The 71,052-nt window shown below is 48.1% G+C and overlaps 3 protein-coding genes and 1 long non-coding RNA gene across 4 annotated transcripts; 3 read left to right on the forward strand and 1 right to left on the reverse strand.

The window, feature by feature from the left end:
- Window positions 1–8,268: 8,268 nt before the first annotated feature.
- Window positions 8,269–8,948, reverse strand: LOC136510730 (uncharacterized). Its single transcript, XM_066505086.1, has 2 exons — window positions 8,859–8,948; window positions 8,269–8,673 (listed from the first exon to the last, which is right to left on the reverse strand). Exons 1-2 carry the CDS (start codon window positions 8,946–8,948, stop codon window positions 8,269–8,271), a joined length of 495 nt encoding a protein of 164 aa, XP_066361183.1.
- A 5,855-nt stretch (window positions 8,949–14,803) lies between these two features.
- Window positions 14,804–19,107, forward strand: LOC136512063 (ruBisCO large subunit-binding protein subunit alpha, chloroplastic-like). The gene is made up of 8 exons (XM_066506066.1): window positions 14,804–14,958; window positions 15,187–15,340; window positions 15,889–16,010; window positions 16,115–16,322; window positions 16,450–16,595; window positions 16,731–17,037; window positions 17,873–18,324; window positions 18,626–19,107. The coding sequence occupies exons 1-8, from the start codon at window positions 14,905–14,907 to the stop codon at window positions 18,914–18,916; spliced, it is 1,734 nt and encodes a 577-aa protein (XP_066362163.1). The 5' UTR covers window positions 14,804–14,904; the 3' UTR covers window positions 18,917–19,107.
- A 7,181-nt stretch (window positions 19,108–26,288) lies between these two features.
- On the forward strand, window positions 26,289–41,124 carry LOC136512813 (protein NRT1/ PTR FAMILY 5.1). Its single transcript, XM_066506814.1, has 3 exons — window positions 26,289–26,511; window positions 26,620–26,837; window positions 39,383–41,124. Exons 1-3 carry the CDS (start codon window positions 26,397–26,399, stop codon window positions 40,859–40,861), a joined length of 1,812 nt encoding a protein of 603 aa, XP_066362911.1. The 5' UTR covers window positions 26,289–26,396; the 3' UTR covers window positions 40,862–41,124.
- LOC136514484 (uncharacterized) lies at window positions 33,139–35,475 on the forward strand. The gene is made up of 3 exons (XR_010773656.1): window positions 33,139–34,605; window positions 34,675–34,749; window positions 34,827–35,475. It is a non-coding gene; the product is annotated as an uncharacterized lncRNA (long non-coding RNA).
- Window positions 41,125–71,052: the final 29,928 nt, after the last annotated feature.

Below are 71,052 nucleotides of genomic sequence, written 5' to 3' on the forward strand. Positions count from 1 at the left end.
CTGGAGTCTTCTTGGTGGCGAAGGAGGTCGGCTCTAGGGGCTGATGCGTCGGCCTAGGAGCCCCCGAGCGCTAGAGGCCAAGGAAAAACTTGTCTTCTTGTGTCACGCCCCGTGCATGACCCTGTTGGGGGAGCGACCGGCAAGGCCACGCCCAAAGTGCTGCATCGAGGAGCCCCCTAAGCCTTGATGGCTCAGGGCGTGTCGTCTTATGCCTAGGCCTTGGCTGGCGTCATAGGTTTGGTAGGAGCCGAGGGCCGAGCTCCGATTTCTCATCGATCAGGAGCCTAAGGCTCAGGCAAGCCCTCGAGCCCTGAGCATAGGCGTTGGCGTACTTAGGCTCAGGCAAGTTCCTTAGTCTAAGGGTGCGCGTGAGCGTACCTAATGGGTATAGCCCCTAGGGAATCCTAGAGGGGACAGTCGGGGGTCTCTTCGGTCAGGAACCATAGATCCCGAGGCTTAACATACACATATGTTAGGATCTCGTCAGGAGCCCTTGAGCCCTTCGTGGCCTCACTTTTTCGTGGTGGCAACGAAGGGATGGATTCAATCTTCTGGTGACCGAACTAGCCATGGCGGGGATGGCTTTCGCTGATGAGAGTGTGGCACCCTCCGTGGGGCTTCTTTCCCGGTGTGACGGGGGTGCTCGGCTGTCGAGGCCGAGTGATAGTGGCCCTGACCCATGTTTTGATCCTATGTCACATAGGTCCGCGGTCCGAGCGAGGGTTCGTTGAACTCGTCTGAGAGTTGCCAACTTTAGGCTCGAGGGTACCCTTCCTTTTTGGTTGGAGCCTGCCATGGGTCAAGTGATCGAGAGCATCTGGGCTCTGCCTCGGGGCCACCTAATCACCTAGTGCGCCACGCCCATTAGGGGGCTTCGATAGTAGGCCCTGATCTTCTCGGGCTAGCCTTCTTGGGCCAACCTTATGTGGCCACAGGTCAGGGCGCGGGGAGTGCGCTAAGCTCGGGTGAGGGGCCCTAGTTGGGCCCACCACTCAGCAGCTCCTAGCCCAACTTCGGAGAGTTAGCTGGTTTTGGGGGCGTGCCACCCGAGCACCCGTCGACCGGGGGGTCGGGTTTCTCCATCTGTGGAGCCGGTGTAGCCCCCAAGGCCGTCGTGGGGCCTCAAAGTTTATGGTGCTCAGATGATCCCTTTTCTCAACTCGGGGCTGTCATTCCCTCATTTGGATGGGCTACTACGACAATGGCCTTGGTGGCCAAGATTGTTGTGCCCATGCTACTAGCAGGTGAGTCCATGAGAACCCTAGGTTTATGGTCATTCCGTGCCTCGGTCATGTCGCCTAGTGGGTAGATCCTCGGCTTCCCGACTAAGCCACTCACGAGCCCGTGTATCGGTGCTCGGGGGCTTGCTGCCTCCCTCATTGGGTCACCACGAGCGGCTCAAGGTCGGTAATTGGACATCATTCGAAGGTCAACTAGTTTTGCTTCTGAGCGCCCAGCTGAGGCCTCTGGTGACTGACCTAGAATGTCTCTCACTCCTTTAGATGCTTTGGCCAGCCTTAAAGCCTAGGGGGCTAGCCTTAGAACCCTTGGCAATGCCCCTTCTAGAGGGCCCCATGCCATCGTGCGAATGAAAGACACGATCCAATGAAGGATTGGGAAACAGGGAGATAGCTACAAATGAAAGAAGTTGATATAAGAGAAGGAAAGAGGACATAGCTGGTAACGCAACAGTCGGAGCTGTTCCATTAGTGCTTTTGCTGATCTTTCGCCTAGTCCTCCTATTCTGTTCATCCCATCCTTGCCTCGCTCGGGGGCCTTCTAGTGCAGTTCTCCTTCAAAGAGGGCAACAGGTGGTTAGCTTAGTCAATCCTTTGGCTCAGCCGAGCCACTATAGAAGCTGCTTGGCATAGAGGAGACAACATCAAAGATAAGCGAAATAAGAAGGTCAGGAGGATGGGACTTATCTTAGTTTTGTTGTTGGAGGGATAAGCTGGCAAAGGAGGTCGGTAGGCGGGTACTAGCTCGGGAGACAACGCTTCTGGGTGGATGGATCAGCGGTGGCCTTCCCACATGGGGAAATGTTAGAACTCACCTCAATCGGTTCAACCCCTTCTAGAGGGCCGAGCGCCTAGATGGAGGGGCTGGCCAAGCCATCGCTGCCACTAGGAACCTTGGCCGCCTCGTTGATGCTCGGTTGGTCGAGCACCACCGCTGCCTTGGTTGCTTGCTTCACCGTTGCCCTTCCTGTGTCGTGGCTAGGGCCGTCGGGAGCACAGGGGGCGATCAGTGCGACCACTTGGGCGACGCAGTCTTGGTCGCAGTAGTAGGCTTGTTTGAAGCTGCCCTTGCCGGTGATGACCCCCCTTAGGGCCAGGCATCTTTAGCTTCAGATAGGTGTAATTGGGGACAGCCATGAACTTGGTGAAGCATGGCCAGCCCTGGAGGGCATGGTAGATGCTAGGGAAGTCGACCACCTTAAAGGTGAGCTGCTCCTTGTGGAAGTTGTCCGGTTGGCCAAAGGTGACGCTAAGCCAGATGCACCCGAGGGGCACCACTTCCTTCCCTAGGTCGATTTCATAGAATGGTGCCTTACTAGGGCATAGGCTGCTCCACGAGATGCCCATCCTATCCAGGGTGTTGGCATAGAGTATGTTGAGGCCGCTGCCCCTGTCCATTAGCACCTTGGTGAGACACGTTGTGCCCACGATTGAGCTGACCATGAGCAATGTTGGTATTTCTTAACATCACTACTAAGTACGGGGTTTGAATCCATCCTCAGCAATGGCGCCAGAAATACCTTGTTGGTACTTCTTAGCAACATAACTAATGTGTAGCCATGCTACTAAGAAATATCCTTGATATTTCCTTAACAATTTTAGATATTTATCTGCAAGTGCACGGAGCTATCATTGTAGCAGTTCACCTGGAAGTATTCAGGGTATCGTTATTTATATTTTCCCAAAGAAAGGCATTTGATTAAGAGTTTAGTATGGATATGAACTTGAATAATAATGCTTGCAAGTACACCAATGCTTATAATAGGGGTAAGAATAGTAATTCCAAGATAGTGGACACACACTTGGCATTCCTCAAAGGATAAAATAGAAAAGAAAGGATAAAAGAATAATCCTAAGTCAAGTAGGCATTGATCTAGTGTAGTCATACAAAGATTAGTTGATAATAATACAAATTACATAATTAGTTCTAGGGCTAAGTGTGAAGTTGGTTAGGAGGCCACCGAGTACTGGTCTGCCAGCAACCTCAAGTGACAATTTAGACTCCTACACCCAAAACAAACGTGGGGGATTACAAAGGACGGACATGGCTATCAGCACCTGCCACCTACCCCTCAACCAGAGAGAAGGACAATGCATTGACCTATCTCTCCATACCCAAGCACCACGCTTGCGTATACAGAAACTACCCAAATCCCCTCGAGTCCCCAACCCTATGGATCGATAGGTAAAGAACTTGGGCACACCTAATGGCACGATGAACCGCCACCTCAACTTAGCTCTTATTCCGATTATATAAGTTATATGATTGTTTAAGCATAAAGTTAAGTGTGCTACTCTCATGACACATAAACTCTACACTAGTTCATATATCAAGATCATAACACAATAACTATACTCTAGTTCATAAGTATGACTATAATAAAGTGAAGACATGACTTTGGAAGAACCCATATTGATATTCATACCAAGACTCTCTTCTTCCAAGGAGCCAAGCCCTCTAAGGTGGCTTTGCCTTGCTCTAATACAACTAAAAGGTAAAACTAAAGAGAGTAGAGAGTGAGGTGTTGCTCAATATGGTGTGTGTTTAGAGAGGGGGGGTACCCCTCTACTTATACAGGAGCATAGGTGGTGCTACGAGCTATAATTCGCGCGAGGACCGGCTCCCACCACCTTAGCATGGCTCCATGCCACTGCCACAGCAAGGAGGGGCTGAGCAGCGCTGGCAAGGGGTCGGGCGCCCCTAGGGGTCAGCTACCCCTTGACCGTGGCCTCTCGCCACTGTCTTTGCCTGGCAGGCTGTGGGTTGGACCAGGATTGCTTCCCCATGGGGTTTTCCCCCATTTGAATTGATTTGATGGGCGTCGCCCTTGTTCCTTTGCGCAAATCAGTGTCGGAAAGCACCTTTTGGTGAATTGTTCCATGTATTTGTGTTTGTGACCTGCAAAATAATGTTCTCCAAATACATGTGGAACTTGATTAATAGTAAATGCATATGTGATTAAGATTGCTAATTTCTCCCCTTTTATGACTTATTTGGTGGTCAGATTTGATCGATAGAGACCGCCAACAAGTGGGTAGCATCCCGGGTGAGGTACACGATCGGGGTCATCCCCCTAGTCGAAGGTGATGGCCATCTGGGACCATCAAAGCCGCGTTGGAGCAGCGAGGGTGTGGACAGTGTTCACCTCCTACTCAGTGATGCGGCACTACCGGTAGGATTCATATGCCTTGGAGCCCCCGAAGATTAAGAGGCAGTGATCGGTGTTGCGGGGTCAAAACCACGGCAAGCATTATTGTTTGAGTCGGTGTCAGAGTACGGGTCTCCGGTGGCTCGGATGGACTCAGGAACATAAGAATCACACAGAGAAGACGCAATGGTTTATCTTAGTGTGGGCCAATTTGGTCCCTATATCCAGCAGCTGATGATCCTTATACTCAAGAGCACCCACAATCAGGGGGTTACAACAGAGTGTAGAGAGAGATTCTATAGGGGGTTAGCTTGGTGCTAATCCTAAGGTTGCCTCGCCACTGGTGGAGCCTTCCCCCTCGTCATAGAGGAGGAAGACGACAGGATGCGGAGGAGGAGCTCTTGGTGCCCCTCTCTGGGTTGCCTTGCTCGCTATGTGGAGCAAAGGGGGATAGAATGGAATGGAGTGTCTAGTGATCGATCTTGGATCCTCTCCCCTCGTAAGTCTGACCTTATCCCTTATATAACGAGATAGGTTGTGTACATGGTGGTTTAGGGGAACTAGTTAATGGTCTACGTGTGCCAGAGTCTAGGAGGGTCTTGCAGCGGTGCGCCGTTGATCATGGAGGTGCCTTCATGCCGAAAAATCCTTAGGCGTTGTCTGGCTACTCTATTCTAACACTCTATGTGTTAGGCTATGTCGACTTGGACCGATCTCCTCCAGGTGGACCTTATGGAGTCTTCTTGCTGGCGAAAGAGGTCGGCTCCAGGGGCTAATGTGCGGACCCAAAGCCCCTGAGCCCCTAGAAGGCCAAGAGAAAGCTTTGTCTTCTTGTGTCACGCCCCGAACATGACCCTATCGGGGGAGCAGCTAGCAGGGCCGTTCCTAGGGAGTGGCGTCAGGGAGCCCCCAAACAACAGTAGCCCGGAGCTTGTCTTCTTGTGCCTGGGCCTTAGCTAGCGTCGCTAGCTGGGCAGGAGCCAAGGGCCAGCCCTGGATGCGCTGTAAATTGGGTGCCTAGGGCTCAGGAGAGCCCCCGAGCCCCAAGCGATGGTTGTGGCCAAGTCAAGCTTGGACGGGTCTTTTTGCTAGAGGGTGCGCGCGAGCGTGCCTGATGCGCATAGCCCCTGAGTCCCCGGGCAATCCTGAAGGGGTCAGTCAAGGGTCTTCTTCGGTCGAGAACCATTAGACCTGAGGCTTAACATACCCATATGTTAGGATCTCATTAGGATCCCCTAAGCCCTTCATGGCCTCACCTAGCATGATGGCAATGAAGGGCTGAATTCGATCTTATGGTGACCAAACCCTCCTTGGCAGGGACAACCTCTGCTGACAAGAGTGCCATGCCCTGCTTGGGGCCTTCTTTTTCATTATGATGGGTGTTACCTGGTTGTTGGGGCTGAGCGGAGATGGTGTCGATCCCTTTGTGAGTCTATGTTGTATGGGTCTTCAACTAGAGCGAGGGCTCGGCGAACTCGTCTAGGAGTTGCTAACTTTAGGCCTGGGGGCGCCCTCCTTTTTGATCAGAGCCTACCGTGGGCCGGGTGATCAAGAGCGCTGGGCTCCAGCTCGGGGCCTTCTGATCATCCAAAGCACCATGCCCTTCTGAGGGCTGTGGTAGTAGGCCTCGATCCTCTTGAGATGGCCTTCTAGGGCCTACCTCCTATGACCATAGATCGAGGAGTGGGGAGCACACTGAGCCTTAGATGGGGGCCCTCGTTAGGCCCACTACTCAGCGGCTCTCGACCCAACTCCGAGGAGTTGGTTGGTTTTGGGGGGATGCGCCACCTGAGCGCTCGTCGATCGAGGGGTCGGGCTGCTCCATCTGGGGAGCAAACGCAACCCCCTGAGGCCACTGTGGGCGCCCTTGCCAGTGGAAGAGGTAGCTTCTAGGCATGTCCTATCCACTGACACCTTATGTAGGTGGTTGATGGTGTCTAGGCCGTCGTGCCTGGTCAAGGAGTTATGGTGTGCACCCCTGCGCCGTGCTATCTCATCTGGGAGATGGGATGTTAGAACCACGTGGAGCAGATCTGGTGGAGTTGGAGCCGCTGCGCTTGGTGCGGGCTAATCTGGGCCATCGATGGTAGCCTATGGGCCCGAGGGGTGCCAGATCCCCCCAAGTCCCACGAGGATGCGTGCACGGAGTGAGTGGCGCGTGTGGTGGAAATTGGAGTGGGGACTTGACTCATTGTTAGTGGTTCCTAGACTCCACCTTTACTATGGCCATCATCACGCAACTGCCCGAAGACGTGCTGCAGGGATTGAAGGGGAACCTAGTTGGTTCCCTAGGGCTGCTTCTAGCCGCTGATGTTCGATTGGAGGGACAAGAGCCACTCATGGCACATCATCTAGGCTATAAAGGGGGAGCCCCCAGGGGATACAGTGCCCTCAATCCCTTTCTTCGGCCCATTCTCTTCTTCTTCTTCAGATCTATCTTCTCAGCGACGATAGCGGTAGCGATGAAGTGCGATGCTTCCCTCTAGGTGAGCTTGGTCTTGTTCGTTGGGTGGCTGCTTCTTCGTGGGTGGAAGGACTCCAACGAAAGAGGGGCGACGGTGCGACGCTAGAGGCATCTGTCGCATTCCCCTCCCCTAGAGGGTATAAGAACTCTAGTGATGTCGTTGGGGTTCTTACGCCCTTTGATGGGGGAGGGGGTCATGATGCGTCGGTCGCTGACCCTCTAACCCGGCGATGGTGAAGGAGGGCTCGGCCCCGCTGATGGAGCGACGGTCGACATCGCCCGACTTTGGACCCCGGGGAGGAGTCCAAGGCTAGCCCACTAGGCTAGGCCTTGTGTGCCACAGGGCCCCAACCCAGAGGTCTAGCCTATCCTATGGCCTTTGCCACCGTATAGACTATGGCGGACTATGGTTTTTGCCACCGTATATTGTAATCGGGTTGTTCCCAATTAATTGAATGAAATTACTTTCGTTTGTAATTCCATTTGCTCTTGAGTCGTACTTAGAGACTTAGGCCCTTGTTGGAATAGGCTATTATGATGATGGCCTCGTTGGCCAAGATCGCCGCTCCCGTGCAGATAATGCGTAAGTCCATGAGAACCCTGGGTTTACGGTCGTTCCGTGCCCCGGTCATGTCCCCCTAGAAGGGAGATCCTTGGCTTCCCGACCGAGCCACTCGTATAGTTCCCAAGCCCATCTATCAGTGCTTGAGGGCTCGCTGCCTCCCTCGTTGGGTCACCACGAGCAGCTCTAAGTCAGAAATCGGACATTGTTTCTCCAAACGATCGGAACGCGTCTGGGCACCCTGCTACAGACGCATGGGCTCGTCTCCCAAACATCCCTCACACTTTTAGTTGCTTTGAGCGGCCTTTGAAGCCTAGTGGGCCAGCCTTAAAACCCTTGGTGATAACCCTTTTAGGGGCGGCCTGGACCGTCGTGCGGTGGGGTGGCATGATTCGTTGAAGGATCAGGAGATAGGTAGATAGCTACAAAGAAAACAGAATGGACACAAGAGAAGAGAAATATGACATAGCTGGTAACGCGGCGGTCGATGCTGTTCCATTAGCACCTTGCTGATCCCTTGCCCGGTTCTCCTACCCCATCTGTCCCGTCCTCACCTTGCTCGGGGGCCTTCTACAGTGGTCCTTCTTCTGAAAGGTCAACAGGTGGTTAGCTCGGTCGATCCTTAGGTGCAGTCGAGCTACTACTAGGGTGGCTCGGGTTATGGGAGACAGCTATAGAAATAAGCAAAGCAAGAGGGTCAGGAAGATGTGACTTATCTTAGTTTTTGTTGTTGGAGAGGTAGGTCGGTGAAGGAGGTCAGTAGGCGGGCCATGGCTCAGAAGATGACACCTCTGGGTGGATAGCTCGGCGATGGCCTTCCCTCATGGGGAAAGGTCGAAACTCACCTCGATCGAGTCAACTACTTCTGGGGGTTGAGCGCCTAGATGGTGGGGCCAGCCGAGCCACCGCTATGCTAGGAGTGTTGGCCGCCTCGCCGATGCTCGGTCGATCGAGCACCGCTGCTGCCTTGATTGCTTCCTCCACTGGTACCCTTTCTACGTCATGGCGTGGGCCATCGAGACCACAGGGGGCGATGAGTGCAGCCGGCTGGGTGACGTGGTCTTGCTCGTAGTAGTAGGCTTGCTCGAAGTTGCCCTCGACGGTGATTACCCCCTTCGGGCTAGGCATCTTGAGCTTCAGGTAGGTGTAATTGGGGATGGCCATGAACTTGGCAAAGCACGGTCGATCGAGGAGGTCGTGGTAGACGCCGGGGAAGTTGACCACCTCGAAGGTGAGTGGCTCCTTGCGGAAGTTGTCCGACTAGTCAAAGGTGACATTGAACCAGATGTGCTCAAGGGGCATGGCTTCCTTTCCTAGCATGATCTCGTAGAATGGCGCCTTGCTGGGGCATATGCTATTTTGAGGGAGGCCCATCTTGTCGAGGGTGCAGGTGTAGAGTATGTTGAGGCCGCTGCCCCCGTCCATCAGCACCTTGTGAGGCATACGGTGCCCACGATCAGGCTGACCATGAGCGGGTAGCGCCCCTGATGAGGGATGCGATCGAGGTGATCTTCTTGGTCAAAGGTGATGGCCATCTAGGACCATCGGAGCCACGTTGGGGCAGCGAGAGTGTGAATAGTGTTCACCTCTTGCTCGGTGATGCGGTGCTGCTGGCGGAACTCATACGCCTAGGAGCCCCTGAAGATCATAGGGCAACACTCGGCCTCTGGGAACTCATTGTCTTCTTCTTGAGCGTCGCTCATTGGGTTATCGGCCTTTGGGGTAGGCTTCTGGGCCTTTCCCTATTGGCCGAGGGTGCTATGGATGTAGCCCTTCATGGTAGCGCAGTCCTTGAGGAGATGCTTCTCTTGCCCCCCATGGAAGGGGCAGGGGGCCTCGAGCGCCTTCTCAAAGTGCTCTGGGCATACGCCACACCCATGGGGCTGAGGTCTAGCGGCACGGTCGGTCGCGGCCACCATCTCCTCCCCGTGACGCTTCTGGTTCTTGCTCCACTTATCATGACATCATTGGGATGAGGTAGGATCATCGCCGTTGTCGCCACCACTAAGGTGGTTGGCAGCCTTGGCTTTCCCACTGAAGTTGGCCTGGACCGCTTCCTCACCGGTGGCATACTGGGTGGCGACATCCAGGAGCTCCCACATTGTGCATGGGGTCTCGTGGCCAAGCATGTGGACAAGTGCCTCACTAGTCGTGCCATAGATGAAGGCATTGATCACATTGGCATTGATGATGTTGGGGAGCTCATTGTGCTTCTTGGAGAAGCACTTAATGTACTCCCGGAGGGTCTCGTCAGCCCTCTGCCTACAGTTGTGGAGGTCCCAAGAGTTCTCTGGGTGGGTGTAGGTACCCTAGAAGTGGTAGATGAAGATAGAGCAGAGATCGCCCCAACAGCAGATGCTACCGGGCTCGAGCTGCTTGAGCCAAGCTCTAGTCGAGCTTGATAGGAGTAGGGGAAGGTACTAGAAGGCAAAGTCATCGTCTGACCCCCCGGCCTTCATGGCTAGGCGATAGTCCTCTAGCCAAAAGTCTGGGCTGGTCTCACCGGCGTACTTAGAGATGTGCGTCGGCGATCGAAATTGCCTAGAGTAGGGAGCCTCCCAGATCGCTGCCCTGAACGTAGGGGACCAAAGTGATCTAGGGCAGCGCATCCACCTTGGCGCTCAGCGGTATGAGACTGCGCCTGAGTGTGGCGTCTGGCCTCGATGGTGTCATGGACGTCGTGGTCGTCGCTGATTCAATGGCGCGTAGAGGGGCACCAAGGAGAATGGCCGTGCCTTCGCTCCTATCGAGGCTTGGGGTCCTATGTCCATGGCCGGTCAAAGCTATTGTCGGAGTTGTCGCCGCTGCTTCCTCCTGTTAGTGGGGCATGAGCATCAGAGCAGTCCTTGTTGGTGGTGGTCGTCTTCTAGGATGGTCGGGAGAGTGCAGCGTGGCGCCGGGGGGCTACTCTTGGCCTGCTACTCGAGGGTGACGTGGAGGAGCCGCTTTGCCTCGTTCAGCCACTCATTGGTCTTTAGGTCTGGCATGTTGGAGATGTCTTCTAGGCGGCAGGCAGCAGCCGCCATGTTGTACGCCATGTGGGGGAAGTGGAGGCCGCTGGGAGCCCCTGTGCGAGCATCGTCGTCGTCGTCGAGAGGGTACGCGGCTTGTTGCTGTGCATAGTCCTACCTTTGGTGCTTGAGCTCTACCTCGGTGGCCTCCATGTCCACCTGCCAAGCTTGCAAGCGGTCCACCTTCTCCTAAAGGTAGGCCACGTGGCTGCAGGGACTCTGGTCCGGCGGTGTGAGCCCGGGTGCCTCCATGGCAGGATCATCACCGTCGATGTGGTAGTACATGCGCGATGGGGCGTTGTAGTCGATGTCATCAAAGTAGTACTCTGGGCAGTTCTTGAGAGGATCTCAAGGAAGGTGCGGAGCGAGAGGACGTCGGTCCCTGCTGCGCCAGAGAGGATGACACTCTGTGGCGCCTCGCGACTGATTAGGTGCTCTAGCTCCAGTTGAAAGGATGTTGTCACGTTTTGTATCCCGAAAGGCAGGTCTGAGAGGTAGTATCGAAGTGGTCAGGTGGCGGGAGTGCCTCACCAGTGGCGATCTAGTGGTGAACATTGGCCAGCATGTAGAACATCTAGCGACGGTCTGACATGGTGGGGTTTAGGTCCAGACCACGCCAGATCTGGTGGACCAGAACCTCGAGATCTGCTCCTAGAAGTCCTGGCGGAGGGGGCGACGCCGGGGGCTCATTGCCTGTCGGCGCGGCCTCATGGAGTGGACAAAGCTCACCGTAGTAGTCGGCGACGTAGGTCAGGCTCCCAAAGTTGAGGACCTGGCCCGGAGCGAAGGCGCCGGCCATGATGGAGAACTCGTCGGGGAAGCAGACACCGCCATCTAGGGTGGTGCCCCTTGCTTCGGCAACGAGGCGGATGGCTCTAGCCACCATAGAGACAAAATCACACTTGACGCTGCCCCCTACCTGGCACGCTAGCTATCGTGGGGTTGAAACCATGGCAAGCATTGTTGTTCGAGTCAGTGTCAGAGTATGGGTCTCCGGTGGCTCGGGTGGACTTAGGCACACAAGAATCACGCAGAGAAGACGCAACGGTTTATCCTGGTTCGGGCCAATTCGGTCCCTACGTCCAGCAGTTGATGATTCTTATACTCAAGAGCACCCAAAATCAGGGGGTTACAACAGAGTGTAGAGAGAGATTTGGTAGGAGGTTAGGTCGGTGCTAATTCTAAGGTTGCCTCACCACTGGTGGAGCCTTCCCCCTCGTCAGAGAGGAGGAAGACGACAGGATGTGGAGGAGGAGCTCTCGGTGTCCCTCTTCGGGTTGCCTTGCTCACTGGGCGGAGCGGAGGCAGTTAGAATGGAATGGAGTGTCTGGTGATCGATCTGGGATCCTCTCCCCTCCTAGGTTTGACCTTATCCCTTATATAACGAGATAGGTCGGGTACATGGCGGTTTTGGAGAACTAGTCTACGATCTATGTGCGCCGGAGTCTAGGAGGGTCTTCCAGCGGTGGGCCATGGACCATGGAGGTGCCTTGGTGCTAAAGAAGCCTTGGGCATTGTCCGACTGTTCTGTTTTGACACTCTCCATGTCAGGCTATGACGGCTTGGACTGGCCTCCCCCAGGTGGACCTTCTGGAGTCTTCTTGGTGGCAAAGGAGGTTGGCTCCAGGGGCTAACGTGTGGGCCCAAAGCCCCCGAGCCCCTGGAAGGCCAAGGGAAAGCTTTGTCTTCTTGTGTCACGCCCCGGGCATGACCTTATTAGGGGAGCAGTTGGCAGGGCCACGCCTAGGGAGTGGCGCCAGGGAGCCCCCGAGCATTGGTAGCCCAGATCTTGTCTTCTTATGCTCGGGCCTTGGCTGGCGTCGCTAGCCGGGCCTAGATGCACCGTAGATCGAGTGCCTGGGGCTCGGGCGAGCCCTTGAGCCCCAAGCGACGGTCGTGGCCAAGTCAGGCTTGGTCATGCCTCTTTGCTAGAGGATGCACATGAGCGTGCCGATGGGCATAGCCCCCGAGTGATCCTGAAGGGGTTGGTTGGGGTCTTCTTTGGTCGAGAACCATCGGACCTGAGGCTTAACATACCCATATGTTAGGATCTTGTCAATCGGCCTCGGGGAACTCGGCGTCATCCTCCGGGGCAGCATCCACTGGCTCGCCGGCCTTTTGGGCTGGCTTCTATGCCTTGCCCTGCTGGCCGAGCATGCCATGGATGTAGCCCTTGATGGTGCGCAGTCCTTGAGGAGGTGCTTTGTTGACCCCCATAGAATGGGCAAGGGGCTTCGAGTGCCTTCTCAAAGTGCTCGGGGCGCTCGGCACGCCCGTGGGGCTGAGGACTGGCGGCACAGTCAGCCACGGCCACCATCTCCTTCCCACGACGCTTCTGGTCCTTATTCCTCTTGTCGCGGCAACGCTAGGACGAAGCAGGGTCGTCGGTGCCATCCCCACCGCTAAGGTGGCAGGCGGCCTTGGCCGTGCCGCTGAAGTTGGCCTGGACGGCCTCCTTGCCGATGGTGTATTGGGTGGCAACATCCAGGATCTCCCACATCATGCGCAAGGTCTCGTGGTTGAGCGTGTGGATGAGCGCTTCGCAGGTCATGCCGTAGATGAAGGCATTGATCACATCAGCGTTGGTGATGTTGGGGAGCTCATTGTGCCACTTGGAGAAGCTCTGGATGTACTCCTGGAGGGTCTCGTCGGCCCTCTACCTACAGTTGCGGAGGTCCCATGAGTTCCTAGGCCGAGTGTACGTACCCTTGAGCCAATGGTCCGGGTTTGTCTTGCCATCGTACTTAGAGATGTGTGTCGGCAACCGAAATCAACTAGGGTAGGGGGCCACCCAGATCGCCACCCCAAACGCCTGGGGGCTAAAGTGATACGGGGCGCTGCCCCCTGCCTCTCGCTCTGGAGTGTGGACTGCGCCTGGCCTCGATGGTGTCATAGACATCATAGCCGGCGTCGACCCAGTGATACGTGGGGGGCTACCATGGGGAAAGCTCGCGCCTTCGCTCCTGACGGGGCTTGGCACCCCTAGTCCGCGGACGGCCGGAGCTACTACCGGAGGAGTCACCGCTGCTTCCGCCCATTGGTAGGGCGTGCACGTTAGAGCGATACCCATTGGTGATAGCCGTCGGCTGGGATGGTCTGGTGCGATGCCGGGAAGCAGAGCTCTCGACCTGCTGCTCGAGGGGCGACGTGGAGAAGTCGCCTCGCCTCGTGCAGCCTCTCGTTAGTCTTCGGGTCCGGTGTGTCGGAGATGTCCTCCAGCCGGTAAGCGGTGGACGCCATGTTGTAGCCCACTCGGGGGAAGCGCAGGGTGCTAGGAGCCCCGTGTGGGCATCGTCGTCGTTGCCGCGCAAAGTCCTGCCTTTGGCACTCAAGCTCTGCCTCGGCGGCCTTTAGGTCCACTTGCAGAGCCTGGAGGCGAGCGTCTTTCTCTCAAAGGTAGTTCACGCGGCTGTGGGGACTCTGGTCCAGTGGTGTGAGCTCATGCGCCTCCTCGACGGGAATCTTGCCATCGATGTGGTAGCACATGCACGCCGGGGCGTAGCAGTAGATGTCGTCGGAGTCGTACTCCGGATCATTCCCCAAGAGGATCTCAGGGAAGGTGCATAGCGAGGAGATGTCGGCCCCCATGACGCCAGAGAGGATGGCGCTCCATGGCGCCTCACGGCTGACGAGGTGCTCCAGCTCCAACTGGAAGGATATGTTTAATAGATGCCACATCAAGGCAAAGTTTGGTGGCCAGATACTTACAACTGTGGGTATCGATCCAAATGAATGCATCTTCACAATTGCAATTGGTATCGTTGAGGTGGAATCCCTAGAGACAAGGAAGTAGTTCCTGCAAACTCCGAAAAATGACCTTGTCATTGAAGTGGAATGGAATAGAGAGGGAAGACTTGGGATTCACCGTAAAATTTACCTAGCCACCAGTGCACACATGATCCTCACATGCTCTCTCTTCCACGCTGTACGTTGACAATGCCTGCCACGTCGTATCTAATCGCTTGGCGAAGGGGTATGAACTTACAGTGAACTAAGAACGTTTATGTACCCAAAAATATACTACACCCCCAAAGTTAATGGATCTGGTGTTTTTTACTTTTTTCTACCCTTTTGTTTTGTTATGGGATGGTAATATAGTTTTGTTTTACTTGACACTACTATGCTTTATTTTACCGCCACATGGTTTTGGTTGTTAAGGTACTCTACTAACTTTTTCTAAGAAAAGTAAAATTCTCTATGCCATTTCTCCTCTCACAAAAGAGCCCTTTTACTAATTTATTTAAATTTAAAAGAACTTCTAATTTGCCGAACAAGAACAAAATATGCTGAATGTTCTAGAAACCCCTTACCCCGTCTGTCTCCAAATCCCTCCCTCCCTCTCACTCCTGCAGTCCGGGTGTATAAAACCGCGTAACCTCATCTCTAAAACCCCGCCTCCAAATCCTCCGCCTCGTCCGTCGTTCCCCGCACCTTATCCTCTCGACTTTACAGCACCTGCTCTCAGCTTCTCCCTATCTCAATGGCATCCGCGAATGCCATCTCCACCGCCTCCCTCATCTCGCCCCTCTCGCAGGTCAGCTCCTCTCCGTCGTCCAGCTTTCTAGCTTTTCCGCTCTGCGATTTCCTGGACAACTGTTTTTTGGTTCCTCCATTGCGGTTCCTCGGCCGGCGAAGACCATCCCAATTGCGGTCTCTCGCCCAATTTGGGGCCTTTCTTGTTCGTTGAATTGTGGTTTCCTGATTAATTATGTGCTTCCTGTCTTTCCAATATGTAATATTATTTCTTGTTGGTGGCAAGCAGGGCAGGGCGACGAGGGCCAGGTATGGCCGGTCACAGCGGTTCGTGGTGCGTGCGGAAGCCAAAGACATCGCCTTTGACCAAAAATCCAGGGCAGCGTTGCAGGCCGGCGTCGAGAAGCTCGCAAACGCCGTCGGTGTCACCCTCGGGCCACGAGGTAGTCAACGCCTACCGCCTTGCTGCTACAGCCCATGCTGTCTGTTCGATGCTCAGCTGTGTTTCGTCACGGCTGCTCATAAAGAATCAATTGCATTTCCTCTCTAGTTTCTAGAATTACAACTGGCACTAACTCGTCCCAGGTCTGTCCCCGAGAAATTGGAAGCCACTGATTTGGCGCAACTTAACTAACTGATGCAACTACTATTGTAGTACAGTAGGTCTAGATAAACTTGATTGGTGCATTGATTGCTAAAAGACATTGTTTCAAGAATTCCAGGAACATATTGTGCTGTAGAATAGAGACAAAAGATGGTTCTCTTCGTTTTCATTCACAGTGCACGTACAAACACAGTTCTCCAATCAAGAGCTCCTCTCTGAAATTGAATTAGCTCTTCCATTCTTCTTATTTTACATTTTTAATAATTTCGTAAATCTGATCTGTATTTCCAGTTTTCCTAAAATCTTCCGTTTCCAAAAAAAAAAAAGTTTCCAAAGACATGTCTGAAAAGCAAAACACCATTAATCATCAATATAATGTTTTCACAGGGAGGAATGTGGTGCTTGATGAGTATGGCAGCCCCAAAGTTGTGAATGATGGAGTCACTATTGCCCGGGCTATTGAGCTGTATGATCCAATGGAAAATGCTGGTGCAGCATTGATTCGTGAGGTGCTTTCCTTTTCTTTCTTTCGTTTAATGAACATGTGGTGTCATCATGTTATTTGAGGATTCTGAATAACAAAGTCGTGTTCTCCACTTCTCTGTTGTTAAAGGTTGCTAGCAAGACCAATGATTCTGCTGGTGATGGCACTACAACTGCTTCCGTCCTTGCTCGTGAAATCATCAAGCTTGGCCTTCTAAGTGTAACGTCTGGTGCAAATCCTGTGTCACTTAAGAAGGGAATAGACAAAACAGTGCAGGGTCTAATTCAGGAGCTTGAGAATAAGGCTAGACCAGTCAAGGGTGGTGGTGATATCAAAGGTGATTCTTTTATTTTCATGTTAGACTGTTCATCATTTATTTATTTTCACTTCGCAATGTAAATTTGTAACAAAATGTGTATTCAAAACATAATTAATGTCTAATTTGGAGCTGTTCTGTTTTACAGCCGTTGCATCTATCTCTGCTGGCAATGATGAATTTATCGGATCCATGATTGCTGAAGCAATTGACAAAGTGGGGCCTGATGGTGTTCTATCAATTGAATCCTCCTCTTCTTTTGAGACTACCGTTGAAGTTGAAGAAGGAATGGAGGTTTGTAGGGAACTCAGCTTGTACAGTTCTTGCATCTATATGTATGAAGTAGAAGCTTCTGATTTATAACATCAAAATGGCAATGCATATTTACATATACTATCACATGTTCTCAAGTTTTCTTGAATATTGCAGATTGACCGCGGTTATATTTCCCCACAATTTGTGACAAACCTCGAGAAATCTATTGTGGAGTTTGAGAATGCTAAGGTTCTTATTACTGATCAGAAGATCACAAGCATAAAGGAAATTCTTCCGATTTTGGAGAAGACCACACAGCTGAGAGCCCCTTTGTTCATTATTGCTGAGGACATTACTGGTGAAGCTTTGGCGACTCTTGTTGTTAACAAGCTTCGAGGAATTCTCAATGTTGCAGCGATTAAGGCTCCAAGCTTTGGTGAGCGGCGGAAGGCTGTACTTCAGGACATTGCCATTGTCACAGGTTTGTCTTGCAACCGACCATAATATTACATATTGTCATCATTCTCTAATGCAGTTGCATTTATTTTGGCTGATAAAAGTATTGTAGTATGATTTCTGCAATATATTTATGCATTAAAAGTATACATATCGTGCTTCATTCTCTGAGTAATGCTGTAACAAATAAAAATAAAGATATTATTTTATTTTTCTATATAATTTGTACAAGGGCCTTGCCTTTTTCTCAATACATCCAATAGATCTTTAGTTTCATCAGCTTGCTATAGCTTCTTCCTAATATTGAACAAAACTGGGTGAGAATGCTAAATGACCACACCGTCAGAGGGCTATGTTAGTTGTGTGGATGCCAATTGAGATTGCATGGTTTCATGGATCACATTCTTCATCATGAATGTCAAACTTCGTACAAGCATCTGATGCGAAAACATGATAGAATTAGAAGTTAAGCTCACCATCTCTCAGTGTTAGAATTACATATAGTCAATTATTCATTGTCATGCTAGCAAATTGTTAAAATTTGTTACTTAGCTCCATTACTCCACTTGAAGCCCTGAACCCTAAATATTGAAGATTTCAATAGAAGTGACAGCCTGCAAGAGAAACAATGGTTCATTGTGTGTACTTGCATCAATCATGATGTTTCAGATTACTGAACATTATTTCAACTCCTGGCAAGTGAATGCTGGAATACCTAAATGGTATCCTCAAAGTTGGTTCAGATTATTTGTTTATGCTAGACGTTTTGGTTATCAAGGCCCTTTGTTTTAAAATTTGATAATAATTGGCCATTTATTTCTCAGTTTCATTTCGCTTATATCATGTAATTTCACTTTCAGGTGCTGAGTTCCTAGCAAAAGATCTTGGTTTGTTGGTTGAAAATGCTACAGAGGAACAACTTGGTACAGCAAGGAAAGTCACGATACATCAGACTACAACAACCCTCATAGCAGATGCAGCCACTAAAGATGAGATCCAAGCGAGGGTTGCACAGCTAAAGAAGGAGCTTGCTGAGACTGATTCAGTTTATGATACTGAGAAATTGGCTGAGAGAATTGCTAAGCTTGCTGGTGGTGTTGCTGTTATCAAGGTTGGAGCTGCAACTGAGACTGAGCTTGAGGACCGCCAGCTAAGAATTGAGGATGCAAAAAATGCCACTTTTGCAGCTATAGAGGAGGGCATTGTTCCTGGAGGTGGAACGGCATACGTGCACCTATCTACCATTGTCCCTTCGATCAAAGAAAAAATTGAGGACCCTGATGAGCGCCTTGGTGCTGATATTATTCAAAAGGTAACTTGGCTAGCATATTTATAAACTGATCAGTGCCTATGCAGTTAGATGGTATGAATTGTATTTGCCAGAGGTCCAATCTCATTAATATGTTTATGTGTGCTGGTAAAATGTGACTAGGTCCTATCATCTAGGATGTGCGTTGCTATGTTTGTGAGTAGATATATACCATCATAGTGTGTGTTGCTGGCATTGGAATTTATTTAGATAATTCAGACTAGTTCTTGTCGCAGCAGACACATATACTGGATCCTGTAGAGCTATAAATCATATTTTTACCCTATCTTATCTACTTGTGCAGGCATTGGTAGCACCTGCTTCATTGATCGCACACAATGCTGGAGTAGAGGGCGAAGTGGTTGTTGAGAAGATCAAGGACAGTGTGTGGGAGGTGGGCTACAATGCAATGACAGACAAGTACGAGAACCTGATTGAGGCCGGTGTGATCGACCCTGCTAAGGTGACTAGGTGTGCACTCCAGAATGCGGCCTCAGTAGCTGGAATGGTCCTAACCACACAGGCAATTGTTGTTGAGAAGCCAAAGCCGAAGCCTCAAGCGGCAGAGGCAGCAGAGGGAAGCCTTGCCGTGTAAATTTTAACATTCTTGAGGCGGCTGTCTAGACGGTTGAGATCAGTTGAAAGGGTAGAACTTTGGTTTGAGAATTTTGGTTCAGGTCCACTGAAAGGTGTAGAGTAGGGTTGCCATTTTGCAGATGAAGAGTAATTTTACTCTGGTCTGAACTTGTCCAAATCAGAGAAATTTGCATCACCATTTTTCAAATACGTTCATGGCGATGATTGATTGTGCAGGTAGAGTATATTTTTAGTTCGTCAACTTTTATGTTTGTCTAACTTCAATCCAACTACAAAAACAAGTAAGTTTGACATCTCAACCATCAATACTGTTCCATTCTAACCTCTCAGCTTGGTTTTGGTGTTGCGCAATCTCCGTTGACTGCATATAGGATCATTTTACTTAAGATTGTGTCTATTGAATAGTCGAATGATTAGTGGCTTCAGTAAACCGATTTTCCAGCCATCAGAGCTGTTGACGCGCAGGTGTGCGGTGTGCCATTACCCGAACACCTTGCATGTAGCCTGTTGCGGCGAGTGACCGGCGCGCTTACAGCAGACCCAAAGTTCTGAGTGACACCAGATTCACATGCATTTACTTTATTTTATTTATTGAGTTGATATAGCAGAATTGTCTAATTTATAAGAGCTCAAGGTCTCAAGTACGTTATATGTAAATCTTATGGATTTATAGCAACTGCGTAAAATCATATAATTCCAGTAATCTATGGAGGCCCATGGAGGATATCAATATCATTACCGTTACATCTCAGAATGAGACAGAGGAAGTACAACAAATAATATTACATCAGGAACTTCTGTCCTCCCAATTTTGACAGTTTCCACTTCCTGCCCTCAATAGGAGCTTCTCAGGAATTCTAGTGGATTGAAAAAGTGCAGCTTTCAAAGGAGAACTTATCTTCCAAAATGAGTTTATAATTTCTGTCAACTTCACCTCCCAACGCAATGGTGAATCTTGGGTTTTCACTTCAATTTATGCTTCGTACACACCAGAAGGAAAAATAGAATTTTTAGAGTGGTTCCAGAACATCCACATGCCACAGAAAAAGTTTACTGGCTTGTTGTAGGTGATTTTATCTTGATTAGAAAACCAGAGGACAAAAAACAAAGAGGGAGCGATATCACTGAAATGTTTCTTTTTAATGAGGCTATAAGTAACTTAGGCATGGTAGAACTACCCCTCATTTGCAGACAGTACACACCAAGAAGCAAACCTCCCCCCTCCTTGAAAGGTTAGATTGATTTTTCACTTCACCAGCTGGACACTCAAGTACCCAAACACTTTGGTGAAGTCACTAGTCATGAAAATCTCTGATCACTGGCCCTGCATTATAGAAATCAAGACCAAAATTCCAAAGGGGAAGCTGTTTAGATTTGAGAATTTCTGGTTTGAGCATGAAAACTTCGAAGGCCGTGTCCAACAAGCTTGGTCAATGTCAGTAACCCAGCAAGACCCAGCAAGAAGAATCACAACAAAATTCATAAATCTCAGAAAATTCATCAAGTTGTGGCGGTCCAACGTTTACTCCCTGAACCAGGTAATACAGAAAGTCAAATCAGTCATTTACTTGTTGGAGACCCTAGGACTGCTAAGAGACCTCAGTCTACCTGAGTGGAATTTTGGAAAAACTCTGTGTGCAAGCTGTGTCTCCTTAAAATGCAAAAAAGATATTGGAAACAAAGAGAAAAGATTACATGGATTAAGGAAGGAGATGCTGGGACAAAAATCTTCCTTGCCCATGCCACAATGAGGCACATAAGAAACACAATCTCCTTATGCAACGATCAAGGCATGGCCTTACAAGACATGGACAAAAAGCATATATGATTTGGGAATCCTTAAAGTCAAGATTAGGCTCCTCAGAATCTGAAGACATGCTTTTTAACCTAAATGAGTTGCTAGTTCAGCACTTAGACCTCTCTAGACTGGAAGTAAACTTCACTAAGGAGGAAATTGATGGTATAATTGCAGAGCTACCCTCAGATAAGTCCCCTGGACCAGATGGTTTTAACAATGAGTTCATAAAAAGATGCTAGTCCTTCTTTGCTCAAGACTTCTATTACTTGTGTGAAGCTTTTTGTTCAGACAACATTTGCACAAGTATTAACAACTCATTTATTACCTTGATATCTAAGACTGAGGGTCCTTCAAGAATAAATGACTACATGCTCATCTCTCTTTTGAACTCTTCAATGAAGATCATCACCAAGATCCTGTGGCCAAAAGGCAAAGTCTACAAGGAGTCATAACGGCATTGTACACAAAAACCAATATAGCTTCATCAAGAAAAGAACAATACAAGATTGCCTGGCTTGGGCCCTAGAATACCTACATATCTGCCATAAATCTAAGAAAGAACAGGTAATCATCAAGTTGAACTTTGAGAAGGCATTTGACAAGATTGAGCATACTGCAATCATTCAAATTATGGTTAATCTGGGTTTTGGCCAAAACTAGATAAGTTGGATGAAGTCTATTCTCAGCTCTGGCACCTCTTCAGTCCTACTAAATGGTGTTCCAGGAGAAAACATTCACTGCAAAATTGGACTTAGGCAAGGTGACCCCCATTCTCCCCTTGATTTTGTGTTGGCAGCTGATATTCTCCAATCCATCATCAACAAAGTCTAAGGAAAGAGTAATCCTAAGCCTACCCTTGGATTTGCAACACTCTACTGATTATCCAATAGTCCAATACGTTGATGACACCTTGATCATCATGGAAGCCTCTGCCAGACAACTCATCACCCTAAAAGGCCTTCTTTAGTCTTTTGGAACCTCTACTGGACTAAAAGTTAATTACTCCAAATCGATGATGGTGCCAATTAATTTATCAAAATAAAAGTTTAACCACTTGGCAAAGAACCTTTAATTTGTAGAAAGGTAGTCTTCCCTTTACAAACTTGGGGCTTTCCCTTGGCCTGATAAAGCCCAAGGTAGTTGATTTCTCCCCTCTGGTAAACAAATGTAAGAGGAGACTCATATCTACATCAACTTTTCTCAATCAGGCAGGAAGATTGCAACTCACCTACTCTCTGATCAGTGCTATGCCAACTTTTGTATTGTGTGCCTTCAAGCTTCAAAACACAGTGCTTGATCAAATTGAAAAATGTAGGAAACAATGCCTATGACGAGGAGCTGATCTAAACTATAAAAAGCTAGCAAAGGCAGCCTGGCCCATGGTTTGTAGATCCAAGAATGAAGGAGGCTTGGGTGCTTTGAATTTGAGAACATAGAATGAAACTCTGCTACTGAAGTTCATTCATAAATTCCTTAATAGAGAGGACCTCCTATGTGTTAATCTGGTCTGGGGGAGACATTATCAAAATGGGAGCTGCCAAATAATTTGAATTGAGGCGCCTTCTGGTGGGGAGACATTACCAAGCTTTTAGACAAATACAAGGGCATGGCCAAAGTCAACATCCAAGATGGAAGAACCTGCTTGGTTTGGGAAGACATGTGGAATGGAATGATTCCAAAGCCCAACTTCCCTGAACTTTACTTATATTCTAAAAAGAAAAGCATCACCTTTGTAGAAGCAAAGTCGTCACCAAATCTACATAGCCTTTTATACTTGCCCTTAATCTATGGAAGCATTCTCCCAGCTCACGCAACTCAAAAACCTCCTTGATACTACCTAGGTATCTAAAGATTCTGACTCTTGGCTCTATATGTGGGGAACATGCAACTTCTCTTCAACAAAGGCATACATACATTTGAGTGGGTATTGTGTCATCCAACCTGCCTTCAGATGGCTCTAGAAAAGGTCTTGTCAAAACAAGCACCATGTTTCCTTTTGGCTTCTCCTAAAGGATAGGTTAAGCACTAGAGGGATTCTAAAAGCGGAGAAATATGGAACTTGAAAGTTACACTTGTGTCCTCTGCAATGAGCAAGTGGAGGAGATTGTGGAGCATCTCTTCATAAGCTTCCTAACAAGAGTCAAACATAGGGGTATGTTAAGCCAAAGGGAGAAAGACTACCCACCGACAGATCCCTCCAGGATCGCTCGGGGGCTATACCCATCGGGTACGCTCGCGTGTACCCTCTAGACAAAAGTTGGGTAGAGCCCGAGAACACCCACAAACTTTGCTCGGGGCTCGGGGGGCTTACCAAGGCCTCGGGGTCCCGATCGATGGCGCCCGAGCCTAACTCTAGCTCGACTCTAGCCCGAGCTAGCGCTCGGGCCAGCGCCTGGCGCCCCGAGCATTAGCCAACCCGCTAAGCTTCCCAGGCCTCAGCAGCCTTGGGGGCTCCACGATGCCAACCCGTTCAATTGGTGCAAGGCGCTGTCGGCCGCTCCCTCGGTAGGGTCATGCAGATGGCGTGATATAATATGACAAATCGCCTTACAGGCTCTAGTGGCGCTAGATTCCCAGGTCTGCTCATCAGCCCCCCAAGCCGGGGTGCCTTCACCGCAAAGGAAGCCTAGAGAAGGCTTACCCGGTGGAGGCCGAACCACAGGAGACAACACCTGACGGTCAAGTGTTAGGGGCCCAACGACGTCAGGCGGCGCACCGCAGCTCCCCTGACTCCACGACAACGCCAAAGGTCCATCCACACCGTAGCATCGCCCTCCTGGACCTCAGCACACGAAGATCATAGACCATAGCCCCCAAATCGCCTTGTACTCGACCGTCCTTAGGATATAAGGGCAAGTTCAGCTCCCATAGACAGGGGGCTGAGCAATCCGAGTTCGGTCAAACCAACTGAGAGGAACAACATAGTGTTCCTTCCTCGGCAACCCAGCAAGAGAGAGGAGTATTTCCCTTACTCGCCGGGGAAGAAAACTCATCACTGACGAGCCGTTGGATAGCACCGAGCGATCCCTTACCAAACTCTCTTTCTCTTCCGTTGTAACCCTCCGATTTGGGTGCTCCTAAATACGAAGAACTACTCACTGCTGGACGTAGGGCCCCAACGGCCTGAACCGGGATACATCGTTGTGTCTCCTCTTGTGTTCTTGAGTACCCGACCTACCGGAGACCCACACTTCTGACATCTGACGAACAACGATACCTGTCGCGGTGACGAACCCATGACACTTCTCTTTTACAAAGGTCTTCTAGCAGTAGTCCATCCATCTAAGAACCAATCAAAATTTAGACCCCTTCCCCAATTTAGAGTACTAAGAGTTCAGATTAATCAGCCTTTCTTAATAGAGATCATCATGTTGCTTTGTTGGCCCCGGATGGGCAAAAATAACCAGATTTTCAAGTAGATTCCTGTCCCTATCCAACGATGCAAATTCATCTTTTTAAATGAGTTGCATGCTCTGCTATACCATGCCAAGAAGAAATACTTCCCAAGAATTCAGAAATGGAAAGACTCATTGTCTTGAGCCTTTGGCCAACCGTTTCCTTCCTCATTTTCTTTGTTTCCTTCTTAGTCCCTTATTGTGATAGCCACCTTCGCCCTTCTCTTTGCTTGTTTGTACATAACTTTTGTTTTCAGTATATCCTAGGATAGGGGCCAGAGCCCCTCCTGATCATTTCAAAAGAAATATTTAGATTTATAAACATTTTAATATGGTTAGATTTATAATTAAATATAATATTTCCTCCATTTCAAACTATAAGACGTTTAGACATACCGTATATCTAAGTGAAAGGACCGTGACACCTAACAGGGGGTGTGAGTTAGAAAATTTAAAACTCTTTCCATCTATGGCCTCTTTTTCTTAACCTTAGCGAAACCTATGTACTTAGGTAAAACTATCTAAATGTGCAATTATAGTTTTGCTAGTGTGTTGCTATCTCTACCGCAAAAGAGTTATGCAACCTAGGTTCTAATACTATCAACTAAGCTAGGAAAGATAAAGCACACAACCAAGGTAGCAATATAAATGTGGAAGCTAAAGTGAGGTAGAGATGTAATCTCTCGTCGACGACTCCGGCATTTTGCCAAGGTATCGAGAAGCGCTCAAGATTCCCCCAAGTCCTCGTTGGAGCCCCTTGCAAGAAAGCCCTCGCAAAGGCTAACCTCCCAGTCAGGTAACTCCGTGGATAACCTCGGGCCTTCTCCACACATAAGTGGGTCTTTGATGTTCCTTCCGGTAAGTCTCTCCCAGACCACTCCCTACCGTCTTCACTATCAAGCTTCCGGCCAAAACGCCACGGGCCTTGTTCCCTCCAATATACGGTGGCAGCCATACTAAAAACGTGGTTGGTGTGGTCTCACAAAACTACAAGCCCCGTCGAGTACAAACATGGTACACGCAAGCACCGAGTGGTAAGAGGTATGCAAACCTTATTTAACAACTAAGCCTAAGCCTAGAGCAAGCGCATATGAGCGTGGTTCTAACTAACTTAAGCTCTTCGTAAAGCACCTATGCTAATCATCAAGTCATATTTAAGCCCTATACATATGGAGAGCACCAATGTGGTGTACCAACACCCTAGCACCTTGCTTCAGCTCTGGTTGGGACAGTTATTTATAGTGCCAAGCTGAAACTAGCTGTTGGATGCTGATCGCAGGCTTCTGTGTGAGCACTGGCGCTACAGTGCTTTGCCCTGGACACGAGCGGTGCGTGCCACGTCGACTAGCCATTGCACTGTCAGAACCGACCGTTGCAGCACAGTGGGTGACCGGTGCTAGCATTGGTGCTTACACCGGTTATGACCAGTGCTTTGTGGCCTTCTCCAACTCTTCTTCAACGCCTCTGGAACGCGTTATCGGTGCTCTGACCAGTGTACCACCGGTGACGACCAGTGCCCTTTGGGGTGTTCTCGCCCGCTTTCAACCCTCTCTTGACATGGTAATCGGTGCACCATGTCTGGTGCACACCGGTGTGCCTGGTGCCCTGGTTGCTGCTTCTGTGTGCTGCAGCTTCTCTGGACACCATGTCCGGTGAGGCAACCGGTGTGCCAGCGGTGGTGACCAGTGCACGCTGCAGCCGCTGCCCTTTCTTCTTTTCCCTGCGAATCTTCGTCTTCGGGCAACTTTGCGTCTTTGAACATCTATCTTCACTTCTATGTTCATCACACCTCGTCTAGTGCCTTCTTTTCGGCGTTGATCAACTTCTTCTCGTTTCAAACCAACCCAAGTCCGTCTGTACATCCTATCGAACTACGAAACATACAATTACAAACACGTTAGTCCAACTTTATCTTGCTAATCATCAAACACCAGAATCGGTCCATTTTCTTTACACTAAGCAAGTACAACGCAAAAGATATGTTGTTGTATATGTTTATAATCCTAAATAATATAATATACAATAAATGAATACTTAAAATATAACTCTAGAAACTGTGTCGTATCAACGCCTTAGAAATTATTTTATTAACTAGACCAGAGAAAGTATCTCTCATCTACACGTAGCCAGTAGGTCCACCAGCCAAGAGCACTATATATATATACATACACGTCTCGTCGCTCCAGCTCCCGGCGGCGGGCCTACCAGTACCAGCCAAGGCCATCTCGACACCACAAGATTGGTTGGCAGCCAAGTCTGAGCACACACATCGACAGCTCAACACCATGGAAGAGGAAGCCAAGCAAGATGCGTACACAAAGGACGGCTCCGTCGACCTCCGCGGCCAGCCGGTGCTGGCCTCCCAGACCGGGCGCTGGAAGGCCTGCGCCTTCCTAGTAGGTAATAGCTAGTAGCTCTTGGGCTCTTGGCGTTCTATCCATTCCCCGTTGGCCTGACTGTCATCATGGACTCGCGCCTGCACGGCTGACCATATGCTATATGCTACAGGGTATGAGTCCTTCGAGCGGATGGCGTTCTACGGTGTGGCGTCGAACCTGGTGGTGTACCTGACGACGCAGCTCCGGGAGGAGACGGTCCCGTCGGTGCGCAACGTCAACAACTGGACGGGCGCCGTCTGGATGACCCCCATCGTCGGCGCCTACATCGCCGACACGTTCCTCGGCCGCTTCTGGACCTTCACCATCTCCTCACTCGTCTACCTCGCGGTTAGTTCCTAGTTGCTCTTTTTTCCCCACCAGGTTTGGAGTTCCCTAGTTTGATGCTGTTCGATTTTCCTAGAGCTTGTTTTCATATTTTCTGTTGCTGCTCTGCTGAGGACAACCCACCAGGCAGCTGCAGTGCCTTACACTTATTACACCGGACTAATTTTCCTTGTTTTCTTCCTTTCTTAATTACAACCCTCCTTAATCGAATGAATGACAGAGCTTTCACTTAGGTTAGTAGTTGGTGTCGCTAATTTCTTAACGGGAACCTACGTAACCGCACTTTTTTTGTAGCGAGAATCGCATGCTGCAGGCTTGCAAATTTTAATAGCTGGAATTCTAGATCAGGCCAACCATAAATTCCGTAAGTAGACAGAGGCTCCGTTCGTTTCATTAAAAAAACAAGTTAAAACACTGTTCCGGTTCCGACTGATTTATTATGAGAGAAAAACACTGAAAAAAAAACTAAAAAATATGGATTACAAGATAACCGAACAGGGCCAGAGTGACATGACGTGGGTGACCAGTATTTTGTCTGCAATCGCCTTTCGTCAGTTTGGATTGCGACGAGTAGGGTCGTAGTAGAGAAGAAAACGCACGACGACAGCGGCCGGGAGGAGCCAAAGCAAGCTAGCTAGCCGATTAGGAATCTTTCTGGCCTGCTGCTTTCAGTTTCAGCTGGGACAATTGGAGACTGATCCTTGTGTTGCGTGTGAGAATGGGGCGCCTGTGTCACTCTCTAGTCTCTCAAACTATATAGTACAGACAAACAAAGGTTCATGTGATGCTGGGTCCGTTATTCAGTTTTTCTGCTACGTCTAAAGCCCACCGCCCGCAATTGCGTCGATGAATGATTGGTTCTCCGTCCAGTGTTTACACCTTTTTTTTGTGAACACGTCTAGTGTTTACACTAACTATGACCCTCGTGTTGAAATGTCAGTGCTCCAAAAATGGATTCTTCTGGCCGGGTCCCTACCGTAGCACGGTAGACTTACATGAAGGAGCTCGAGCTGGGTAAACCAGTTTTCAGTTTCATTTGTTTCAGAATCATTTGGTAGGAAGTAGGATGTGGGGACCTGAGATACGGGGGGAGGAGAAACTCTCTTCCGAGCATAGCCTCCCGGCTTAGAGCCTCGCTGAGACTGACGATATATACCCTCAAAAAGCTCACATTCCTAAAGCTAGAGCTAACTTGTTAGTCAAACATCATCTCTATTCTACTATGCTCCAATTTCAAAATTAGTCAGAATACACACTCTCAAACATAGGAGTACTCATAGCCGTGCTGTGTTTGTTTCCCTCGGGCAAAAATTTAGCCCTGTCACATCGAATCTTGATACCAATTGGGAGTATTAAACATAGGCTAATTATAAAACTAATTACACATATTGAAGCTAATTTACGAGACGAATCTATTAAGTCTAATTAGTCCATGATTTAATAATGTGGTGCCACAGTAAACATTTGCTAATTATGGATTTGTCGGTGTTTTGGTCCGGTGGGTCCTCAACCGACTAGTGAAAGTGTACTTGTCGGTGTTTTGGACCGGCGGGCCCTCAACCGGCTAGTGAATGTGTACTGCGTGCCCCTAATCCTGGATGGTGATGCAAAGAGATACAAGTTTTATACTGGTTCAGGCAATAGGTGCCCTACGTCCAGTCTGAGAGAGCGATCTTGTATTCCTTGCACCGAGGTGCTTGTAGTAGGGGTTTACAAGCTGGGCGAGAGAGGGAGCTAGTCCCAGGTCTCTGCGTGGAGCGGCGTGGGTTGCTTGAGATGTTGATCTCAGGCAGCGGGGGAGCGTGCGTATTACAGAGTGTTGAGCGTTGCTGGAGCGTGTGTGTCTGAGTCTCCGTGAGTCTATCTGTGCGTGCCCCTGTCTCTCCCTTTTATAGTTGAAGGGGGGACAGGGGCGATACATGTGTTCGTTACGTGACGTTTTGTGAGCGGAGGCGGTATGTCCGAGCCCTATGTTTGTCACTGTGGCGGCATGGTCGACGGAGCAGTCTTGTCCTCGGTGCACTGGAGCGACGCGCCGGTCACGCCCGATCATGTGCGACGTGGGGGCTCCTGTGATGGCTTGACGCAGGGCATGGCGCAGACTGTGGACGACGTGCCGGTCGTTGTATGTCGACAACGTAGAGAGCCGAGGCCCCGTCAGTGCAGAGGCTGAACCATTGTGGAGGGCTCGACGGGCGCGAGTCCCGAGGCTACAGGGGTGCGGAGGCGGGTAGCCGAGGCTCGGAGGGAGTAGTTTGGTCCTTTATGCTGATTCCGAGGCTACAGAGACCCGGACATGACTCTCCACGCCGCACTGTCCTCGGAGCAGGTGGGGTTAGGCAGCACAGTGTCGCATGGGTGTCAGTCGTGGGCACAGTGCCGAGCACAGCGGCCGGTAACCCCTGCCCCGTCTTGTCCCGGACGGCATGGCGTCGATGTGACTCCCATCTCGTTGGCCACTCCGCCATATCGAGCCGTCGTTCGGTTGACGTCGCGGGAGTGGTCGGTCGCACCAGTTGGACGTGACGTCCCGGTCGAGGCGGTGGTGACGAGGTAGCTGCCGAGCCGGCCTCAAGCGAGTCGGAGAATCGGTACCCCGTCCGAGGCCTTACGGGCGGGTCTCGAGCGAGGCGGAGAATCGGTACCTCGTCTAAGGCCTTACGGGCGGGGCCTCGAGCGAGGCGGAGAATCAGTACCTCGTCCGAGGCCTTACGGGCGGGGCCTTGAGCGAGACAGAGAATCAGTACCTCGTCCGAGGCCTTACGGTTGGGGCCTCGGGCGAATCGGAAAACTGATCGAAGTGGGCCGGGCGGTCAAGCCGAGCCTCGGATAAGGTGGGGGTTTGCCGGTAGTTATCTCTTGGCTTCGATTTTACAAGGTCTAAGCGATTTTTTCGGTTCTTGCTTAGGGGACCCCTTTTTATGGTACCCGACAGTAGCCCCCGAGCCTTAGGGAGAGTGTGAGCGCTCTGCCTGAGGTTTTGACGAGACTTGGCTCGCGGCAGCTCCTGGCGGGATGGTGTTTCATACTTGAGGCCTCGGTGGGTGCGCGCGAGCACACCCGCCGGGTGTAGCCCTCAAGGCCCTGGAGGAGTGGATTTATTCCTCCAGGGGCTTTTCTCATGTTGAGCGAGGGGGTTTATCACGTTTGCCGAGCCCACGAGTGCGAGTTCGGGTCGCGGGGTTTTGGCTTGTTTGCAGGAAGAGCCCCCGAGCCTCTGTGCGCAGCAAGAGGGCGATCCGGAGTTTCCCTGTCTTTTTTGTGCGGCCCTCGCGCATCCTTTTTGTTCGGAAGGAGGGGTGGAGTATGCCAGGCTACCCTCGGTGGGCGCGAGCGGTAACACCTCCGGTGAGCTGTTATCAGGTAAGTCCAAGTGGAGGCCCGTGCCCCATTCGATAGGGGTCGGCTGGTGGTCCAGAGACGCACTCCAAAAGTACTAGAGGGCTTCTCTAGTGGGTCCCAGGGCCGTTCGATTGGCCCCGGGGGCTCGGTGCCTCCCTACGATGGGATCCCATTCAGAGAATTCCCTGCCGGTCTCGAACATGACTTAGGGCATCCCGAGCAATCGCTTGCTCAGGCCTCGGCCATGTACGGGCTCGCCCATAGTCATCCCTGACTCTGTTGTCCTAGGGCGGCTGTCGAGACCCTCGGGGGCCTAGCCTTTGAACCCCTGGACCGTAACGGGCTCGATGCCCTTTATCGCATTTTGCCGAGCCCCCGAGTGCGAGTTCGGGTTGCTGGGCCTCGGCGTGTATGCAGGAAGGGCCCCCGGGCCTCTGCGCGGAGCAAGAGGGCGATCAGGAGTTTCCCTATCTTTTTTGTGTGGCCCTCGCACATCCTTTTCGTTCGGAAGGAGGGGTGGAGTATGCCAGGCTACCCTCGGTGGGCGCGAGCAGTGACACCTCCGATGAGCTGTTATTGGGTAAGTCCAAGTGGAGACCCGTGCCCCATTCGATAGGGGTCGGCTGGTGGTCTAGAGACGCACTCCAAAAGTATCAGAGGGCTTCTCTAGTGGGTCCCAGGGCCGTTTGATTGGCCCCGGGGGCTTGGTGCCTCCCTACGGTGGGATCCCATTCAGAGACTTCCCTGCCGGTCTCGGACATGACTTAGGGCATCCCGAGCGATCGCTTACTTGGGCCTCAGCCATGTACGGGCTCGCCCATAGTCGTCCCTGACTCTGTTGTCCTGGGGCGGCTGTCGAGACCCTTGGGGGCCCAGCCTTCGAACCCCTAGACCGTAACCGGCTCGGTGCCCAGTTCCTTAGTCTGAAAGGAATCGGGTGGGGGATATTCCCCTCCCATCGGCTGACAATGGCAACGCGCCTTTTGAGGCGGTTTCTCAGGGAGATGGAATGACGCCTGCCGTCACTGCGGTCGGATGTGATGCGATGTCTGCGGATGGGACGTTACTGTGCGCACGATTAATAAGGAAAAGGTGGACACATGGGTGGTTTAGTCAGATCCGGATTAACTACGCCAGATCTGAGGGAAACTTCCCCGGTTTCATCGCCCGATCGTTTCGCCCCCTTCCCTCATAAATACGTGGCGAGCCTCGCCCCTCCCCTCCTTACCTTGCCTGCATACGTTAGACCTTTCTGCCCTTGAGCGGTTGCTAAGAACAAAGAGCGCCGGGGAGAAGAAGGGAGAAGGGGGAGGAAGAGAGCGAGAGAGGGAGAGAGGTAGCGAGAGCTCACCTTACCGCTGTAGCTGCGTTCTCCACCGCACCCATGGCCGGCGGCGCTGTTGTCATTCAGGTGGGTCCTTGGGGTCTGTCCGACGTGTCTGCGGCGACGCTGCAGTCGCTTGTTGACGACGGCCTCCTCCGCCCGGTTACTGACCCCAACAGACTGGAGTGGATTGCTCCGGGGGCTGAGCCGGAGCCGAGGCCATGCGATGGCTACATCGTGAGTTTCGTGGCCTTCCACGAGCGCGGTCTCGGCCTGCCAGCGGACCGGTTCATGCGGGCGCACCCGCACTACTGTGGCGTGGAGCTCACAACTTCAACCCCAACTCCATCGCGCAGGTGGCCATCTTCGTCGCTGTCTATGAGGGGTACCTGGGCATTGCCCCCCACTAGGAGCTGCGGCTCCATCTCTTTCGGGCGGGGCTCACCACCAAGCTGGCGGGCACGACGGGCACGCAGAAGGCGATGAGGGCCGACGGCTACACTCTCCAAGTGCGCCAAGACCAGCAGCTCCTCTACATCCCGGCCCAGCTCGCGTCGTCCAACCGCCGCTGGTACAACAGCTAGTTCTACCTCCGCAATGACGACGATGGACTTCCCCCCTATACCAGGCGGAGAAGTGGAGGTACGGCGTCCCGACGGTTGATCAGCCCAAGCTGCGGCCGCTTCTGGAGGCATTGGAGAGGCTGCGCAGCCGTGGCCTTACGGCGGTTGTGGTTGTGGCGGCCTTCCACCGCTGGAGGGTGCTGCCACTGATGGCTCGGCGGCAGCGCCTGTTTGAGATGACACCGAACAAGCTGATCGATGGCGTTCGGATGTCCGCCGTTGCCCTCTCCGACGAGGAGATTCTACATCGGATGAGAGAGACGGTGGAGGGGCGGCTGAGGAGCAGTGGTCTGTCCCCGTTCTTGATGCGCCCGTCATGGGGGTACCTCTCTCTGGTAAGTCATGCGCCGCTATAGCCCCCGAGGCCTCTTCGCTCCTTACATTTTCAATCTGTTCCTTTATTCACGTTCGCTGTTCCTGCAGGGGATGAGGGATGTGCGAGCCTCCCCGCCACCCGTTCTCGAGGACGCAGAGCGGCGGGTGGTGAACAGGGCGCATGCCGAGACGTAGAAGAAGCGGAAGGACACCGAGGAGGCAAGGCGCAAGAGGAAGAACCTTGAGCGCGACGAGCTGGAGAAACGTCGCCGGCAGCAGAGGCACGATGGTCTCCCAGTGGAGCCATCTCTGTCACCGTCGTTGTCGGATCCCTCGAGCGATGATGACGAGAGCGAGGCGGGGCAGGGTACCCTGGACCATCTCCCTGACATCAGGGGGACGACGCTCGGGGCGTCGGCGAGCAGCCCGGCGTTTCTAGGAGGAGGAGGAGGAGAGGACGCCTCGGGGCCGGCGATCGTCAGCCCCGGGGCCGAGGCCGACACGCCCGAGGCATGGGCGTTAGCGAAGCATGCCGTCAGCTCAGTGGCCTCGACGGTGGAGGTGGAGCAGGCGGTGGCGGGGGCGATGCAACCACCTCCGCAGAGGGTTGAGGGGGCGCCGGAGTCCGGCGAGGGCCGGTCGGCACCGACGGACACGGGGGCCGTGCCACCACTGCCACCACCACCATTGCAGAGGACGAGGGACGCAGCGCGGAAGCGGTTGTGTCCCCGTTCGAGGTAAGTGTTTTGTCAGTGGAGTTGCAGCATCTGCCGCTCGTCCCTTGGTCGTATGCTAACCTTGTGAGTGTTTTGCCTTCAGCCAGAAGCGTCAGGTGGAAGCGCCTGCCCTGGTGCCACATAAGGCGCTTAAGGTGAGCACCAGCTCCACCGCCCAATGGGTGGTGGAGGCACAAGCTGCCATGCAGCGTGGCGCGGTGTCGGCGAGGGCCGACCCGAAGGAGCCGGCCGCCCAAGGAGAGGTTAGCGAGGCAGCCACGAAGCAAGCGGGGGAGGAGGCGCCTACGTCCTGTGAGGCCGAGGCCCGCGAATCAGATGAAGCTGAGGCACCCTTAGTCGCTGAGGCCACCGAGGGCGAGGCCAAGGCCCCTAGGACATTCGAGGCCGAGGTGGTGGAGGCCGAGGCCCTTAGGGCTTCAGAGGCCGAAGTGGCGGACGTCGGGGCTCCCCGGGCTGCCGAGGCCGAGGTGGCGGAGGCCAGTTTGGGCACGGTGGAGCCGACGGGCCAGGATGCGGAGATGGAGGCGGAGCAAGCTTTAGTACCACCCCTGGTCCAAGACCCGCCGCCGTCGCAGGGAAGCGCCCAGGAGGTGGAGGTCCATTCGATCTCCTTCGACAATACTTCCTAGGGGAAGGAGGTGGCGGACGCCGAGGCGGCCAGCACCGCGGAGTAGCCGGCTCCGACCTCTGGCGAGGGGAGCTCGGCCCTCATTCGGGTACAACCCGAGCCCCGCGGGTGGGATAGCCTGCGTGTCTTGTGGCGGAGCCAGGACGACCCTGAGGGGGAGCCTCTGTTCGCCCTTGATGACGTGGCCGAGGGGGGGCACTGGGACTCCTTTGAGAAATTCCGTCGTCTGGCGGAGCAGTCGCTGCGGACAGCGCTGTCCGTCGTGGCTGACAATCTGTCCAGTGTTGCCCAGGTGCGCGCTTTCTTTTTTCGTGCTATGTAGTCTTTTCTCGAGTTTTCTTGTAGTGCTTGACGTCTGTTCTGCCTATCCAGGATCTCGAGGCCCGGTCCCTTGGGAAATCGTTGTTCCTCCAGCGGGAGAGGGGCGTCTAGGACCAGCTCGGGCAGTAGAAGGACTTGCTCGCCAATGCCAACGAGCTTCTGTCGGCGCGGAGCGTGGAAGTGGAGGACCTCCGCCTTCGTTGTGCTGACATGAAGGCCGAGGTGGCCATGGCTTGGGAGCAGGCCGCCCCTTTGGCGGCGCGGATCAAGGAGCTAGAGGAGGAGTTGACCTAGGTGGCTGGCAAGCGGGACACCTTCAGGTCCCGGGCCGAACAAGTGGAGGTCTCTGCCAAGGCCGTCGCTGGGCAACTGGGGGCGGAGCAGGGCGCGCACCTACTGATAAAAGGTGCCTTGGCGGAGGCCCTCAAGGTGGCCAAGGCTTCTCGGGCCGAGGCTTTAGCCTGGAAGAAAAAGACCGAGGGTGAGTCCTGTTCCCCTTGTTTTATTTATTTTTCTTGCGTTCGACCCCTAACTCGCCGATGCAACGCAGAGCTAGAGAAGGAGGCTTCCAGGGCGGCCGAGGCCTCTCGGGTCGAGGTTCAAAGCTGGAAAGAGAAAGCTGAGGGTGAGTCCCGTAGGCCTACGCCCCTGTTCGGCTTATTTCCTTTTGTGCTTAACCCTATCCCACTTGTCTTGGTGCAGGGTTGGAGAAGGAGGTCTCTCGGGCAGCTGAGGCCTCCGTTGAGGTGCAAGCGGTGCTCGAGGCCGAGATCCAGGAGCACAACACGCTGCAGAGCGCCGTCCATACCGCTTGCGAGGCCCTAGAGGTCGGGGGGGGGGGATCGAATCAAGCAGCTCCCTCGAGAGCCGCTTGATCGCGTTGAGCGGCCGAGTCCACGAGTGGCTCTGGGGGGCACTGCATACGGGCGTGAAGCGCGCCCTGGCCGTCGTCTCCTCGCACTACGTCGGCGTTGACCTCAAGGCCGTCTGCGACGGTTACGTCTTGGCTGAGGATGATGCGGAGGCTGAGGAGGAGGTCATGAAGCTGGTGGTGGCAGCCGAGGCCCCTGGCACGGCGCTGGCCAAGCTATTCGAAGAGGAGGTGGTTCCTCCTGCGCCGACCGCCAACGCTGGCGACCCTGAGTTCTGACCTGGGCCAAAGGGGTCATGTAAATAGATTAAGACTTATGTTACCATATCATAACGCTTGTGGCCATCGAGGCCTTTTAAAGTACTCGTGTGTATACGCTTTTTAATCGTTTTCTATTGTATTTCCGAGCCTCTGCCCTCTATCTCGTCTCTGAACATATCACTTGTGAAAAACTTCCTCGGAGCCTAAGCTGCCCCTCGGGCAAAAGGTGGTGAGGGAGTTGCCGTAGCCCGGAGGCGTAGGCCGTCTCGCGGCTCGGCCGGCCTTTTGGCCCTAAGACAGACTTTCGGCCTTTTTACAATCGATTTGTCAGAGCACGCTAGAGAGTTTGGCGTAGAAATTTTTTCGAAAAACGACTAAAAAATGGTGCCTGGGACTTAGTGGGGGGGTCTGAAAGGTCCTAATGGCTCGAGGAGGGGGGGGGGTGAATAGCCTAATAAAAATTTCTACAACAACACTTAACCAAATGGTTAGACAATTATGAGGCGAAGCAAGTGTTGCGCTAGCCTACTCAAAATACAAGCCACCTATCACAATTCTAGTTTAGATAGTGTCAATTCATACAAGAGCAATGACACTACCCTATGTTAGTGTACTCTCAAAGGCTAACTAAAGAGCCACACCAACCAAGCAAGCAAGCTCTCACAACTAGCTACACTAAAGAGCTTGTCAACTAGTTTGCGGTAAAGTAAAGAGAGTGATCAAGATAGTTATACCGCCGTGTCGAGGAGTGAACCAATCAATCACAAGGATGAATAACAATGAAGACCAATCACCTCGGAATCAAAGGATGAACACAATGATTTTTACCGAGGTTCACTTGCTTGCCGGCAAGCTACTCCTCGTTGTGGCGATTCACTCACTTGGAGGTTCACGCGCTAATTGGCTTCACACGCCAAACCCTCACTAGGGTGCCGCACAACCAACACAAGATGAGGATCACACAAGCCACAAGCAATTCACTAGAGTATCTTTTGGCGCTCCGCCGGGAAAAAGGTCAAGAACCCCTCACAATCACCACGATCGGAGCCGGAGACAATCACCACCCTCCGCTCAACGATCCTCGCTGCTCCAAGCCATCTAGGTGGCGGCAACCACCAAGAGTAACAAGCGAAATCCGCAGCGAAACACGAACACCACGTGCCTCTAGATGCAATCACTTAAGCAATGCACTTGGATCACTCTCAATCTCACTATGATGATGAATCAATGATGGAGATGAGTGGGAGGACTTTGGCTAGGCTCACAAGGTTGCTATGTCAATGAAAATGGCCAAAGATATGAGCCACAGCCGGCCATGGGGCTTAAATAGAAGCCCCCACGAAATAGAGCCGTTGTACCCCTTCACTGGGCACACTGCGCTCTGATCGGACGCTCCGGTCCAACTGACTGGACCCTGGACTTAGCGTCCGGTCCACTGATGGACGCCACGTGTTACCAGCTTCAAACGCTGTTCGTCAGTTTTCAACGGCTATGAAGTTGACCGGACACTCCGGTAGAACTGACCGGACGCTAGAGCCTCAGCGTCCGGTCGAGTACAGTAATGGTCAAAACCTAGTTTTCCTCGACCGGACGCGTCCGGTCCACCTCGACCGGACATAGCCCAATGTCTGGTGGTAAACCCTAGCCTCTGTACTGCCAGTCAACGTGAACGGACGCAGCCAGTCAGCGTCCGGTGCTTTTGGATCCAGCGTCCGGTCACATGACCGACGCTGGCATCATCTCTGTTTTCACTTCTAACTTCTCCACCCTTGCTCCAATGTGCCATCCACAAAGTGTATCACCTTGTGCACATGTGTTAGCATATTTTCACAAATATTTTCAAGGGTGTTAGCATTTCACTTGATCCTAAATGCATATGCAATGAGTTAGAGCATCTAGTGGCACTTTGATAACCGCATTTCGATACGAGTTTCACTCCTCTTAATAGTACGGCTATCAATCCTAAATGTGATCACACTCTCTAAGTGTCTTGATCACCAAAACAAAACAACTCCTATGGTTTATACCTTTGCCTTGAGCTTTTTGTTTTTCTCTTTCTTCCATTCAAGTTTAAGCCCTTGATCATCACCATGCCATCACCATTGCCATGCTATGATCTTCATTAGCTTCTCCACTTGAAGTGTGCTACCTATCTCATGATCACTTAATAAACTAGGTTAGCACTTAGGGTTTCATCAATTCACCAAAACCAAACTAGAGCTTTCAGGGTCCCCCCCTTCTAGCCCCCGAGGGAGGCTCGGTTCTGCAGAGGCAGAGCCGAGTCTTGTTCGAGCCCCGTGGTGGGCACCTCTGTAGAGGCAGAGCCGAGTCTCCCTTGTAGCGTTATCGTAACGCTGATCCCCCATCGATAGGTTCGTCCGAGGCCTCGTGGCGCGGGACCTCGGGCGAGTCGGAGAATCGGTACCTCGTCCGAGGCCTTACGGACGGGGCCTCGGGCGAGTCGGAGAATCGGTACCTCGTCCGAGGTCTTACGGGTGGGGCCTCGGGCGAGTCGGAGAATCGGTACCTCGTCCGAGGCCTTACGGGCGGGGCCTCGGGCGAGTCGGAGAATCGGTACCTCGTCCGAGGCCTTACGCGCGGGGCCTCGGGCGAGTCGGAGAATCGGTACCTCGTCCGAGGCCTTGTGGTTTCGTTCTGGGCCGAGCCCGCTTCGGGTGAGCCCGGATATTGTTCGAGGTGGGCCGGGCGGTCCATCCGAGCCTCGGATAAGTGGGTGTTTGCCGGTGGTTATCTCTTGGCTTCGATTTTTACAAGGTCTAAGCGATTTTTTCGGTTCTTGCTTAGGGGACCCATTTTTATGGTATCCGGCAGGATTACTTAAGCTTAATAGATTCATCTCACTAATTAGCCTACTCCTGTGCAATTAGTTTTACAATTAATTCATATTTAGTCCTTCTTAACACCTGAACGTCCGATGTGATACGATTAAACTTTAGCCCCTGGATCCAAACACAGCCTGTTAAAGGCCTATTTGATCCGTTAGAGATTGTAAATATCTAACTTCGAGAATGTGGATTGTCAAAATTTAAGCTGCAAAAACTTAAGAAAGGTATTGTTAAAAACCGCTCCAACAAGCAGGCTAAGCTCATGCATCAACTAAAGTTTGTGGCGGAAAATTTTGAGTACTTCAGCGCTTAACTGAATAGACTGTTGAAGATGCTCTTACCATGTTACGATGAAGAACAGCTTGGCAGCCCAAATTTGAGTACTTCGGCACTTAACTGGCACTTAACTGACACTATGTTACACAAGCACCGCGCTTCATGCATTCTGGGCTCTGCCCCTACTTGTGACTGAAATGATTTATCATGTACGAGAGTTGGGACAAAATAATTCAACTAAACACACAATCCAATGGACGTCATGGCTCATTAGTACTCCCTCCGTACTAAATTATAATTTGTTTGATCTTTTTATCTTAAGTTTGACCACTCGTCTTATTCAAAAAATTTATACAAACATAGTCAAATTTAAATCATTCTTGAAGAACTTTTATTAATAAAGCAAGCCACAATAAAAAAAGTAATATTTTGCTCAAATTTTTGAACAAGACGAGTGATCAAACTTAAGGTCAAAAAGATGAAACGAATTATAATTTGGAATAGAGGTGGTAGTGATTAAGAATGCAAGTTCTAATTATTTTGGGATATTGGATCGACTCAAACTTGCTCAATTAAATTAGACGGTATTTCACGTGATTTGAGTGGTGAGACACAAGCGAACGAGCCGATCACAAAAACACCGTTCATCTCTTCTCACCCACAGCCCGTTCGGCTTATCCCATATTTAACTTTTTTCAATTAGAATAGAGTTTTTCTCTCACAACAATTCAGCCAAATCAGTGTTTTCAGCCAAGATTTAGCAAGCCGAACTCTCCCTATGTGGAGCCACTATCTTTCCACAGCATATAGCCTTCCACCGCCCATAAAATGCACAGCTAAATATGATTCTTTGTTTATTTCAAAATTTAAAAACCCACAGCTTAATATTCAGTTGTGGTGGAAAGAGCTCCGATTTGTCCTGGATTTGGGGGCAAACGGTTTCTGTATACAATATTTCAAACTCGATGTAAGACAGTTGGTTAGGACTGACGGAACTGTTGCAGGGAATGGTTCTGATAACGCTGGCTGTATCGCTCGAGTCCCTCCACCCGCAATGCACGCCTGACGGCGGCTGCGCGGCGGCGACGCGGCAGCAGGTTGCCTTCTTCTACGGGGCGCTCTACACCATGGCCATCGGCGCGGGCGGCACCAAACCCAACATCTCGACGTTCGGCGCGGACCAGTTCGACGACTTCGACGCGCGGGAGCGCGAGGTCAAGGCATCCTTCTTCAACTGGTGGATGTTCAGCTCCTTCACCGGCGGCCTTGTCGCCGTGCTCGTCCTCGTCTTCGTGCAGGAGAACGTCGGCTGGGGCGTCGGGTACACCATCCCCACCGTCGGCCTTGCCCTGTCGCTCCTCCTGTTCTACGTCGGCACGCCGTTCTACCGGCACAAGCCCGTCCAGCGGGAGACGGCCGCCGGCCCGGCGAGGCTGGTCGGCAGGGTGTTCAGCGAGGCGTTCGCGAACAGGAGGCGCCTGCTTCCCGGCGACGCTGCCGAGCTGCAGGAGCACGAGACCGCGTGGTACACCGCGGCGGGGAAGCGGCGGCTGCACCACACACGGGCGTTCCGGTTCCTTGACAGGGCGGCCCTGAGGTCTGGGTCTGACACGAGGCGGCGGCAGCCGTGCACGGTGACCGAGGTGGAGGAGGTGAAGCTGATTATCGGAATGATCGTGGTGTGGCTGTCGACGTTGGTGCCCTGCACGATCTGGGCGCAGGTGAACACCCTGTTCGTGAAGCAGGGCACCACGCTGTACCGCTCCATGGGCGGCGTGCACATCCCGGCGGCGTCCCTGAGCAGCTTCATCACCATCTCGATGCTGCTCTCCATCCCGGTGTACGACCGCGTGCTGGTGCCGCTGGTCCGGCGCCGCACGGGCAACCGTCGCGGCATCACGCTCCTCCAGCGCCTGGGCATCGGGTGCGCGCTCCAGGTGCTGGTGGTGGCGTGCGCCTACCTCGTCGAAGTCCGGCGCATGCGCGTGATCCGGGAGCGGTCCGTCCACCGCGCCGGCGACACCGTGCCGATGAGCATATTCTGGATGCTGCCGCAGTACGTGCTGATGGGCGTGGGCGACGTCTTCAACTCCGTGGGCATCCTCGAGTTCTTCTATGACCAGTCGCCGGACGGAATGCGGAGCCTGGGCACCACTTTCTTCACCAGCGGCCTCGGCGTCGGCAATTTCCTCAACAGCCTTCTTGTGACGCTCATCGACCGTGCGACGAAGGGGCGCGGGAGCGCCGGCAAGAGCTGGATCGGCGACAACCTCAATGACTCCCACCTTGACTACTACTACGTATTCCTCCTGCTTCTCTCGGTGCTCAATATGGCTCTGTTCGTGTGGGTGGCGATGAGATACAAATACAAGAGGGAGTCCCTGGAGATCGAGCATCCGGAGTCAGAGATCGGCAGCGGCCAGGAGAGCGGCAAGTTAATGGAAGTGTCATTGACGATCAATGGTGCCCAGCCACCGGTGTGACCATTGAAGTGCAAGCGAGACGATCCACACGTATACACGAGCTCATTCAAGGTCTGTTAATGGGCATAATATAGCGTTGGGGGATATGCTTCAGTTCAAAAGCAAAAAGCAAGCCCACACTGGCGACAATCCGTGACATGAAGGGCTCATGTATGGTCTGCAAATCGGCCACACGCGAATGCTTTTGTAATGGCATATTCGCATGACCCAAAGCCTTAAATCGCAAACATATGTTAATCTAAGAGGGCTCTTTTATCAGTTCATCTAACTTTGACCCTCGACTACAAAATCATCTAGCGCTGGTATCCCGACTATAAAATACATTCACTTAGCACTAGACATGGCGCATGGCTGTTTTATCCAACGTGGAGCGGGTTTGACCATGCCACGCTGACGTTGACCGCCACGTAGGACATTGTCCTTGTCTCAGTGACATGTGGGACCCACGAGCGGGTGGAGGTGCCGTCGCGGGCATGGGCATCGATGCAGGGGGAGGAGGCTGACGACCAACTCCACCGTACGACGCTGGAGGCGGCGGCGGCAGGCGCCTAGGCCGGCCCACCCAAGGTAGCGCGGCTGGCGCCAAGGCCCCAAGGTGGAGTTCTTGTTTCTCATCAACTCCGACATCACCTTCGCCCCTCTCTGGGAGCACTTCTTCGCCGGGAAGGAGGTTCGGCTGAGCGTGTACGTCCGCGTCGACCCCGCCATGCACCTGTGCTTGCCGCCCACACCCTCGTTCTCGGGTCTCTTCGTGTCCGCCATGCCCACACGCCGTGCGGATGCTAGCCTCATCACCGTCGTGCGTAGCCTGCTGGTAACCATGCTGCTCAACCGGCCCCACCAATGCTTACTTCGCGCTGCTGTCACAGCACTGCGTGCCGCTCCACTCCTTCCAGCGCCGCTACGCCGCGCTCTTCCTGCCGTCATCGCCACCATCCCCCTCCGAAGGCGCACGGCTGCAGGACCCGCAACTACATTGAGGTGTTGACGGGTGAGTGGCAAATGTTATCACGCTACATTACGTGCAGCGAGGACGCCATGCTCCCAGAGGTCCCCTACGAGCGGTTTCACATCAAGTCCCAGTTCTTCATGCTAGCCTGGTGTTGACGGTCACTAACATCAATTATAAACTGTCAATATAACATGTATTTATATTTAATTTCATCACCAAACATACGTATAGGGGTTTAAACTAATAAATTCCACGAGTTTTGGTGAATCTGTGTTTTTAGCAGGGTTTATCCAGAAAAATATCAAGGGGACCTATTCATTAAAGGAAATTACAGAATTTCGCCACGTAATCGACGTGGAAAAACTCTAGAAGATTTTAAAAGGCGAATCACCAAAGCAGAACCTGTGTCTCTAACACGTGGGGCCGGCCAGCCCCACCTAGAGACCACTCGACCTATGGGCCCCCATATCAGCCTCCTGTAACACCCTCGGTGTTACACTATACAACTTTTTGCTAAAACACTACATGAGCATCATACTTATGTGTAAATATGGGTAATATAGAGTGTGAAGCAATATACGTAACTTAAAACGTTTGTCGGAAACGCGAAACGAATGTTTTGTTTCATGTCACGTTTTATCATTTAGGGTTCTAAATGAATTTTTATTGAATGAAAAAGTTATAGAACGCATATGCGAAACTTTAGTACAGTTTGTAGTATGGACTTCGTAGGTGACGGTGAAATACATGCGGTCGAGAACGGGATTCGCTAGTTAGTGTATCGAATAGCTTGGAAATCAAATTCAACGCGAATCCGGTCGTGATTTGGTAGAAATTCCTAAGTTGGAAAATAGTTCGACGAAGCTAAGTTCGATAATTTTTGTAGGAGATGTGGGTTAAGTAGTGGCAAGATGTTTTGGCTTAGTTTGGTAGCCCTATGTACCCTCTTAAGTATAGAAAATCTGGTTAGACATTTGAATCATCGGGTTTGATTTTTAGAACGCTTTAAAAGTCGTGCGCATGACGATTCCAGTCAGTTTCAATGTCTGGCCGCGGTCACCACTACCCTATGCCTTGTCGGTGCGCCGGCCGCGCGCGCGCGTGCCTGGTCACGTCTGGCTGGCCGCGGTGGCCTGCTGCCCGAGATGTGCAGCTGCTCCTCCAACTACTACGGCATACACCCATGTCAACATCGCTGCTGTGCCCTTGGGCCACTTGCGTCGCGTCGTTGCCGGCCCTACTCCGCCGGCCACAGTCGCGTCGTGCTGCGCCGCGCTCCGACCACCGCTGTAGCGCGGTCACTATTTCCATTGACACTTTGTGGCTGCACGTGCGTGGTTTGCCCGCCTACCTTGCCACCACATCAGCTCTCGTCGTGATGCCACATTGCTGCCTTTCCCCTGGCCGATGCCGTCCACTGCGACGCAATGTACCGAGCCGCCGTCGGCTTGCGTGTTATGGCATTACGGCCAAGCGTCTTGTGCACGTCTCGCAGTCCCCCTTCGCCCATGCGCGCTTGTGCTTTGAGTTGACGGCCACGTCCCGCCACTATAGCGCCGAGCCAAACCTTGCCTATGTTTGTCGTCGGACCCGCTCCTCTGAATTCACCATAGTGGAGCCACCTCAGTCCGATTAACTCCGTCCTCGGCTCCGCTGAGTAGCCAGCCAGCCACCCGACCCCACCTTGCAGTGAGCCTCGCCTTGCCATGCTCTAATTTGGAGTTTTCCTCTCGCCGGTTCGTTAAGACCGTCGCGGCGTGCGTCGACGTCAAGCCCCCTCGCCAGAGCTGCTCTTGTCCAATTAGTTGCACCGCCAACTTCGCCTCCACCTGCTCGTCACCCTGCACACCCTTGCCAAGTCGCTACCACCGCCTAGCCATCCCTGACGCAGCCTTGCCACCGCGCTGTCGTACCGTCCATGCGCACACGGCCAGCTCGGCTCGGGTCGTCTTCGGTCAATCCACCACGTCTGGTAGGTTCGGGGTGAGTCGCTGATGCCCATTCTAGAGCTCGTTTATGTTGTCTATGCCTTGGCTCACGAGACGTGGTCGCCGCCGTAGGGAGGAGTCCGCCGTCGTGGAGGGAGCTCGGGATAGCAGCTCCGTTCGCCGCTTCACCGCCCATCGCTTTGGGTTTATGCCTAGGTAAGCATCGACTCGAGATTGGGGGCGGAGAAGGGCTGGTCTCGCCGGCGTAACCACCGGTGCCAGCGCCGCCGTGCTGGGGCGCGCGCGGGTGCCCGGGGGACTTGGCCGTGGTAAAGAAAGAAAAGGGGAGGGTCATATTCGTAAGATAGCTGACTGAAGAAATAGTACAATAGACCTTGGTTAGATTCGGTTTGAGAAGGAGGACGTTTTAACAAATGTTCCGGCGCGCGCGGGCCTTCCCGTTGCGGGCCGTCGTCGCTCGGCAGGGCCACGCCGGTGGTGCGCGGGAGCGCGCGTGCGCCGCGCGGTTGTGGGCCGCGTCGCGAGTTTGGGTTGCTCGGTAGAATACGGTTTTCCAATTTCCAGTAAAGTTATAAATGTTTATTCAATTAAGTTTTGAGCTGAACTTTGATAATTGTAGTAAATCTTATAGATGTCCAAAAATAGTGAAACAAAATTTGTTAGGTTCACAAAAATGTTATCTATCTGTTGGTGTAGTTAGTTTATAGTTAGCTGTGAGAATGGTAGATTCATAAATTCAATTTAGAAAGCTTAGTATTATTTTGCTTAATATTTGTAGGAATTCTTATGGCAAATGGGTGATAGCTTTAGTTACGAAATTTTTATAGTGGGCTCATTAGATTATTATGTACTTGTTGTAAATTTTGTAGCCCTAGAGTAGGTTGATAAATAGAGTAACTATTACTCTTGTTTTATCATATATATAGTAAATCGATATTAGGAGTAAGAATACCTTTAGTTGCTGTGATAATATATGTCATGCTTCATACTTGTTAGTGGTAATAGTAGGTAACTTAGTACCTTAGCCAGTAGGATTAGCTTAGTAACTTGATAGATGTATTTTATTTTAAGAGCTGCTGTTGCCATATTATTAAGTGTTGCATCATCATTTCATGCATGTAGATCACGAGTTGATAGAGTTCGTGCCCGTGGACGAACAAGATTACGAAGAGGTCATTGAGGAGTACGAGGAGGAGATCCTCGTGTAGTAGGGAGCCCCGAAGCCTTTTGGTGCTGACTTTGCTGACCCACCGCCTGCCCAAGGCAAGCCCCGGTGCATAACCCCTATTTTTAATAATCACTGAATATATATGATGTGTATTTACGTTACAGGTATTTTATGGAAACTACATGCATAAATATATCTACCTATGAGTCCTACTAGTATAGGTCGAGTAGCTGCTATGCTTAGGATTTCGGTAGCGCGAGTAACCTGCCGTTACTCGCAATAGGTGATAATTATGACCACTCATAATAAAATGGTGGAAAGGAAAAGTGGTGACTGGGCAGGGATATGGTTTAGGTATTGGTGGGTGTAAGAGGTTGTGTCCTACGGCCAACAAGGCATAGCTTGGTTACACTTTTTTCCTATCTGTGTCGGTTAAGGACTGATCGTTGCATAAGGCTCTAGGCAAGTCACAGATTTATTATCCCGAGCACATACTTGGGTATGGGCATAGGGAAGACTCGTTGCTCTCTTGTCGTGGATCCGGCTCTTTCTGGACCGACTGATTGGAGGCGGGGATGGTGGAGGTCCTTGCACCGCACTAAGTCCGGGACTCAAGAGTGGGGGCTTGGAGTCCAAGTTTGGATGGAGACCTGGACACCCAGGACAGGAGGGTGATGGGTTAGTCCTGCTTGTGCCTAGGGTACAAGAGGGGCGTGTGTTTTTGGGGTACCTAGCTAGGGGCATTGATTCGCAAATCGCCGGCGTTCTAGTATGGCTTGTCTATGGTTTAGCATCGTAGTAAGAACTGAAAGATGGAAGGTGATGAAATGGAACTGATTGCTCCACTCTTGCTTCAAAGTAGAACAGGTGCTTACATAGAATGGCTAGATGATGAATTAATACGACTATTAATAATATCATAAATAAGGACTCACTAATAGTATTACTTTTTGCCAAAAAGCAAACTAGCAAACCATAAAGCTTATCATATTCCTTAGAGTCAGGAAATTATTCCCACTAGTCGGATAAGTCTTGCGAGTACATTGTGTACTCAGGGCTTATTTACCCCTGTTGTAGGTAATGCATGAGAAGTATCATTGTGTGGAGGATTCTTCTGGTGGGCACAGACAGATCCTCGTGCCTTATCGCTAGATGTTTATTTTTAAATTCCACTATTTAATATTCCGCACTCTGACTTTGGAAATGTAATAATGTACCTTTTATGAACTCTGGATGTATGAAATGCATTAAGTATTGTAACTCATTCTCATTATTGGATCCTTGGGGGAAAATGTGTATCTTTCGGGTTCTCCCTTGGGGTGTGCCCGACGATTACCGCTCGCTGTAGCTTGCTTTCGGGGTGTTTATTGTCTGGTGGAAGACGAGCGCCTCTGTAAGTGTGTTATTTCGGGTGGTTCTACCACAGTTGGTACTAGAGCCAATAATGGGTTACGAGTTTCATCACTCTTTTCAAACTTAAAAATGTGAGCAAGAAAAGTTTTGCAAAAAATTAGGATGCGCTAAAGTTGTGTAAATAAGTATAAGCCCCAGCAATATGGTCTATCTAGGATAGCGGCACTGGTTTTATGTAATCAGTTTTATGCAGGTACACTGACTTACATTGCGTAAGAAATCGCTTAGCATACGGAAAGTGAGTGTGCAATGTGCCAAAAATTTGCGAATGCCGCTATATTCCGGCTTGAGTGAGCGTACAGGCCAATGCATGCATCATGATAGTAGCATCTTGCTTAAAACTAAAGCCCCCTACACGTATAATTGGATTAGTAAGGTGTTAGGATTAACTAAAAGAATGATTTAATAAATGTCTTGTCATTTCTCTAAACCCTTGCTTCTGATATGGAAGGTTGTGCTATGTGGTTGGTTCCTATCTCTTACAAATGAATCTGAGGTTCGAACTCCACCAGTGCCGGTGCGGGCCGCGGTCTTGGCAAGGGCCAGGGTGAAAGTGGCCAAGCCAATGAGCATGGCAATAGGGAGAGCCATGAGGCTCCACTTCTGGCTCCTCCTTTTCCACCACCACCACCGCCACCGCCGATGACTCACGCGAAAATAATGGCAGAAGTGATCGCTGCGCGCCACGAGTCTGCCAGTGCCATGGAGCTACTGGCATAGGCTGTTGCTAGTTTCGCCCGTGGAGGCCACGGGGGCAATGGTGGGAATGGGGGTGGTGCCCGCGGTCCTAAGGGACCCTCCTCTTACCATGATTTCCTTAAGACCCACCCGACCATGTTCACACCGACAGCTGAGTCCCTGGATGCGGAGCACTGGCATCGCATTTTGGAGCAAAAGTTTCTATTGCTCAACGTGCCTGATGAGCAGAAAGTGTGCTTTGAACCGCAACAGTTGTTGGGGTCCATGAGTGCATGGTGGGATACCTTCCATGCCATGCAATAGCTAGATCACCGGGTGACCTGGCAGGAGTTCACCGTAGCGTTTAGAGAGTTCTATATTCCTGCTGGTGTCATCAACAGGAAGCTAACTAAGTTCCTAGATCTTCGGCAAGGGGATATGATAGTGATGGACTACATCAATAAGTTCAATCACTTGTCCCAATATGCTAGAATTCATGTGGACACCGATGAGAAGAAGAGGGACCGCTTCTATCGCGGCCTCTCTTACAACCTTTAGGAGAGATTGTATACTGGGAACTATCAGACCTTTGGGGTAATGATGAATGCTGCCATCGTCGTGGAGGGCTTGCAGCGGGATTCCCAGGCAAAGTGGAAGAGAAAGTGGGCGGCCATGGGGTCTTCTAGCCACCCTCATACTCAGAAGGTACAGGTTGTTCGACGGGTGCCCTATCAATGATCTGGCGGGCATTCATTTCCGTAGCCCCACCATACTTCCTAGACTTCTTCCACACAGTACCATGCACCCACTCAGCAGGTGCAGCCCCAACAGCCTCAAGGACAGCAGGTCCCACCTCGCCAAGGATTGGGGAACAAGGCTGGCAATTGTTTCAAATGTGGTAAAGATGGCCACTATGCCTGAGAGTGTCCCTAGAACCAGCCAGCCTAGTCTGCCCAACCATTGGCTAACTCTAGGCTAGTTAGGAGGACAGTGATCAAGAAAAAGTGCTAGCGAGCCGATCTAGATAGGTGAATTTCATAGATGCTGAGTAGATACTACAGCAGGAACCGATGATGGCTGGTATGTTCACCATTGATTCCCATCCAGCTTATGTGTTATTTGATTCTGGTGCATCACATTCATTCATGAGCATGGGATTTGTAGACCAACACAACATACCCCTTATGGCCATACCGTATGCCTATAGAATTCGTACTCTGGGTATGCAGATGTGCATCAATACCTGGACAGACATAGTAAGCTTGGTATTAGCCACCCATACTTACTGCCTACAGTTCATGGTACTGCCTGGGCAAGGCATTGATGCTATTCTTGAAATGGTCTGGTTGCGGGTGTATGGGGTAGTCTTGGATTTGAAGCGAAGAATTGTCGAGTTACACCTTCCTTCTTCTAAGGATAGGATGTCTCTTCTAGTACCCTCAGATCCAGTCTTACCTGTTGCTGCTCATGCTAAAGCCTCTCCTAATCTTGCCTCTATTTCGGTAGTATGTGAGTTCTTAGATATATTCCCTGAAGATCTACCTGGGTTGCCCCGGACAGAGAGGTGGAATTCTCCATTGAGCTAGAGCCTGGTATGGCTCCTATCTCCCGATGCTCGTACCGCATGGCTCCAAGGGAATTGGCTGAGATGAAGAAGTAGCTAGAAGAGTTGATGGAAAAAGGTTTCATCCGTCCTAGTTCTTCACCATGGGGTTATCCATCCATTTTTGTGAAGAAGAAGGATAGTATTCTGTGGATGTGTGTGGATTACCATCCACTTAATGCGGTAACAATTAAGAACAAGTATCCTTTGCCCCGCATAGATACTTTGTTCGATCAGCTAGCTGGTGCCAAGGTGTTCTCAAAGATTGACCTCCGTTTAGGCTATCATCAGATCAAGATCAGACCACATGATATACCAAAGACAACCTTTTCTACTAGGTATGGGCTATATGAGTACCTAGTGATGTCTTTTGGCCTCACCAATGCTCCTGCCTTCTTCATGTACCTGATGAATTCAGTCTTTATGCCGAAGCTGGACAAGTTTGTTGTGGTATTCATTGATGATATCTTGATATATTCCAAGAATGATGAAGAGCATGCCCAACACCTTTGGATAGTACTGGCTCAATTGAGGGAACTCAAGCTGTATGCTAAATTTAGCAAGTGTGAATTCTAGTTAGATTGAGTGCAGTTTTTGGGGCATGTGTTGACACCTGACGACATTTCTGTAGATCCCAGCAAGGTGCAAGATGTACTAAATTGGAAGTCTCTCAAGTCTGTGCACCAGATTCATCAGTTCCTTGGTCTAGCTAGGTACTATCGGCGTTTCATTCTGGATTTTTCTAAGATAGCTCAACCGATGACCAAGCTACTCCAAAAAGAAGCCAAGTTTGACTAGAGCCCAGCCTGTGAAGAAGCCTTCCAAGCTCTAAAGACATTTCTGACCACTGCTCCTATGTTGGCCCAACCAGATATTGACAGACCCTTTGATGTATATTGTGATGCCTTGAAGACGAGGTTGGGATGTGTGCTTATGCAAGATGGGCATGTGATAGCTTATGCTTCACGCCAACTAAAAAAGCACAAAGTAAATTACCCCACCCATGATTTAGAGCTGGCTGCTATGGTCCACACTCTAAAGATTTGGAGGCACTATCTGTTGGGTAACAAAGTGCATATCTTTACATATCACAAGAGCCTCAAGTATATTTTCACCTAGTCTGAGTTGAATATGAGGCAAAGAAGGTGGTTGGAATTGATTAAGGATTATAACTTGGAGGTACATTACCACCTAGGAAAGGCCAATGTAGTGGCTGATGCTTTGAGCCGCAAGTCACACTAGGTTGAAGAGACACCTTTGTCTCTCAACCATGCAAAGGTGTTGGCTCACATTGCCTTGACCTCAGAATTGTTGGAGCAGATTATTCTAGAGTAGAGGCAAGACCCAAAAGAAATTCCCCACATCTTGAAATTGATTGCCAAAGGGCGTGGCCCTCACTTTAGTATTGATGAGCATGATGTAATGAGATGCAAGGATAGATTGGTGGTTCCATCAAATCATGAGCTGAAAAGGAAGATTTTGCATGAAGCTCACCATTCAAAGCTATCTATCCATCTTGGCAGCAACAACATGTATCATGATCTGCGCCACTTGTACTGGTGGTCCAACATGAAGCAAGATATCATCCAGTACATCGCGGAGTGCGACACTTGTGGGAGAGTTAAAGTAGATCATATGCATACTCTGGGATATTTGCAGCCCTTGCCCATTCCTGTTTGGAAATGGGAAGATATCTCCATGGACTTTGTGGTGGGTTTGCCACGCACATCCAAGGGCTATGATTCTATTTGGGTCATTATGGACCGTCTAACTAAGTTTGCTCATTTTATCCCGATGGACACCAGATATGTAGCCAAGAAGTATGCTCAGATATATTTTGATCGGATTGTGACCTTGAACGGAGTTCCCCTTACTATCATCTCTGATAGAGGGCCAGTGTTTGTCTCTCATTTCTAGGACCAGCTGCAGCAATGTCTTGGCACTCGTCTCCTCAGAAGCTCAGCAGATCATCCACAAACTGATGGCCAAACTGAAAGGGTGAACCAGGTGCTCGAGGACATGTTGAGAGCTTGTGCCATTTCTTTCCCTGAAAAGTGGGATGAATGCCTGAAGTTCACTGAGTTTTCTTACAACAACAACTATCAGGAGAGCATTCGTATGGCACCATTTGAAGCTCTATATAGAAAGAAATGTAGGACACCACTTAACTGGGTTGAAGTGGGAGACCATGGATATTTTGGGCCTGATTTCATCAAAGAGGCTCGAGAGCAAGTCATCATTATTTAGAGTCGCTTGAAGGCAGCTCAGAGCCGACAGAAAGTGATGTAGACTAGGCCAATTGGTGGAGACTCGATGTTCACGATCTAGGCTTCGAACCAAGACTAATTTGGACCCCCGCAACCATTACACCACTGCTCCATTGGTTATCAACCACGCAAACACGATTGACCTCGCCAAGAAGGCTTTCCTGCAAGCGAATCGAGAACACAAGCAAGAACGGGAGTAAATGCAATCTGAAATTGCAAATAAATATGAGGCTTATGATAACAAAAAGGAGTTCAAGTCTTTATTCGAAAGGACTAATCGCCACAGGCAAATAAGATCAAGAACTGGGGTCCTGGTTCACAGCAAGCAGCCTTGGCGGCGCAGTTGCAGCAAAACGATGTCTGTTTCACGAGAAAATCAAGAATTAAACAAAACCCAAACCCTAAGGAGAGCAACGGCTACTATTTATAGAGTCTTGGGCGTCACCCCCTGGATGCGTCTCCTAATGGGCCCAAACACGATACATGGTCCAACGGACCAAAAGACGGTGTCGCAGCACCCTGGTAGATTCTAGAAGCTGACTTATTTTGCCAATTCCCGTTGATTCTGAAGGTCTTTTGACATGAGACCACTTGGATTGGCTTCCTTATAAAATTATCTTTCCAACCATATGTGCATCATTGAAAACGGAGTCCGGATGCGTCCTGTGTGACCAGTTTAATGCAGACTGGTCCTGGAGGCCAAGGTAGACTCGAACTTGAGTTGCTTTGGGCCTCCACCTCGGGGATTCGAACCGAATTAGCCTCAAACCTCCTTCTTGACTTGGACACCTAGGACATGGTCAAACATGGTCATATGCATGGGTGCCATGTCCTCATCAGAAAGCCTATACAAACAAGCGAAGAAGGCCCTTACAGTTTGTAGAAGGGGATTATGTGTATCTCAAGGTGTCTCCCATGAGAGGGGTGCATCAGTTTGGTGTCCGTGGCAAGCTAGCCCCTCGATATGTGGGTCCATATAAGGTGTTGGAGCAGTGTGGCCTAGTTGCTTATCGTCTCCAGCTTCCCAATAGTTTATCCGTGGTACACAATGTGTTTCATGTATCACAATTGAAGAGATGTTTGCAGGTTCCTGATGAAGCTGTGGAAATTGAAGGGCTTCCCCTCCAGCCAGATTTGACTTATGTTGAGCACCCTGTCAAAATCTTGGATGAAAAAGAAAGAGTGACAAGGAATAGTGTGGTAAAATTCTACAAGGTGCAGTGGCAAAACCATTCAGAGGATGAGGCCACGTGGGAACAAGAGAGCTACATATTGAAGCATTACCCCCACCTTCTCTCTATCTCTGATGGGTAGTTGTTATGTTGAAATGCATTTCCTATCTCCTTCCCACACTAGGAACATGAAATCTCGGGTCAAGATTTTGTTTTAGGGGGGTAGATTTGTAACACCCTTGGTGTTACACTATACAACTTTTTGCTAAAACACTACATGAGCATCATACTTATGTGTAAATATGGGTAATATAGGGTGTGAAGCAATATACATAACTTAAAACATTTGTTGAAAATGCAAAACAAATGTTTTGTTTCATGTCACATTTTATCATTTTGGGTTCTAAATGATTTTTTATTGAACGAAAAAAGTTATAGAATGCATATGTAAAACTTTAGTATAGTTTGTAGTATGGACTTCATAGGTGATGGTGAAATACTTGCGGTCAAGAATGGGATTCGCTAGCTAGTGTATCGAATAGCTTGGAAATCAAATTCAACACGAATCCGATCATGATTTGGTCGAAATTCCTAAGTTGAAAAATGGTTCGACGAAGCTAAGTTCGACAAGTTTTGTAGGAGATGTGGGTTAAGTAGTGGCAAGATGTTTTGGCTTAGTTTGGTAGCCCTATGTACCCTCTTGAGTATAGAAAAATTGGTTAGGCATTTGAATCATCGGGTTTGATTTTTGGAATGCTTTAAAAGTCATGCGCATGACGATTCCAGTCAGTTTCAACATCTGGCCGCGGTCACCACTGCCCTATGCCATGTCGGCGCACTGGCTACGCGCGCGCGTGCCTGGTCACATCTGGCTGGCCGTGGTGGTCAGCTGCCCAAGATGTGCGGTTGCTCCTCCCACTGCTACAGCGTACACCCGTGTCAACGTCGCTGTTGTGCCCTTGGGCCACTCGCGTCATGTTGTTGCTGGCCCTGCTCCGTCGGCCGCCATCGCGTCATGCTATGCTGTGCTTCGAGCACCGCTGTGACATGCGTGGTTTGCCCACCTACCTTGCCACCACATCAGCGCTTGTCACGACGCCATGTTGCTGCATTTCCCTGGGCCGACACCATCCACTGCGACGCAATGTACTGAGCCACCGTCGGCTTGTGTGTTATGGCATTGCGGCCAAGTGTCTTGTGCACGTCTTGGTATCCCCCTTCGCTCGTGCATGCTTGTGCTTTGAGTTGACGGCCATGTCTTGCCATGATAGCGCTGAGCCAAACCTTCCCTGTTCCTCGGTCGCCATGTCGTTGGACCCACTCCTCTAAATTCATCGTAGTGGAGCCACCTCAGTCTGATTAACTCCATCCTCGGCTCCACTGAGTAGCCAACCACCCACCCGACCCCACCTTGCAGTGAGCCTCACCATGCCATGCTCCAATTTGGAGTTTTCCTCTCGCCGGGTCATTAAGACCATCGCGGCGCGCGTCGACAACAAGCCCCCTCGCCAGAGCTGCTCTCATCTAATTAGTTGCACCACCAACTTTGCCTCCACCTGCTCATCACCCTGTGCACCCTTGCCAAGTCGCTACCACCGCCTAGCCATCAATGACGCAGCCTTGCCACCGCCGTGCGCCGCTGTACCATCCGTGTGCACATGGCCAGCTCGGCTCGGGTCGTCTCTGGTTAATCCACCAAGTCTAGTAGGTTTGGGGTGAGTCGCTGATGCCCATTCTAGAGCTTGTTTATGTTGTCTATGCCTTGGCTCATGAGGATGTGGTCGCCGTCGTAGGGAGGAGTCCGCCATCATGGAGGGAGCTTGGGACAACAACTCAGTTCTCCGTCCATCGCTTTGGGTTCACGCCTAGGTAAGCATCAGCTTGAGATTGGGGGCGGGGAAGGGCTGGTCTCGCCGGTGTAACCACCGTTGCCAGCGCCACCGCGCCGGGGCGCGCACGGGTGCCTAGGGGACTTGGCCGTGGTAAAGAAGGAAAAGAGGAGGGTCATATTCGTAAGATAGCTGACTGAAGAAATAGTACTGTGGATCTTGGTTAGATTCGGTAGGAGAAGGACGACGTTTTAGCAAATGTTCTGGCGTGCGCGGGCCTTCCCGTTGCGGGCCGTTGTCGCTCGGTTGGGCCACGCCGGTGGTGCGTGGGCGCGCGCTGCGAGTTTGGGCCGCGCGGTATAATATGGTTTTCCAATTTCCAGTAAAGTTATAAATATTTATTCAATTAAGTTTTGAGCTAAACTTTGATAATTTGTAGTAAATCTTATAGATGTCCAAAAATAGTGAAACAAAATTTGTTAGGTTCACAAAAATGTTATCTATCTGTTGGTGTAGTTAGTTTACAGTTAGCTATGAGAATGATAGATTCATAAATTCAATTTAGAAAGCTTAATATTTGTAGGAATTCTTGTGGCAAATTGGTGATAGCTTTAGTTACAAAATTTTTACAGTAGGCTCATTAGATTATTATGTACTTGCTATAAATTTTGCAGCCCTAGAGTAGGTTGATAAATAGAGTAGCTATTACTCTTGTTTTATCATATATAGAGTAAATCGATATTAGGAGTAAGAATACCTTTAGTTGCTATGGTAATATATGTCATGCTTCATACTTGTTAGTGGTAACAGTAGGTAACTTAGTACCTTAGCCGGTAGGACTAGCTTAGTAACTTGATAGATGTATTTTATTTTAAGAGCTGCTGTTGCCATATTATTAAGTGTTGCATCATCATTTCATGCATGTAGATCATGAGTTGGTAGAGTTCATGCCCATGGACAAACATGATTACGAAGAGGTCATTAAGGAGTACGAGGAGGAGATCCTCGTGCAGGAGGGATCCCTGGAGCCTTTTGGTGCTAACTTTGCTGACCCACCGCCTGCCCATGGCAAGCCCCGGTGCATAACCCCTATTTTTAATGATCACTGAATATATATATGATGTGCATTTATGTTACAAACATTTTATGGAAACTACATGCATAAATATATCTACCTATGATTCCTACTAGTATAGGTCGAGTAGCTACTATGCTTAGGATTTTGGTAGCGTGAGTAACCTACCGTTACTCGCAATAGGTGATAATTATGATCACTCATGATAAAATAGTGGAAAGGAAAAGTGGTGACCGGGTAGGGATATGGTTTGGGTATTGGTGGGTGTAAGAGGTTGTGTCTTGCAGCCAACAGGGCATAGCTTGGTTACACTTTTTCCCTGTCTATGTCGGTTAAGGACCGGTCGTTGCATAAGGCTCTAGGCAAGTCACAGATTTATTATCCCAAGCACATACTTGGGTATGGGCATAGGGAAGACTCGTTGCTCTCTTGTCGTGGATCCAGCTCTTTTCGGACCGACTAATTGGAGGCGGGGATGGTGGAGGTCCTTGCACCGCACTGAGTCTAGGACTCAGGATGGCTTGGAGTCCAAGTTTGGATGGGGACCTAGAAACCTAGGACAGGAGGGTGATGGGTTAGTTCGTCTTGTGCCTAGGGTACAAGCAGGGCATGTGTTTTTGGGGTACCCAGCTAAGGGCATTGATTCGCGAATCACCAACGTTCTGGTATGGCTTGTCTACGGTTTAGCATCGTAGTAAGAACTGAAAGATGGAAGGTGATGAAATGGAACTGATTGCTCCACTCTTGCTTGAAAGTAGAACATGTGTTTACATAGAATGGCTAGATAATGAATTAATATGGCTATTAATAATATCATAAATAAGGACTTACTAATAGTATTGCTTTCTGCCAAAAAGGAAACCACTAAACCATAAAGCTTATCATATTCCTTAGAGTCGGGAAATTATTCCCACTAGTCAGATAAGTCTTGTGAGTACATTGTGTACTCAGGGCTTATTTACCCCTGTTGCAGGTAATACGTGAGAAGTACCATTGTGTGGAGGATTCTTCTGGTGGGCATAGACGGATCCTCATTCCTTATCGCTAGATGTTTATTTTTAAATTATGCTGTTTAATATTCCGCACTCTGACTTTGCAAATGTAATAATGTACCTTTTATGAACTCTAGATGTATGAAATGCATTAAGTATTGTAACTCGTTCTCATTATTGGATCCTTGGGGAAAATGTGTATCTTTTGGGTTCTCCCTTGGGGTGTGCCCAACAATTACCGCTCGCTGTAGCTTGCTTTCAGGGTGCTTAGTGTCTGGTGGAAGACGAGCGCCTCCGTAAGTGTGTTATTTTGGGCAGTTCTGCCACACCTCCCGTTGCTATGTCGGTTCCCCACCACCTTCTAGGTTGCATCTACACCATCCTTTAAGTTGGTTTGATCCAAGGGCTCATGGTGAACGCTCCATCCTATATAAGGATGCCTAGACCCCCCCTCCCTAGAGCCATCCTAGAATCCTAATTTATATTCCCCTCGTCAGTATCAGAGCTAGCTATCAAGAGAAGATTAGTCCTCTATAGAATCTAGTCTTATGAATAGAAATAGTGAGACAGAGAGTGAGTGTCGCACCCGGTTTTCTGAAGAATACCAAGCGCTAACTATATGTGTGCCTAGGATGTCCACATGACACAAATAGCGACAAATATGGAGAATATCAAGAACAATGCTTTATTATATATCAAACATAATTACAACAGAACTTACAACTTTTACAGAAGTATAGCGGAAACTATTCTTAATCTTCTCTTTGGGACTCCATACTCCATAGGGACGGTTGACTGGGGGAGCGCTCACCTAGTACTCTTGTAACATCTCAGGGAACTCCTCCTTTGAATCACCATCTAGTACCCATCCAAGATTTTTTTGTTGATTGCAAAGCAAGTGTGAGCGCCCATACTAAACAAGTATAACATGAGGGGATGCAAGGCTCAAAAGGCTAGACATGGTTGAAATGCGGTAAGCACTTTTAGTTGGTCATTTTTTATTTATTAAACCTATGTTGCTAGGTTATGCTTAAGCTCCTAAGGTGTAAGTATATTTAACATAAAGGTTGATCATATCCCAAACCATCCATAGAACCATCTATCTCGAAAAGGATCCAGGCCGCTCGTGTCCGTGAGCACTGCTAATATATCAGTTTTATACTATGCAGAGTTTGTACACTTTCACCATGAGTCGTGATTCCCTTTGCCCGAGGTGATCAGCCTCTTGACTCACTTCCAAGATAAGTCGGTAGGGATCACTACGAAGCTTTTCACCTGTCGTTCTAATAAGTAGCAGCCGCTAAGGTTTTAGTCATCTAGCCATATGCAGCCCTCCTTCAGGAGTGGCACTTATGGTTGTGGCATAGTACACACCATGGCAAGAAAACAAACATACTAACTAGTGCCCCCCTCTTGCCCTTTCGGTAAGCTATTGATGAACTAGAACAGATCAAGATACTAGGCTAAGACCAGAGACATGTAGTTCCGGTGGCTATACGATTAGTCCTGGTTTAACACTTTAAGATTAAGTCCTTACGGAGGGTAGACTAGAGCACCCAAAAGGCCCAATGCTCTAGCCCCATTCTGTCCATGTTGCTAAAAAGCATCTTTTAATACCATGTTGCATAAATCTTTAATTGTATTCTTTAGTCAATATTAGTTGGAGCAAACTGAGCATACTACCCACATGCAAAACCCATAGGTAAATCAAGGACAGGATAATCAATATCAAGGTAAATAGACTCTAGGCGGTTCATTAACATATGCATATGAACTGAGATTGTATTAAAGTGAATAGGTAACAAGGAGCCTCATATTATACTTGCCTTAACTTGCTTTACCCCCAAAGCAATACGCTCAAAAGCCTTTAGTATTCAACTTTGAATCTTCTATTTCCAATTCTCAGCTTCTAGTCTTCAGAGAACAGCTTCTTAATCACCACGTAAACCTCACCGATTGACTGAACCATATATCACCACACATACATTCATACATGGCATACAAATAAGAATATATGAGAATAGTACACCAACCAATAAAATAAGCAAAACGGTGTATCGCTACGAACACACAAACGCAAAAGACACGCTATATGCGATTCAACGAAAAAGTGACTATCGAAGGATTTTTAGTGCAACGGAAAATAAAATCTATCCATTTAACTTATTTTAGCTATAGAAACACATGTAGATATTTTCATTAATCAACTTGATTCATTTCTTAAGAAAGAGCGTAGTATAGAACCTATATTGACTTTATATTATGAAAACGATGCAAGTGATAGTATTAATACAATTAACTTTTCAACTATCAAAACACATTTGAGTAACATGAGAACCACTAACGCCACTTCGTAGAACATGCTGATAACGAAACTATGGTACAAAAGAAATGACTACCGGAGTTCTATATTATAAAAGAAAAGCCTAAATGCTTGATTTATTTTAATTAAGAAAAACCATGTGAAGGTGTTATTAATTTGGATGAATTAAAACATAATTTAATCCGAAGCCCGAGTAAAAACTACCCATGTTTTATTCCTAAACAATGTCATATAATTTAATCAAGTTAAGCTACATCTTTGAAAAAATAAAGTATATGTGAAAGCAACTAAACGAGTTTATCACATATGCAACGTGTTTAACTAATCAAATTTTATTTATAAATATTTCGATACCATTTATGCTAATTCGATTTTAACTTGTAAATACAAGTTGACATGTGAGAGCACCTAGTAGAATTGTATATGACATGTTGTTAAACTAAGCAAATTATATTTTAGAAATATATTAATATTATCAATTAATCATATTGATATTATACATAAATTGTCGAGATATAAAACATATATTACTTAATTATAAAACTATTTGCATGCATATTTAATCATTTCAATATATAGCTACATATGGAAAAACATGTGACATGAAAAACATTGCCACTAACATATAGTTCACGTTAGCATGAACCAAACGCAACTTAAACGGTGCAAAATAGAATTAGGACTTAAATTGCTTTTAATTAAAAAGTTATTGAATAATCATTAATCAAATTAATATTTAACTTATAAATGAGACATGTTAAACATCGCTGCTAACATGTATCACACACTACAATGAAACTCGTGCAATCAAATCAAAATAAAAAACCTAAATCGACTTTAATTAAACAGTGATTAATTAATTATAGACACAATTAATATTTTAATAAAATAAATTCATAAACATGTGATATGAAAACTAATATTGCTACTGCGTAGATATCCATGACACAAAACTAACACAACTGGAATGAACTGAAACGGAGATAAAACGATTAAACGATGGAGATTAACAACAGGATAGAAAAATCGTAATTAGAGCATCTTCTACCTTGGTCTTCTTCTCCAACCGTACGTGGCCATGGCAGCCATGGGGGTGCTGCTGCTGCTCGCGGAGGGAGTCAAGGACCTAACCGGGGCTTGCCTGGTCATCTAGACAGCGGCGGCACGGGGCCGCACGGCGTAGGGGCCCACACGGGCTAGACCGGGGCCGGCTCAGCCGGTGTCTGCCGGCCACTGTAGGCACAACCTGCTCCGTGCTCCACACGCGTGCTAGGGCTGGGGGCGCAGGATGGGGCAGTACAGGGCCATGGGCTAGGGACGGCGGTGTGCACTGGTGGAGGCCAGAGAGGAGGGCGCCGAGCAGACCTGTAGATAGGAAGAAGACCATCTTCTATGGTGAGTTCGCCGGAGACGTTGCCGGAGAAAGTGAAAAGAACGTGAAACGGTCAAATAGTGATGGATTCAAGAAAAGGACACTATAGTGAAGAGAACGATGAGATCTACCTTGTGGTGGTGGTGATTGACACCAGAACGTGATGGTTGGGCCAGAAAAGCTCACCGGAAGTTCGTTGGAAACCTAGCGTTTCCGAACTTCGGCGTCTGATCTACAGGGCTATGAGTGGCAGCTCGAAAAACGGGCTGTACTTATGGAATCCTCGTGTCGAGGGCTACGCCGACATATATATACACAGGGTTTGGAGATTTTGGAAAGTGGAGATATTTTAGGAATAATTGATTTTTGGAATTAAAATAATTACAGAAAATCAAAAATTACTATTTAGGCTCCGAAAAATATCTCTAAGCTCTTAAAAATACTAGAAAAATTTTTGGGGATAGATGAAAGGATAAGTAACACAACCAAAGTGGTTTTAGCTTCCAGAAAAGACTTTTGGATTGATCGAGGAAAAAGACAAGGTCCCAAGAAATAGGAATTTAATCCCGAAAAAGGTCGAAAAGATTCCTGGAAATAGAGCCATCATTCTAATGCGTCTTAAAACCTTTTCCAAGCCTTTGGATTTTGAAAACAAAGCATCTTATCTAACTTTTGTTTTTGCAAGTTTTCAAAATCTTTTTAAACCACTACTTGAATATAATATTTTGAAGATTGAGATTTGAATTTATTTTCTAAACCACTCATCATAAAACTACCAATGCAACGACATGTATGCACAAACATGTTGCTATCCTTATGTTGGATTTTAATTTAAAGAAAATTTTATTTTACCTATGTTTTTATGAGCACAAAACAATTAACAGAAATCATTTTACTCCTTTTAGAAAGTAGCTAATTTTAGGGTCTTACAGTGTGGGAAGACTTTGGAGGAGGTGCCGCCTGTCAGTGCTTTCTCTATGACTTGTACCTTGGTGGATCCAACTTCTACTTGAGCTTGCCTTCGAGATATATCTAGTCATCAACTTCTAATTCAAGTAAGAATCTTGTTTATATTGTTCATCAGGATCACGACTCTTTTTAGTGCTTTATTCCTGTTCTAGAGGGAGTAGAGTATTAATCATAAGTGTAAGCATGGTGCTTAGACTTGGGTTAATCATAGATGCACCCTGTATTCCGGAAGGTGGTAGATCGCGTGAGTGACATAAGTTCTATATAGCCTGTACTATATAGCTTCGTTGATCCTTTGTAGTCCACCTCCCGTCTGTAGGCGCATGTAGGACGTGGTTGTGAAGAAAAGCATCCTCTACTGGTGTATTTCTCTAGTAATGTCCCTAGTTGAATAGTAGAAGATATAAGCTTATCCAAGTTAGAACTAGAGAACTTTAGTTATTCTCTCTACTCTCCTATTTATCCTAACCTTGTTGCTATCCTTAGTTTAAGTTAGACCGTAGTTAGTCTCACATGTTTCCCTATGGATACGATACTTGGAATACCTCTAGGTGAAAGCTACAGCGGTATCCGTGTGCTTGCAGATTTATCTTTGTGCGCTAAATATACTAGCAAGCTTTCTAGCGCCGTTGCCGGGGAAACGGTTGCTGAATTAACTTCGAGCCTAGCTTAAATTTTAGTTTTTCTTTTAGCATGGATTCCACTCCTATCTATCAATATGCTAAACCCATGAGCGTAAGCCTAGAGCCACCAAAATCTTCAGAGCACATCCTAACACCTAGCTATGAGCTACGCCCATGTTTTATAAAATTGATACGGGATAAATCCTTCTCGGGAGAAAGCGATGAAAACTCATACTTACACCTACAAGAGTTTGAATAGACCTATGCATGCTTGCATATCGCTGGCATGTCTAATAAGACCTTAAGATGGAAGTTGTTTCCATTCTCTTTGACGAGAAGAGGTAAACATTGGTATAGTCAAACCGTAGGAAGTATGCAAGGACATTGGGAAATGTTATGTTCTAAATTTTGTTTATGTTTCTTTCCCATCTCTAAAGTGGTTAGCCTTTGGAAAGAGGTTCTAAATTTTAGACAACTAAAAGAAGAATCTCTTTGTACATCGTGGGATCATTTTAATGAACTCATCATCACTGGCCCAGACCTTGCTATTCAAGACCCTGTACTTCTTCAACATTTTTACATGGGTCTTAGCAAGGATTCCATAGAATCCCTTGATGCAGCCTATAGATGAGATTTCCTTCATTTGTCTACTAGTGAAGCAAGGGCTATGCTTGATAGAATTAGTGGAAATACTCCCTACACTAGCATTCATAATGAACTCCTCAAGAAAGAGAAGAAATCATCTCCCAATCAAGAAGAGGAAGTTCTAATAGCCAAATCAGAACCACTTCAATCCCAAGATTTAGCTATCAATCCTGAACCACCAATATCCCAAAATCTCCCAAGAGAAGAAGGAATTCCACCTTTGGAAATCCCTATTGAAATTAAGGATGACCTCTTTGGTGCTAATTTTAGGAGAATATTAAATTCTCATCTTCATAAGAGACCTTCGAGCAAATATAATTCAAATCATCTCAAGAAAGGATCTCTTAGGAAGCATCCTTATTCCCATATAGGATATTGGGAAGAATTCAAGGATGGCATTTCAAGTAATGCCATAGAAGGAGAGTTGAGCCATCTAGAAGCCATTCCTATTAGCTCCCCTTCTAGGTCCACATTAGATGTCTCATCTGAACCCATCTTTCAACCCATCCTTGACCCCAATGATCCCTCTTATGCTCTCTCTCCTAAGTGTCATGATGACCCTAGAAATCCACTAAGACAACCAAAGTATAGGAATCATGAAGGCCACAAGAATGACCAAAAAGAGCAACGACAGTGGCTGGAACGTATTAAGAACTTGTATGCAGTTGCTAAAGAATGGATGGACAAGGACGAAGCCTTATGGGTAGAATCCAAACTTGGCTTAGATCCAAACGGTGAGCTTAAATCAATCTCTTTAATAAACATGACTCATCGAAGTCTGGAGGAGGCCTTGGGCAAGATCAACCCAAGAGCCACCAATCCATGGGAAATCTTGGACAATAAAACGTCCAATGAATATCATAGGCATGGAATGATGGAAACAATGTTTCTGCTTATAGACATTCAAGAAGAAACACCCTTAGAGCTTGAAAAGGAAGATAACATCAATGAGCATGGAAGTTGTTTCATAAACACCTCATCGAATCCATGCTCATATGAGAAATCTCCTGAATCAATTGATCTCTCTAACATTATCACACACAAGATCTTCAACCCCTTTATACTTTCTGTTCCTAATTTTTTTGAAAGGCTGGTTGTAGATGCATATGTTTATGATAAATATTGCAGATCTCATTGTGTGAATCTTAAGATAGGTACACAAAGGTTGATGCTAGAGGGAAAACAACCTTACCAACCTAAAGCGTGATTCGAAGGTTCCCAAGGATGAGCTTCTGTACTAAAACAAGCACTTTCAGGGAGACAACATGAGCTTTCACCTTTTGTTATAATGCCCTTGTGAAGTGAGCATAGAAATATAGTTGTGAAAATATTCCTTTGGGTATTTTTATCACTAACTATTCCAGGTTCGAAGCAAAAAGGATGAATGATGACGATTCAAGGTATGTCCAACCAATCATCATGCAACATTAAATCACAACCATCCAAACTTGACTTTGTCTTGCAAAATTCAAGTCTGGGGGATAAACTTCTCTAAAAAATCTTATGCCATGTTGCAAATTCATCTTGGTTGTCTCTACCTTTAAGCCATGCTCAATTTGCTAAATAACAATCAAGCTCTTTCATCTCTATTTAAATAAATCTCTATAATCCTTTTATGCTACCTTTGTTTGCTATAGTGTGCTTAAGGTTTGGAGTATGTTCATACATCTTTTAAATTAAGCATGGAGCTTAGTTTAGGGGTGCTGATCGTACTTCCAAAGGCTTTTAATTTAAGCATGGTGCTTAGGTTAAAATGCCTTCCTGAATGAAATTAGAGATGGTGTCTAGGTTGACTTTTGAACCAAGAATATGCTATCATAGATACTAGTCATTTTGTTGAACTAACCCTATGTAGGAAACTTTTAATTCAATATTGGTAAGTCATGAGATGAAGCAAGACACAACTCATTCATTATAGATGTAAAAACTACATACCTCATTCAACATGGATGAAAGAACTATAAGTACCAAAATTCATTCACTTTGTCTTTTGCTGCAAGTTACCTTTGCCTTGAGCCATGCTTGTATAAAACATGATCTCTATACTAAAGTAATCCTAAAACCATATTTTCATTAGCATGGAGAGAAATTACAAAATTCTAGACAAATAACCCGTGTTTCAAAATTGTATATTCCTTTGAGTATGTGTTGTCCACTAATCCGTTGCAGGCATAAAACAATGTGAGGCAAAAGGTCTAACAAGGTGTCAAAAGATCAAAGAGTAGAAAGATAGCATGACAAAAGGATGAGAAAGAAAAGGTGTGAACTAGGAAACAAGAAGCTCATGAATAGCTTAAGCTGCGCGACTAGCCGAACAAGGAAACCTTCAAGCAAAAGGGAAGGACCATCATGAGTCATCTACCCTTCGTCATATGGTGACATTATGCTCCATTGACAAAGGTAACATCCTAAGATAAATGGTCATTATTTAAAAAGCTTTTTCTTGATTCTGGTAGGCACATAAATAAGAAACAAAATATGTTTGAGTTATAATTTACCAGATCAATCCTGATTAGCTCAACATGTCTTATTCTTTAAGCTTGTTCCTAGCACCACTTTTTTTATCCCATAGTCTTAACCAAATAAGCTAAATAGTGCACATCCTAATTTTTGAAGTTGATAGCCATAATCATATAAAGATTAATACCTTATGGACAATCTTTCCATTGGTTAAGCAGCTGAATCTTTTGATCTTATCACCCATGACATAAGTGAACAAAACACACAACATCAACTTTATCTTGTTCAAAGTACCTAAGGTTAGAGAAGAATAAATAAAGTTTTGGGTCTGTTGGTGTTCTCCCACCAACAGAGCCCATGCACTTGATCTCTACCTTGTCTTATGAGCAGGACACACTTCTAGCAAAGTGTGGGGGAAGACAGTCGACTCCCCAATTCCTACAAGTAAAGGTTTTGAACCTGCTAAAACAAAATCAAAACTCAAAACCAAGATGGATATGGTAGAAGAAGGTGACATCATCATTAGAGGCGTCATCATAAGAATCCTCATCTTCAGAGCAAACCGAGGTATTTGATCAATGAACTTCATAAGGAGAAGCCCGATTCGGAGAACTTACAACACCAAACCCTCACCAAAAGAGCTAGCTTGGGGGAGAAGCACTCCTGTGTATCTAGGTAAGCATTCTTTCCCTTTTGTTTTAGTTTTAGTTTCTTTTTATTAGTTAAAAATGATGAATGAAAAACAAAATAAAAATTTATCTTTGCATTAGTCATTTATAGTAATAATGTGTGATCTAGTAAAATTGAAAACAAAATAAAAGGTGTGTCTAGTTTCCTTTAATTTGTTTTTAAGAGCTGAATAAAATAAAGAGGACTTAGAATAATCTCTTAAATGGAAAATGATGAATAGTTGCTCTGTAGTATTCCTTTCAAGTACCTAGTTTTCAACCTCGTATTCTCTAAGTTTTGGATATGACTGATTTGATATAAAGATTTACTCTGGACTTGAAACTCGTGGGTAACGAATGCTTGCTCTAAGTCTAGATAATTGACGGATATGATATGAGAAGGTCTGAGCTACTATTTATCTTGTTCTAAGTGACACTAAAGTTCTAGAGATTTACTTTCTGAAAAACACAAAAATGCTATATGATGAGTTCCTGTATGACAAAGCTTGAATTCCTACTAGAGCCATACATGTTATTTAGGCTAGGAAAACTTCCACATATATGTTGTATACTTTTGCATTGAGTTTTGTCAAGCTTTGTTGACCTTATGATAGATTTGTCATGCTCTTAAAATCAAGATCACGTACACACCACCCAGATATGCACTACTTCTACACTTGGGCTAGGCGCAAAAACATGCCTTCCTTCTAGATCTACCTAAAAAAATGTTTTACTCCTACACTGGGGGTGAACACAAAACATGCTTGATAGGTTTTTTATCCACCAAATAAATGCTCCAAGTTCTTGTTGCTATCTCTCAAAGTTTTATTGTATAAAAGAGACATGGGGCTATGCAAAAGTTATTCATAAAAAAGAAGAAAAAAAGAGAGGTGAGAAAAAATGGACAAGTATCCAAGATATCTAAAACAATGGGTACTTAGATGCCCGCCTAAAAAAAGAAAGAGATGAATAAGATAGCCCCTGTTTTCGTGCAAAATTATTTCCAAGTTTCAAAAGAGAGATAAGTTTTCAAGGAGCATAGTAGAATTAGGTTAGCCACCATATATTCCACCATTTATCCACACACATGCATATCTTGATTTGATTGTATGACTCAACTCTCTTTGGATCTATTGTTTGACTTTACAATATATGCATTGCAAGTATGCTCTAGCTTTCTCCCTACCTATGAACTCCACAAAAGCCTTAGTGGTAGGAAGGAAAAGGGCATAACATCTTTATTGCCTTGGTGAGGATCCACAAATACCACATATATTGAGAGACTTGAGAGTGTCATACAATGGAATCTTTGAGTTTTATTTTGAAAACTTATAAAAACTTTGGAACAATGGTGGAACAAAGAACTTGAGACATAGTGCTTGACTTGATCGTTCTGTCTTTCAATTGCTCAAGACCCAAGTGAAGGTTAAGAAGCCCCATGGTTGAAGGTAATATGGGTAAGTTTGAAAGTCAGATTAGTTTATTCTAATTCAGAGGAGAATTTTTGATTGAACGCATGTGTACTTTTGAGGCGTGAAAATATTGTAGCAACTCTTGATCCATTGCTGAGTTTAGCTTTGCTCATGGACTGGCAAAGGTTAAGCTTGGGGGAAATTATTGACGGTCACTAACATTAATTATAAACTATCAATATAACCTATATTTATATTTAATTCTATCACCAAACATATGTATAGGGGTTTAAACTAATAAATTTCATGAGTTTTGGTGAATCTGTGTTTTTAACAGGGTTTATCCAAAAACACAGATCGTACATGATTCAACATACATGTCACATATTACATAAAGTTCACAGATACATTTCCATCATCAGAGTATGAAACAAAGTTATTACAAACCAAGTTTAATGGATAAAAGCGGAAGCAAATTAAGTTTGAAAGGAGCATTTGCCAACATAGTTTGATATAGTTCCAACATACGATCACAGTCCACAAAAGCATGTAGAGGGGTTAATAAAGAAGCCTACCCAAGGCTTACTCCTCATCCACAGCGGGATAGAAGCAACTCTTGCAATAACCAAGATAAACAGTGCCATCTGCAACAATGGGAAAATAAACCCTGAGTACGAGAAGGTACTCACCTAGACTTACCCATCATAAACCAGAAATAAAATGACTCCAAGGATCATGCAGGGCTGTATAAGTGGATGTAGCTTGACAACATTTTGCATAAAAAGCAATAAACTAAATTATACAATTATAATTCTGTTATCAAGTTAATTATGACTACCCATCTCTAAATTAGCAACTATCCTATGCCAATGTGGTATATCATTTTAATAGCATACAATAGTAACCATAGCAGGTATTGTAATTCCATGTTCATTCGAACCATCATATTCTATAGTACAATTAATACGATGTTGGGACTAGCCAAGCTTCTCACTATTCGGGAGAGGCAGCAATTCGAATCAATTTCAACCAGCTGAGAATTTATTCCTAACACAAACCCAGGCAGACCAAATCATTAGTCGCCTTAGGTCACCTTTGGTATAACTTAGGTACACATTTCATAGGTTCGTACCGCGTCGCACAATCGGGGACACCAAATGCCAGGATGTTTAGGCCTAGCCTACCCTTGAGCTTAGTCTGGCTCCCTACAAGGAGCGCACAATAGAATGGGGCTCGGCCTAAGTTGAGCTACTCGGCTTCGTGGTTGGATGAGTTATCCGGCCAGCTAAGTGATAGGCATGCATTCAATCTTGTTAGAAGCGCCAACAACGGTACGGTCCTTAATCGGCACAGACAGAATCACATGAGTCAACCTACCATAGACTCCACCCGACCTTGATTTACTTTTACCCCATGGTTCTTTTCCACGATAGCAAATATAGCCAACCGTGCTTCGATATCCACCTATATCTCGCAGGTGACAGGAAATCACCTGGCTTCTACCGGTCTAAGCACGGCTAAGCATATATTCGATCCTAGACCTACATAGGGTTCAAGGTGTGTATATCTGGATAAGGAATTTATATGCCTCAAGTGGTTCCAATCAACTCTTATAACCTAATACATCAATCATAAGGACTTGAGTAATATTTTGTAAAATACTAGGAGGCTTAGAATGCTCTGGGGCTTGCCTTTCAAAAAGGAAGTGGGGCGGTGATCAGGGCACTCCGGAAGCTCTTCTGGGTTCTGCTCCTCTTCTTCAGGAGCTGTGGCTTGAGGAATCTCCTGCTGGTCCCCTTCCTCTCCTTCGTTGAACTCCAGCAACGTTATCTCCTCCGTCGATCCTAGATGCATGAGTATGGCATAAGATATTGCGAATGCATAAATGCTGACAAGTATAATATGATGATACATGATGAATGCATTCTTCCACGTATTCTTAACATCATGGTGCTGAAGTAATAACAAGTGCTTCATGTTCTACTGAGTATGTGCATATCTCTTCTTGATTATTTAATTAACTACTTCAACAATGTATCTACTATATCACAAAACAGCAGCTACTCATTTTACTCATAACTAAAGTTCTACTTATCCAAATGCTGTGATCTTGGACTTTTTGGAAAGCTTATAAAATTATCTACAACTTTCCTTTAATACTCTCACTATGATTCAAGAGTTAAATTGGGCAAACAAATCATTCAATCAAATGTGTCCAGAAAGTAAACCTTTCGGACAGCAAACTTGTAACAGCTAGAACTCAAAAACCCTAAGTCCTATGGCTGTGAAAATTTAATGCAAGGTAGATTAGTAGGTTATCTACAACTTTGTTATTAACAAGTTTTACAGTAGGGACCATTATCCATATGAAATCATCCACACAATCAAAACTATACATGCAGTCCTGTATTTGAATGATAAAGCGATAATTAGTTATTTGTATACAACCAATGGCTTCTAAACTTTACCATTGACCTCAACAGTTACTATGCATCATAAGAACCATAGAAAACATCATGCTTAATCACAATCTAATTATTTCAATGCCTTTCTTATTTTAATTAAATAATTAGGGTAAATAATAAACATATACCAAATATGCATCATAAATTCTAAACAATTTACAGTGCCTTACTAATGCTACCAATAGACTACTGTAAAAGTTTTATGCCATTTTACCAAGTAAAACATCCTATGCAAAAATGACAAAGCAGAAAGGCTTAAAATAGCATAAATAGAAAACCCTAGTGAAAAGTTTCAAGCAATAGATTTTATATTTTTCTTAGCATCCATATGGTACTAGGACAACCTCCAACAAATTTCATGAATATTGGATTCATAAATAATTTATAAAAATTCATACAAGGATCACCTAATTATAAAAGGAAAATCTATAACTACAAATCCATACATGCACTAACTCTAAAATTTTTACCAGAGCTTACACTTGTCAAGAAAAGCTCACCATATAAATTTCATAACTTTTGGAGCATATGAACTCTAGATATAAAATAAACAAGTTTACATACATTTAAAACACATTTCAAGTTTCATTTTAAATCTTCCAGAAATTCTATTGCAAATGCTAATATCTTATTTTTCATGAATACTACACTTCCTAAGGAACACTACAAAATTTGGTTCACAAATTTTGGATCTCTATAGCTCAACTTATAAATTTCCAAAGTTACACACAAAAACAGGAATAAATGGACTAGCTTTCTAAACTGAGTCACTGACATACGGGTCTACCGGTCAGACAGACCCACGCGTCAGCGACCGAAAACAGGGAAGGCGGCGCTGTTCGACGCGGGTTGGCCATGGCTCATCGCCGGTGAGCTTTCCAGCGAAGCCAAGGGCACCAACATGATCTACTACTCAAACCGCGTCGGATGGTCTAGGTGGTGGCCGTGCAGGTGTGGTGGAGCGGGCTCGTCGCTGGCCATGGCGGCATGGTGGCGCTGCTCTACGGTGTGCCGGCCATCATCGGTCACGACGAATCTAGGTGAAGCGTGCAACAACATCATGGTGACCTAGTGACGCTATTTCAACTACACAAGCCTAATGAAAAGCTCCGACGAAGCATGGCCACGGTGCGGTGGTGCGGAGGTCAAAACACGGCGGCGCGGGTCGTCGTGTTCTGTATCGGTGAGACCACCAACGGAGGTAACATCTTAACACAAGCTAATACCTATCCTAACCAAGCTCTAACGCCAACAATCGGAAGAAAGGTGCATGCGAGCCGAGCGGTGGCAAGCTTGCCATGGAGGCGGCCATGGCGGCCGAGGTTCCAACGAGAGGGGAAAAGGCAATATGCCCTCACCGAAGCGCAATTGATGCAGCCAACACGTCGAGGCGGTGGAGGTGGATGTGGCGTAGCTACGTGCGAGATGGAGACAGTGGTGGTGCGGTGCAGCGCACGTGAGGTGATGGCGGAGGTGAGGCTATGCTCGGCAGCTGCTGTGGTGCTTCGGCCAGCGAAGGAGGAAGCCAGAAACAAAAAATGGGAGCGCGGGGCAGTGCGGGAGAGCGTTGGGGCTGATAAGGCGTGCTCTGGCCCGACACAGCCGCACTGGGTAGGACGCCGGTGACGCGCGGCCATCCTCGCGTCCACACAGTGCACAAGCTCTGCGACAGTCTGCCATCGAAGTCATTCAATTCAGTTCGTCAGTGTTCGCGATTTTGGCCTGACAGCATGGTTTGAAGCGAAGAAATCTCCAAATCCGTGGATTGTTAGCTAAAATTTCCTAAACCAATGTTGAAGCCCGAAGTACCAGCTCCAATTGTTGTTTAGAACTCAAGCCCTAAATCTCAACCAATCTCAAGTTATGTCATCCCAAATTCGGGCTATCAGCACTGTCAGGGTTTAAAACTTAGAAAAAATTGCTAAGTGCTGAAAACAAGGATTTGGTGATTCTTGTGAGCCTAATTCAAGCATGTTAGGAGCTAAACTATTCAATGACCCAAAAATAAAAGTTGTTCCTCTTGCCAAATACTACAACTTTGCTTTAGTGACCACCTCCATGCAAGGTCTCTAGCACATAGTTCAAACTTGGTCAAACATGCTACATTCAAATGATGGTATACACTCAACTATGGTTTAGTGATCAAATTACCCCTA

The sequence above is a fragment of the Miscanthus floridulus genome, chromosome 16 (genome assembly GCF_019320115.1).
Source record: "Miscanthus floridulus cultivar M001 chromosome 16, ASM1932011v1, whole genome shotgun sequence".
NCBI lineage: Eukaryota > Viridiplantae > Streptophyta > Magnoliopsida > Poales > Poaceae > Miscanthus > Miscanthus floridulus.

Coding starts and splice junctions, on each gene's coding strand:
- LOC136512813 (XM_066506814.1), top strand. CDS start 26,397: ATGGAAGAGGAAGCCAAGCAAGATGCGTACACAAAGGACGGCTCCGTC. Junction 26,512..26,619: donor GGCCTGCGCCTTCCTAGTAG/GTAATAGCTAGT, acceptor TATATGCTACAG/GGTATGAGTCCTTCGAGCGG. Junction 26,838..39,382: donor CCTCACTCGTCTACCTCGCG/GTTAGTTCCTAG, acceptor GAACTGTTGCAG/GGAATGGTTCTGATAACGCT.
- LOC136510730 (XM_066505086.1), bottom strand. CDS start 8,948: ATGGCCATCACCTTTGACCAAGAAGATCACCTCGATCGCATCCCTCAT. Junction 8,674..8,858: donor TCAGCCTGATCGTGGGCACC/GTATGCCTCACA, acceptor ACCTTTGACTAG/TCGGACAACTTCCGCAAGGA.
- LOC136512063 (XM_066506066.1), top strand. CDS start 14,905: ATGGCATCCGCGAATGCCATCTCCACCGCCTCCCTCATCTCGCCCCTC. Junction 16,323..16,449: donor GGGTGGTGGTGATATCAAAG/GTGATTCTTTTA, acceptor TCTGTTTTACAG/CCGTTGCATCTATCTCTGCT. Junction 17,038..17,872: donor GGACATTGCCATTGTCACAG/GTTTGTCTTGCA, acceptor TTTCACTTTCAG/GTGCTGAGTTCCTAGCAAAA.